Source organism: Podarcis vaucheri (genome assembly GCF_965113315.1).
Source record: "Podarcis vaucheri genome assembly, chromosome: 7".
Taxonomy (NCBI): Eukaryota; Metazoa; Chordata; class Lepidosauria; order Squamata; family Lacertidae; genus Podarcis; species Podarcis vaucheri.
The window spans coordinates 98456891-98528182 of NC_138765.1; the positions used below are offsets into that span (position 1 = coordinate 98456891).

The 71292-nt window shown below is 47.7% G+C and overlaps 2 protein-coding genes across 2 annotated transcripts; both read left to right on the forward strand.

Annotated features, from left to right (window-relative positions):
* Positions 1 to 32325: 32325 nt before the first annotated feature.
* Positions 32326 to 38992, forward strand: LOC309538093 (uncharacterized protein; the record flags this gene model as incomplete). The annotated part of the gene is made up of 10 exons (XM_082233350.1): positions 32326 to 32518; positions 33651 to 33792; positions 36307 to 36425; positions 36539 to 36688; positions 37099 to 37241; positions 37395 to 37509; positions 37621 to 37757; positions 37947 to 38066; positions 38200 to 38314; positions 38693 to 38992. Exons 4-10 carry the CDS (start codon positions 36662 to 36664, stop codon positions 38990 to 38992), a joined length of 957 nt encoding a protein of 318 aa, XP_082089476.1. The 5' UTR covers positions 32326 to 32518; positions 33651 to 33792; positions 36307 to 36425; positions 36539 to 36661.
* Positions 38993 to 39043: 51 nt separating this feature from the next.
* Positions 39044 to 40896, forward strand: LOC309538096 (uncharacterized protein). The gene is made up of 7 exons (XM_082233355.1): positions 39044 to 39157; positions 39435 to 39593; positions 39702 to 39806; positions 39924 to 40029; positions 40281 to 40343; positions 40590 to 40772; positions 40862 to 40896. The coding sequence occupies exons 1-7, from the start codon at positions 39122 to 39124 to the stop codon at positions 40873 to 40875; spliced, it is 666 nt and encodes a 221-aa protein (XP_082089481.1). The 5' UTR covers positions 39044 to 39121; the 3' UTR covers positions 40876 to 40896.
* Positions 40897 to 71292: the final 30396 nt, after the last annotated feature.

Genomic DNA, 71292 nt, shown 5'->3' on the forward strand with positions numbered 1-71292 from the left:
TTTTGGGCCACGGTTTCGCCAGGAAGTCGTGGATCTGTGATTTTTGTGGTGGATGCTGTGCCCATGGCCATGATGTTTGATCTGATGGTGACTTTGGGCTGATCTAGTGCAAAAATCGTGAGGATTCATGAGGATCCGTGCTTCAGAACCACGTTTTTGGGCCAGGGCGTTGCCAGGCAGGTGTGGATCCGAGTTTTTTGTGGTGTAGGCTGTGCCCCTTACTATGATATGTGATTTGACGGTGAGTTTGGGTTGGCCCGATGCAGAAAGCGTGTGGATCCATGCGGATCCGTGCTTCAAAACCACGTTTTTGGGCCACGGTTTCGCCAGGAAGCCGTGGATCCGTGATTTTAGTGGTGCAGGCTGTGCCCATGGCCATGATCTTTGATCTGATGGTGACTTTGGGCTGATCTAGTGGAAAAATCATGAGGATCCATGAGGATCCGTGTTTTTTAACCATGTTTTTGCGCCCCTGCGCCCCCCCAAAACAGTGGATGCGTGATTTTTTTGATGCTTTCTACAGAGTAAGACATGGTCTACAGTATCATGGTGGTTTTATTTAATTTGAATGAAAAAATCATATGAATTCACGAGGATCCGTGTAGATCCGCTTTTTACCTTTTTCCGTCAGCAGTTACCGTGAGGCTCAAATCGCAGGTTCAGTGTTTCTGGAGCCCTTTGATTTCTCTTTGGCCTCTCCTCTGTTTGCGGATCAGAGGTTCCAAACTCACACCCCAGTCCCAAAACAGTCTCTGTAGTTGCACACCTGTGGCTTCAAAACACATGTCCATGCAATCATCCATTAGATTTTATCCCTTGCAGGGGAGCAGAAGAGATTCAGGCATCATACAGCCTAACCCCCAAACTCATAACAAGAATTTATGCTAGAATATGCATTTTGCTACACTTTCTGAACTTAAAGTACAAGATCTGACAGATAATTGTGTTCTAAGCCACAAAGGAGGTCAATTCACTTGAAACTGCAGGTGGAAAGCCCTTTCCGATTTCAGAGGAGAGGGGGTTGCGGGCAGAAATCCTCCCACATCCTCACGTGGGGGTTAGCCTTTGCCCCCCCGCCCCCCCGCGAGAGTAGGGAATCCCCGGGCGGGTGCCAATCAGCGGGCCGGGGAGGCGTGGTCTAGCCTATTGAAGGACCGCCCTCTTGGCCCCTTCCCGCCGCTGTTTTGGAGCCGCCCCTGCTGCCTCCCTCGGGCTTCAGAGCTCCGTCCCTCAGGAGACCGCGGTCCACGGTCCCCACTGGGGCAGAAAGAAGGTGGGGAGGCACCGGCGGCGGCTCCTGCCTGCGCGTGGAGGACCAGGCCGCGGCTGCCCCGCCGGCGAGCAGGCCACGCGGGGCACCTCTCTTCGTGTGGAGGCGGAGAGCAGGAGGGGTCAAGGACACGGAGCAGCCCCTTCCGCTCCCCCCCCCCTACTCGCCAGCTGCTTGTTTTCTGGTCTTCCCTGCTGTGCTCTCGGGTTTCCTGGCTCTCCCCCTGCAGTTGCCTATTCTGTTTGGGCTTTAACGGCGGGCTGCCTCACTTAGCTGTTCTCCTGCTTTTCTCCCTCTTAGCGCCAGGTCCGCCGCGCGCCCCCCCCCCCGTTCTAACCCTGCCTCCACTAAGTGTGGGTTTTGAAGCTGAGGCTTCCATTTTTGTTAAGGGCAGAGAACAGACGCCATCTTTGCGGGCACACGTGGTGGTAGTGCGAGCGGCCATCTTTGTTGAGGGAAGGGGAAGTGATCACGGTCGCCATCTTGGGAAGGGACACTTGTGGAGGCACGGGCGGCCATTTTAGGTGTGGCGTTAGGAACATATTCTGAATACAAGCAGAGTATTCTTTGAAAAAAGCGGAGGTAGCAGCTTTGCAAGCAGCAATTGAGCAAGCAAGGTTTGCACACAGTTCAATCAGAACCTTTACGTATGCGGTTTCATAGTTATACTGATTAGGAACCTTCCTTTTCTGGGTATAGTGGTGCAGTGATTTAGGCAGTAAGTATGAAGGCATTGGGAGTTGATTCTTGGATTGCTTGGTTTTCATTCGGCTAGGGGGCAAAAAGTGCTGTGTGCTTTAGTATTTGGAAGTAAGTGGCTTCGATGCTGTTGGTGCTAAAGGGCTGAGTGCTGAAATAATTAAGTGGCTTTAGTATTTGGAAGTAAGTGGCTTCGATGCTGTTGGTGCTAAAGGGCTGAGTGTTGGGAATAATTAAGTGGCTTTTATGCTGTTGGGGCACAGTGCCTGGTATAGTGTAAGTGGCTTCGATGCTGTTGGTGCTAGGGCCTCCGGCACGCCCCAGAGCGGTGACACCCGCTGGGATCCTCGTTGGCGTACTTCAACGGGACTCCCACGGCTTGTGGACAACCCTTCCCGGTCCCCACGCCGGGTAGTCGTTAGGAGCCAATGCCTAAGGCCAATACCTTTCAATTCTGTAATCAATAAAGTTGTGGCCTTTTCATGCCCATGAACCTTAAATACCGTGTCTAGTGTCTTTATTTCACATGGGGGAGGGGACTTGCCACGCAATGAAATTCTTCTCCACCCCTACTTGAGTTCCTCCTCTCTTGAGAGAGTGGGAGATAAAAAGGCATGCCTTCACCCTGAAAACACTGTCCAAGCTTTTTGAAAAATACAAAATAGCTTAAGGTGCTCCTCTCTTACCATCATTTAGCTTTTTATCAGTACTTCACACCTGACCTCGCCTTCTTGTTTTCTATGGTGCAGAAAACAATGCTATTATATTGTTTTCTTTCCCTTCCACATGTAGACTTGTATCATAGTAAGTTGTACTCAGAGTGGATCGACTGAAATCAAAGGATTTTCAAGGGTCCAGTGCCCTGCAATGCTGGGATCTCAACTAAAGCATCCATGAAAGATGACCATCCAACCTCGGCTTGAAAACTTCCAAGGAAAGAGAGCCCACAAGTTCCTGATGGAGTCTACTCCGCTGTCAAACAGCTCTTACCATCAGAAAGTTCTTCCTGATGTTTAGTTGGAATCTCTTTGCTTGTAACTTGAAGTCATTGATTCGAGTCCTTCTAAAGGGTGAGGATTGCCTTACAGGCTTTTCAGTGGTAAAATACAGTCATTACTCATGCTACGTTTGCTTCAGGTTGAACATTTTCAGGCTGTGTCTCGCAGCAACCAGAAAGTACCAGAAAGGGTTACTTCTGGGTTTCGTCGCTCGTGCATGCACAGACACGCAAAATGACGTCACATGCATGTGCAGAAGCGGCGATTTGTGACCCACGCACACACAACCATGCAGATGTGGGTTGCATTCTGCTCATGTTACGAACAGGCCTCCAGAACGGATCCCGTTTGCAACCAGAAGTACCACTGTATCAGGGTGTGGGTGTGCGTTTTGCACAGCTGGATCTATAAAGGGAAAGGATCAATTCAATTTGTAATGAGAATATGTACTGATTGTAATCAATAGCCCTATTTCAGCCAGGAATATGCTTTGATTATGGAAAAACAAGAAGAAAGCCCTATTCTCATGAATTCTCTCTCCCCCTACTTGTCTATTAGAGCAGGGATAACCAACATGGTGCTCTCTAGATGCTGTGGAACTGCAACTCCCTTCATCCCTGATGATTAAGCAATTTGGCTGTGGCTGATGGGAATTGTAGTTTAACAAAATCTGGCGGGCACAGAGGCACTGTGGATACATGTTTGATATATGCGAGGGTTGTTGGGAGATCAAATAGCTAGGTTGGCAGGAGCTCGGACAGAGCAATGGGAGCTCACCCCATCTCTCGGATTTATGCCACCGACCTTCCGGTTGGCAAGCCCAAGAAGCTCAGTGGTTTAGATCTCAGCGTTAAGCTAGCAGTTTGAAAGCACACCAGTGCAAGTAGATAAATAGGTACTGCTGCAGCAGGAAGGTAAACGGCATTTCTGTGCACTCTGGTTTCCATCATGGTGTCCCCTTGTGCCAGAAGCAGTTTAGTCCTGCTGGCGACATGACCTGGAAAGCTGTCTGCGGACAAACGGCGGCTCCCTCGGCCTGAGAGCGAGCTGAGTGCTGCAACCCCATAGTCACCTTGGACTGGACTTACCTAATCATCCAGGGGTCCTTTACCTTTGGCCTTAGCAGTAGACACACAAGTTGTGGTGGGTGGTAGTTGTGACCCCTCTTCCAAGCTGCCGCTTGATCTGAAAGGCTGACGCTACACAATTCCCCTCAAAAGTAGGGGTGTGCTTTAGTGGTTCAAATCTCATCTCTTGCATAAGCAGCCTCGGGCAAGTCATTATTCTCACATTGTCAACCCTGCGCCTCTTTATTTATTTAGAATATTTGTAGCCCACCTTTCTGTCCATTAAGGAGCTGCAAGGTAATTAACAACATCAATAATGACTAATTAAAGCCATTACAAATTAAAGTGGTGGATACACAGCCAAACAAGAAACTCCGAGAAGTGGGGAGTGTGTCAAAAGCCTCATTAAATAATAATAAAAATGCTCTATTTCTGTGTGGCCCCCCCCCCAATTTCTATAGCTATGATTATCCTTCATTGTTGTGATTTGATCACAAAATGTCCTGCTTTCCCTTAGGATGTCCCTGTTTTCATCAGAGAAATGTTGGAGGATATGAGGTCCTGCCTGCAGTTTTTCCCCATTGGGAGAACAAGATGCTGAACTATATGGGTTTTGGACCTGATCCAACACAGCTCTCCTTGCATTATAATAGAAGTGTAAGAGACTTATCATTTCAGTTCTATGGAAATAACAATTTCGCCTGTTATGATTCTACCTAGTTCTCTTCAGATTTACATACAGTGGTACTTTGGTTCCCAAATGCCGAAAACCCGGAAGTTTTCAAACGTTTTTCGGAAGCCGAGCGTCTGATGTGGTTGCTGGCTATTGTTTGCAGGGCGCCTGCAGCAATCAGAAGTTGCGCCTTGGTTTTTGAATATTTCAGAAGTCAAATGGACTTCTGGAACAGAGTAAGTTTGGTGCTTTTGTTTTTGCTTTTTGTTTTGCGTTTTTGTTTTTGAGGCTTTTCTGGTTAATTTGTTTTTGTGATTGTGTGGAACCCAGTTCAGCTACTGATTGATTGATTGATTGATTGATTGATTGACTGGTTGTGTGGCTGTGGAAATGGATAAAAGCCTCCCCTCCAAACAATGACTATCATCAGTCAAAATTTAATTTTTAGTTTCATCATCTACAATACTGTCTTCTTTATTTTATAGTACAGCACATTAAATATTGCTTTCATTTTATGGATAAATGGTCTCATTAGATAGTAAAATTCATGTTAAATTGCTGTTTTAGGGGTTGTTTTTATAGGTCTGGAACGGATTAATCCATTTTGCATTACTTTCTAAGGGAAAGCACACCTTGGTTTTGGAACGCTTTGGTTTTGGAACAGACTTCCAGAATGGATTAAGTTTGAGAACTAAAGTACCACTGTATATTCAATCAGTGTGGCTGTGGAGAGGAGCTGCACTGACCATGCCTGCCCCCCTGGTGTACATTCATATACCACAAACCATCTGAGGTGCTCTTTATAGAATTTTTTTATAGGAGGCACTGGTGGGCACAGTTGCATGCCACATTGGTGACCCCTGCTTATAGTCTTGGCTAGATTAATTTATAGGACTGCTGTTACTTGCACAGGTTATAGCGAGGAATTTCCCCATGCTCATAATTTAGCCTTCCTTTTAGAAAACCACACTGTTTGTAGCCGAAAGTAATGAGCTCTTTACAAATCAAAGAACAATGGCCCCTCCTTTTTCTTTAAAAGTACTAAAACTGGAAGACATTTGATGATGAATAGAGGGAAAATAAACATAATACAGAGAAATTGCCACTTAACGGAATTGATCTTACCCTGTGGTTTTAAATTGCTATTTATAACTCAGGCTAATCAAATTCTGTCTTTCTCTTTCAGATCATAATTGCATTCTCCTCCCCTTTGCCTCATGTTTGTCTACTGGGGGTTCTGTGTAATGTGCTGCTATCCTCGTGGCGCACTTGTGGGAGGGGGCACAATTTAGCTGTTTCAGTTAAAGTACTGAGCATAAGTGCATGGGTGGTGGTGGGCGGGGGGGGGCAAATGTCCTCAAATGCATAATTTCTCCACAAGTGTGAATGACAGCCATTCGACTATAGAGACAGTACATTCAGAACTGCCACCAAAGGGTTAAATATCCTACTCCCCCCCCCCCCGTAACACCAGCCATTGGAGGCCTGTTTTTAATTTTTAATTTTTCTACACCTAGATCCGGGGTAGCTATGTTTGTTCCATCCTGTTTCTGCATTAAGACACCTAAAAAAAATATCCACATGAAAATTCTTTTTAAAATTGGTATTTTAATCACTAAATATGTGCTTAAATAGGAGAAGAATCATGGCTAAAACAAGCCATACCTAAAGGGAAGGCAAGCTGCTGCTCTTTTAGAGCTGGATAATGCCAATCAAATCTGAAGTGCCTTGCTGGCTTTTCCAGGTGCACGAGAAACAGCAGGCAGAAAGCTTCACCATGTTTTAACGTGGAGTGAATCTGTTTGCTTAACTCCAGGGTAATTTATAATACAAGGTAAGTATCTATTAAGGTATGGAATCAACTCAGAAAGGGGCTGATCCGCTAAAGACTACAATACACTTAATTTCTTTCTTTTCGCTGTTGGAGAAATCATCAGAAGCAATTGCACCCCAGTCATTGTAGAATTAAAGGTAAAGGTAAAGGTACCCCTGCCCGAACGGGCCAGTCTTGACAGACTCTGGGGTTTGTGCGCCCATCTCACATCTATTGGCCGGGGGCCAGCGCTGTCCGAAGACACTTCCGGGTCACGTGGCCAGCGTGACAACGCTGCTCTAGCGAGCCAGAGCCGCACACGGAACGCCGTTTACCTTCCCGCTGGTAAGCGGTACCTATTTATCTACTTGCCCCCGGGGGTGCTTTCGAACTGCTAGGTTGGCAGGCGCTGGGACCGAGCAGCGGGAGCGCACCCCGCCGCGGGGATTCGAACCGCCGACCTTTCGATCGGCAAGCCCTAGGCGCTGAGGCTTTAACCCACAGCGCCACCCGCGTCCCGCCATTGTAGAATTACTAATAGCTAATAACTGAATGATGCTTGCAATCAAGAATTTTCTGGCCCAATCTTCAGTTTCAAATAATAAACAAGGTGCATTCTCATTTGGGGGAAATGCGTATTTTGGCAGGATGAAAATGAAGCCAAAAGTAGTGGACAAACAACTGAAGTGCCTTTAAAGCAGTGGTCGGCAATCTAAGGTCCATGGGCCACAAACAGCCCATGGAGGTCATTTTCCTGGCCCACAAGCTGCTCTCGAACCGAGCTGCCTGCTTGGCGAGTCCCCGTGCACTGCACTAAACCGGTGCAGTGTGGTGCGGGGACTTGCTTTTACGGTGCTGGAAATCACGTCTGCACAGACGCACGCACCCAAAATCGCAGGGGCGCGTGGTCATGTGCCCCTGCGATCCGGCCCACAGAGGGGGTCCGTGGCAGTGAACCGGCCCAGGCAAGGTAAGCCTTGCCGACCCCTGCTTTAAAGGCTTCTGCTGGTTCTCTCACTGCGAGAAGGAAAGTTACAGGGAACTAGGCAGAGGGCCTTCTCGGTAGTGGCACCCACACTGTGGAACGCCCTCCCTTCAGATGTCAAGGAGACAGAAAAAACTACGCAACTTTTTGAAGACATCTGAAGGCTGCCCTGTACCGTGAAGTTTTAATGCTTGATATTTTATTATGTGTTTATATAAGCTGTATGAGGGATGCAGGTGGCACTGTGGGTTAAAGCACAGAGCCTAGGGCTTGCCGATCAGAAGGTCGGCAGTTCGAATCCCCATGACGGGGTGAGCTCCCGTTGCTCGGTCCCTGCTTCTGCCCACCTAGCAGTTTGAAAGCACGACAAAGTGCAAGTAGATAAATAGGTACCACTCCAGCGGGAAGGTAAACGGTGTTTCTGTGCACTGCTCTGGCTCGTCAGAAGCAGCTTAGTCCTGCTGGCCACATGACCCGGAAGCTGTATGCCGGCTCCCTCGGCCAGTAAAGCGAGATGAGCACTGCAACCCCAGAGCCATCCATGACTGGACCGAACGGTCAGGGTTCCCTTTACCTTTACCTATATATGCTGTAAGCCGCCCAGAGTGGCTGGGGAAAACCAGCCAGATGGCCAGGGTATAAATAATACGATTATTATAATAATTATTAAATAGAGATTTAATTTGTGTTTATGGGGGGGGGGGCTGAAGTCAAATTACTATTTCTATAGCAGGGTCAAAGCTGGGTCCCTATCATTAGTGGCCTACAGCCCCGTAAGCATGAAATTGGCTATATATATATATATATATATATCCCACTGAGAATAACTTCAACTTAAGTCACTGTGGAACAAAACACTGGAACACTCAAAATCATTTGTCCATGCGTATGCACAAAAAGAAGTAAATCTATGGAAACCTGCACTGATCATTGCAATGCATCTTTAATTATAACTACCCCAGAATTAAAATATTATTGTATAACCCTAGATGGTTTTATAATCTTAGAAGGGGGGTTGGCTGTGAAGGGTCATAATTGTGCCTCTCGTGAGGGAACATTGCATGTCTGAATTTGCCATTACGCTACTGGAAATAAGAGGTTGTGGTCAGAAACAGCTGAAAAAGCCCTGGTGTCTATGTGAAAGTCTGGTTTTGAATTCCAGCCCTGCTGCATAAATTGGTGCTGAAAGAGTGACTTGCTTTTATAAAAAGGACTCTCCCGGAGACCATTCAAATCTAAGAACGAATGTGCTGTGGATTGAGAAAGACATTCGCTGCAGTTTCCCTTCTTCTCTTGACCCTTCATGCGACCTAAGCGAGTCTCTTCTAAACTCAGCAAACGTTTGTCACTCAGGGGATTGCCAGGGTATGAAGGACACTGTTGAAGCGCTACAACAGGATAATGGCCCCTCCTGCTGCAGGAGCCACATCAAGATGTGTATTTTCTATGCACAAAACCATTATATGGAGATCTCTGAGACACTGGGCTCAACCAAAGTCGGTGTTTCTGTAATAACACACTCCTTGAGAAAAGCAGTGGGAGCTCTGACCACCCCATCAGAACCAGACATGGTCTGAGAGATGTCTGGGCTGTACATGGAGGCTGCTTGCTCACTGTACCATAGAAGAACATTGCTTTTCCTTATTCTTTTTAACTTACTTGGAGGACTTACCTTGTGCTTTGATTTACTCCACTACACATGGGCTCTCGCACGTCCGGGGGGGGGGGGGGAATGACTCCAGGAGTTGGTAGCGTTTCTTCAAAGGGAAAGCAAAAAATAAGAAGCTGGGAGATCATTTAGTAGCACGAGAGGCCAAAGCTTGACTCATGGCAGGGAACAGTCCATATAATTGTCGTAAGGATAAGATTGTCCTCTACCAATTCAAGTATGACAACTAGGATCGACAATGAAATGTTGTAGCATGCGATGTTTCCTGTTAAGGATTCCAATTTAACTACCCCTCTTGCCTGGCTTCCCATTTCATACAGAGAGAAAGAAGAAGAAGAGGAGGAGGAGGAGGAGGAGGGGGAGGAGGAGGAGGAGAAGAAGATATCCCGCCTTACCACTCCCCTTCAGGAGTCTCAAAGCGGCTCACATTCTCCTTTCCCTTCCTCCCCCACAACAAACACTCTGTGGGGTGAGTGGGGCTGAGAGGCTTCAGAGAAGTGTGACTGGCCCAAGGTCACCCAGCAGCTGCATGGGGAGGAGCGGAGACGCGAACCCGGTTCCCCAGATTACGAGTCTACCACTCTTAACCACTACCCCACACTGGCTAAAACCAAAGGGACTCACACAGCATGGTCAGTCCTCACTAGACTGATTTGCAGCCTTATTCCCCCTAAAGCTTTTTCTGTGTGTACATGAGTGTACTTTTGCAAACCTCAAATACCCTGCTCCAGAAGTTGCTGAACTACAACTACCAACAGTCCCAAAAAGAAATGTCGATGGTAAGCAATGATGGGAGCTTTAGTTCAACTGCACCAAAAGTTTCCCACACCTGCCCAAGACTGCAAGAGAACATTTTTAGCTGCCTTCGTAACAGCTGAACATTTAAATTCCTTGGGCACAATACACATATTGTGGGATGCCAAATGCCACCTATTAGCACTTAACAAGAAAAACATGTTACTGTAAGAAAACATGCACATTTTAATGAAAAGAGCGTTCTCATCATGCAAGAAACTACAAATGCCTTGGGAAATGTTTAAAATGAAGAAGCAATGACTTTCATTTTAATTTGTATAGTGTCACTATAATAGTGGGGGAGACTTGAAAGATGGGTGTGAGGTTGGGGATGATGTTAACATGGTGGGCATTTCCATTTGGTGGAAATATGTTGGGAATCTTGAATATATAATTAAATCTATTACCTGGAAGTGAGTCTCACTGAACTCCATACTATTTACTTGCAAACATTCCCCCCCCCCAATAAAAAAACCTAATTTGGTTGAAAAGAAAGGGGAGTGACATCACGAAATGTAGAATATTCCCATGGTGCTGTGTATGATTGTGCTCTGCTTTTAACCTTTAGCAAGATGCAGCAATGCATAAATCATAACAATGTTGTAAAGGTTAAAGTGGAAATCTCAAATTCCCTTAAAGGATTGTCAGGTTGTAAATGATCTTCCCGTCCTGAATGCTGTGAACATCCAATTAGACAATGAATTTTAGAGGTTTAAAAAAACCAGTCCTGTTTCTGTGGCATGAATCTTGAGCATCCAAACTATAAATTGCCCAGGTAAACATGAAACATTTCTGTCTGTTTGCAACCCTCTGTGTGTATATGTGAAACCATGGAAGGCTGAAAACTGTGGTCTTAGGCAAGGTAGGATAGCTAAAAATGGAAAGAAGGTTCTACCTTGGGCTGTTGAGTGTGTCCTGATGTCTCCAAATTCTGTAAATCCTAGTGGTGAGTAGGGATGCCAGAGAATTCTCATGAAACCAGAAACATGAGTGGAAATTGCCAATACTTACTTATTTGTCCCATGTCCAGAATGGAAATCAATCCAGCAAATAAAAGTTGTATTTGCTGATGTTGTTACTTTCAGTCTGCAAATGGCATATAATTGATTGCATCCCCCCCCCCTTGCATTGTACTGAAATGAATGGGGTGGAATAATGCAACTTATGTAATTCACACCATTAACTTGACATAATTTTGCCACGGTGGGCAGTGCAAGGAATAACATAGTTTGTGGCAGAAGTCAAACTGCAGCGGAATGGAAACAGTACTGCATGCGATGAATACGGGCAGGAGCAGGGGAGAAAAACACACACACACAAACACACACACACACACACACAAACCCCTTCTTAAATCTCTAGTGGTGAGAACATGACACATGCATATTTGCTCATGCTGTTAGGGAACACCCCCAGCAGTAGAGATAAGAGAATAGGCTATAGAACTGTACCCATCTATGAATGCAGGTGGCACTGGCTGAGGGGAATTAAGCTTGTTTCTCCCCTAGCCAGTAAGCCTACTTTGGAAGTGCCTGGTGGGCTACCATTAGCAATGGAGAAGAAATTCACATTCAATTCACATTTAAAGGTGACTCAACCTCATTTGCACTTTCTGAAATAATATGCAAACCAAAACACAATTCTCCAACTGTTCTCTAGCCCAGTAATGTGTACAAAAAAATACATATACTAGTGTACAGTGTGCAGAAAAACATACAAAGTGGTAAAAATAGGACACAAAAATGCATTACTTCACAGGAAATTGCTTTGAAAAAAGGTGTACAGTAGGAGGAATTTGAACTAAAATGATGATGTATTGTCACAAGTACTGTAAAAAAAAAAAAAGTAACTCACAAATGATTGTGGAGAATTAAATTTAAGATTGGGGGAAAATGAGATACTGAAGGAAGGCAATTCCCCAACTACCTCTACCAAATATGAGGAGCTTGCTGCAACTGTGGTGGCAGCAGAAGCAGGCAATGAATTCCTTGGAGGCTGGATCTGCAGCTCCTGTGGATCCTGTCATCTGAGGTGGTCGCCTCACCTTGCCTCAGGTGGGGCAGGACTGGCCCTTCGGAAAGGGTGATGGTGCAGGAGAGGCTGAGTAGCAAGATAGCAGGGTGGGCAGAGATGAGAGGAACAAGGAAGGTGGCAATGCAGTGAGAACACAGATACAGTGAATGAGCGCAAAATATTTACGTGAAAGGGATCCGGGGGGGGGTGTGGATCTTGTCCGAAGCCCGGGTATGGGCTAGGGCCATGCCATGACCCCATCGGGAACCCTGGGGGAGCTCTTAGTTGTACACCAACAGGGCTCCTCCTACTGGTGGTTGACCCTTACTGCATGGCAGGCAGGAGTCAGATATAGTTGGGTCAATACCAGTGCCTAAGCCAATACCATTCACAATCTGTAACCAATAAAGTTGTGGCCTTAATTATCCCATTAACCAAAAGCACTGGTGTCCATGTGTTTTATTATGCAACTGGGCCTTGACATGCAACACGCATGCAGTAGATGTGTTGCAAGGGGGAGCACAAAATATTTGCCTACTTTCTATCACCCTTTCAGCTGCTTTCCAGTTCACCATGAGTAAAACAGGAAGAAGAGCCTACACTTCATCTAGGTAACAGTGACACGTAGGTGATGTTTTCAAAGCATTTGAGAAGATTTCAAGTGCTGGATATTATAACATACCTTACCTGACTCATATACTAATCTTTGCCAGCAGCATGCAGTGAAGTAGTTTATTTTCACATCTTTCAGTTTCCTTGTTAGTGTTCCCACCCTATCTTCTCCAAAGATTATTGTGATGTGAACAACTCTCTTATCATAGCAACACATCCCACACCATCCCTTTAATTGGGGCCCTATAATAGGTGTCGTCCCCCCCCCGTAGCTCTCATAGCCCCTTAAGTCTTTCCAGAGCTTTTGTTTTTGTTTTTCAAAGTACACTCTTAGATTATATATGTCTAAACAAACAGGTGAATTAATACTGGCCTGGCATTGTCATTCTATGACTCCCACCTGGCAAGTGTCTAGGTAGATGCAATTGTCAAGGCACCAAAGGTGGTTTGACGAAAGATGGGCAGATTAATCTCTTTCCAGTCTGTTTAAGTTTGCCATGTGCTCATTGTGAATTTGTCCCATCCAATTTCTGCATCAACCTGTCATTTTAAAAAGCATTAAAGGGTGGATCTATGCACAGTGGGAAAAACACACTATAAATAAGTCAGAAATTGAATTGTTATAACAAAAGAAAAGAAAAATCCTATGGAAAATTGCATAGAATACCACCGCCAACTGGTGTTGCATGTTCATAATCCATTCAAAGCGCTGTTTTTTTGACAAATGTAGCTGAGTCCTTTGCTTTATTTGTATATACGTTTTGTCTTAAAATGTGCTTTTTTATACACATTTTATACCCCAAACTCACTCTGTATTTTGAAAAATTTGAGGACCAAATTCAAATGTGTAAAAACAAAGGGCACCTACATTCTGAGCTGCAAATTAGTCCAGGGCGTGTAACTCAGCTCACTTAAAGATGCAGACAAAACAAAATCCCTTCTGTGTTGTTGTGACCCATGGGCAATGAAATCCTTCAACTACAAACCTACCTTTAAAAGAAAAGGAGATGGTTCAAACCTGTTCTCTGCTATGCATCAGAACCATCTCTGCAGAAGACCCATGGGAGATATTGCAGCTATTACCTGAGCAGTGGTCAAGTGAAAACAAGCTACCAATATGATTCCATGTGGTCATCTAAGACTGCTGACTATGGCTGCTTTATGTGAGCAACTCTAGTGTAAACTGAGCTATTCTTGGACTGCCCTTGCTTGTCCACCTGCTCACTTGACTGACTGCTTCTCGGTTCACCTACCAACGTTCCTCCAGACCACTAGCCATGGCAGGTATTCAGTCTTGATGTACATTTGTGACCTGCCCAGCACACTGAGAATGAAATGTGGATGCTTTCTACTTGCTAAAAAAATAAAAGTCTATTTTCAGGGTAAGAGAAGAGGTTTCAGCCCTTGGAGAGTGGCAGGAGTTATTTATAACTCAGCAGTCAACAAGCATTTATTTATACATACAGATTTTAATTGCTGTGTTGTTTTAATGGGTTGTCTATTTTGATTGTGGATGTTTATATTTTAATGTTTTTGTAACTGGTTTGTATACCTTGAAGACTATTTAGAAGTCTAATTTGGCATGAACTAGTATATAAATTGATAAATAACAATAGGTATGGGTTATCTCCAACAAAGTTCTCCTCAGAGCCTCTGCTCTTGAGACTTATGTCATAAGGATTACAGAGCGGCAAACCTGAAGAGAAGGTTGGAATCTAAGTTTAATAAGTAAATAATGAATGAAGCAGATAAGAACATTGAAGCTGTCCTTCTACAAATACCCTCATTGATATTCTGGAGGGAAAGCCTTAATAGTCTATGGCAGCCACAAATAACCTGGTGGCTTTATTAACAAAACTTAATATTCTAGGCTGCAATCCTATACTTTCTTACCTGGGAGTAAATCCATTTGCCCTTTCTCAGGCAGGTGGCATTGTGGGCAGGCCTTGGGCCTCCTTTGTGAACCAGCCTATTTCAGCCCTATCGTCCTCCTGCTGTCATATTGGCCAATGGTGGCAGGAATCAGAGGGTGTTCCCCTGGGCATGGGGCCATATGACCAACAGTGGTGCTTGGCCCCGGGGCCAGGGCAAGGATAAATTCCCAGCCTGCAGAGGCTTTCAGCTTCTTTCTCGCCACGCCAGTTCATGAAGTTAGCTCCTTGTTCCTGCCTGAACCTCAGGCTTCCTTCCACCAGGGCATTTTTCCAGCCAGAACTCACTGAAACTCAGTACCGGCACCTCTCAGGTGGGCGCCATTGCCATCATAAGAAAACAATGGAGGCATGAATGGCGAGTTCCAGCAACTGTTTTTCTATAAAAATACTGTATTTACTCGTGCTCGCCTTTTCTGGCCAAATTACGTTGCAAAAATTAAGGTGTGTGTCAGGGGTTCAGGAGCAGAGACGCAGAGAAGGGAGGAGACAGAGAGCGAGGGGGAGGAATACGAAGGAAGGATGAGTGGGGATGACGACCCGAGATCACCGAGCCTGTCTAGCGAGTCCGAGGATTCCCAGAAGGGAGCGCCAGCAGTCAGAGCAAGGGGGGAGAGCAGGGGGACACCCCAGGAAGAAGGGTCCAGAGAGGGATCAGAGAGCAGCAGTTGGAGATCGGGACCCACGTGCCCAGCCGGGAGTAGCGGGGAGAGAGGGGACCAGATATCGGGCTCAGGAGACTTTCAGAAGGAGGGAGGGCATGAGTCAGGAGTAGTCACGCCCACCTCGGGGAGCGAGGAAACGGTCAAGAGGAAAGTAGAGAGTTGGGCGCGCACGCCAAGTTCAAATGTAGCGGAAGCTGGCGCAGTAAGCAGCCCAGAGAGTGAGCCAGGTCCCAAAGCCCGCCGCAAGGAGGCGGAAGGGACAGGGGGGTCCGCGTCAGAAGAGAGTAGGAAAGAAGAGACCCCGGGGGGCAGAAGGACCCAGAGACGGAAGGAAAGGCGCAAGAGGTGGAGCAAGGCTAGGGTATTAAGCTGGTGCGCTAGAGGCGGAGACTCAGACGGGTCTTCGTCGTTCTGACCTAGAAGAAGTAGGGCTGCACATTGCAGTTTGGAAAGGGAACCTGTAATCCAATAAAGACTCTTTTAAACTGAACGCTGGCGGACTTGGTCCTATGTGAGCTGGGACTGGGTGGCAGCCCTGACAGTAAGACCCGTCTCTCAAAAGCTTCGGACACCTGATACCTCGCAGCGGAGAGAGAGGCAGCTGGAGGAGGGGATCGGTGTTTGGGAGCAAGCTCACGACGGTTAGCAGAGATGACGGAAGCAGAGAAAGTTGCAGCGCTGCAACAGGCAGTTACCCAATTGAACGCGGAGGTACTGGCATCCAAGAAGAGGGAGGAGGATGCGGCAGCCGCCTACAGAGATCTCCACGCCAGGTTTGAAGCATGGGTTAAACACGGGCAGCCAGGACCCAGACCGGAGGGGGTTGGGTTGGCACGGAGAGCAGGAGGGCTTGTGGCTCACTTCGATGGGAATTTACAACAGTACCCCAATTTTCGAGCAGACGTAATGTGCGCACTGCAACTGCTGGCAAAAGACTTTAGAGATGAGGAAGAGAAAGTGGGGTTCATACTATCCCATTTGCATGGGGATGCTAAAGCGTGGCTACGCAATTTGTGGAGGGATAAAGATCCGGCGCTTCAGAATGCAGATGCCTTTATCAAAGCGATGGATGCATGTTTTTTGTCTACTATTGATGTGGATCTTGCCCGACGGGAGATTCATGGACTAAAACAAGGGAGGGCGAGCGTCCGGCAGTACCACGCCCGCTTTTTTGCGCTGGTCAGTGCCTTAGAATGGGACCGGGATTCGCCCCCTGTCAGAGACCTGTTCTGGGAGGGTCTAAGCTCTGCGGTCAAGGATGAAATTGCAAGGGGGGAGAGGCCCCGAAGCACGCAGGAGGTGGTCCAAAGGGCGCTGACTGTGGGGGTGAGGCTGGAAGAACGTCCATGGTGCAGAGATGAAGGACGTGGAGGGCGCGAAGCAGCGAGAAGTTTCTCTTTCGTTCCAAGAGAAGCAGCGCGTGCGCAATCCACACCTCCGCCAGGAGGGGGAGGGGAACCGATGGAGGTGGGAGGTGCCAGGGCTCAGTCAGCTACCAGAGCCTCTGCACCGACGGCAGTCAAGACTAAACCTCCTAGAGGGACCAGGAAGTGTTACGTATGCGACAGCTCTCAACACTTGGCGAAAGAGTGTCCCCAGAGGAGCTCCAAGCACACTGCAGCCTCCGCAACGGTGAAAGAGGCCAAGCAATACAGCGAACCCCAGCAGGGAAACGACGATGTCTGGCTGGAGACAGAGGCACTGGGGCCCAGCCAGACGCATCAGTGAAGCAGTCCCCAGCGATCTTGCAACCCACGGACCCCCTCCCACCCAAACCAGTAGTGCAGCTCACAGCATCTCTCCAGCTACCCGATGGCGTCACTATCGAAGTGCCGCTTTCTGTGGATTCTGGAAGCAACGCAGACTTTATAGCGCAGGATTTTGTGGAGCAGCACGCTATACAGCTACTGCCTGCCACTCTGCCCCTGCAAGTCGTCACAGTGGATGGCAGAGAGTTGCTAGGGGGGCAGGTGGTGAAGCAGACGCCACCGATGGTGATGCGCCTTGGCAACCACAGGGAAGTCATCAGTTTTAATGTCACCCAACTGTCGGACACGCCCATTGTGTTGGGCATGAGTTGGCTGGACAGGCACAGTCCGACACTGGCTTGGTACCAGAGACAGCTGATCTTCGGCTCCTCTTATTGCGCAGAACACTGCATCCTGCCCAGACAGGAGGGAGAGGAGGAGGAATCACAACTGCAGTTGGGAACGTTGCAAGCAGTCCCCCACAAATACGCAGACTTTCTGGAGGTCTTCTGCGAGAAAGAGGCTGACAAGCTACCACCGCACAGGCAATATGACTGCAAGATTGACCTCCTACCAGGGGCGACGCTGCCGAAAGGGAAGCTGTATTCCATGTCTGAGGACGAATTACAGGAACTCAAACAGTTCATAGATCACAATTTGCAGCGCGGTTTCATCCGGGAGTCCAGGGCAGTAGGGGGCAGTCCTGTTTTCTTCGTAAAGAAGAAAGACACGCCCCAAAAAAGACTGGTGGTGGATTTTCGCCTCTTAAACAAGATGACCAAGCCTTCTAATTTCCCCATGCCCAGGATTGACGACCTACTGGCGACGGTGCGCAAGGGACGCGTGTTCACCAAGTTGGACCTGCGAGGTGCGTACAATCTCATCCGCATGAGGGAGGGCGATGAGTGGAAGACAGCCATGTTCACGCCTCTGGGCACCTACGAATACAGAGTGATGCCGTTTGGATTGCAAAACGGTTCTCACTGTTTTCAAGCTTTCATGCATCATGTGTTGGCGGGACTCCTTTACAAGAAGTGCGTCTGCTTTCTGGATGACATCCTGATATTCTCCGAATCGCAGCAAGCCCATGACCAAGATGTTCGGGAGGTGCTGAAGAGGCTGCAGCAGCATAGACTGTACGCCAAACTGGAGAAGTGCCAGTTCGACACGACGGAGGTGGATTTCTTGGGTTACAAGTTGTCGGACAAGGGGCTAGCCATGGACAGCGCCAAGGTTCGCGCGGTGTTGGATTGGAAGAGCCCGCGCAACCGGAAGGAGGTCCAGCGGTTTGTCGGCTTCGCCAACTTCTATCGCAAGTTTATCAAGGGGTTCGCGATGCAGACGGCGGCCATTACGGACACGCTAAGCTCCAAGAAAAAGAAATTCATCTGGACGGAGCAGGCGGAGCAGTCCTTTCAGGCACTCAAGCGTCTCTTCGCGTCGGAAGAGCAACTGCTGCATATCGACCCCAGCAGACCGATGCGGGTAGAGACAGACGCGTCCGATAGAGCAGTGGGAGCTGTCCTGCTGCAAAGGGACCCACAGGGGGTCTGGAGGCCGGGAGCGTTCTACTCCAGAAAGCTCAGCAAGTCGGAGCAGAACTACACCATCTGGGACAGGGAGTTGCTGGCCATTCATGCAGCTTTCAAGGCGTGGAGGCACTTCCTGATCGGCGCCAAGCACACGGTGCAGGTCTGCACGGACCACAAGAATCTGGAGCACTGGCGCACGGCTCAGTTCCTGAACCAGAGGCAGATACGTTGGGCAGAGTTCTTTGCTGACTTCAATTTCCGAATAGAGTACGTCCCAGGCGACACCAACATCATGGCGGATGCACTGTCCCGCAAACCGCAATACCTCGAAGAGGCGACGCCAGCGGCAGCCATGCACATCTTCGCGCCAACAGCGTGGGCGTGCGCTTCAGCCACAGTAGACCTGGATGCGGTGCGGCGGGCGTTGCAGGACGACTCATTCGCGCAGGCGAAGATGGCAGAGGTGCACAAGGGCACGGCGAAGGGCGACGAGTTCCAGATACGAGACGGCTTGCTCTTACGTAAAGGGGCCATCTACGTGCCGGGAGACGAACTTCGCGCCAGGGTACTGCAGCAGCTGCACGACGCACCCACGGCCGGGCACTTTGGCACGGAAAAAACGGTGGAATTAGTCGCAAGGGACTTTTGGTGGCCCAGACTGAGAGGGGAAGTCGCGGACTACGTTGCGAGGTGCGACACCTGCCAGAGGGCCAAACCGGTGCACAAACCACCGGCGGGACTGCTGGAACCGCTGCAAACGCCGTTTGAACCGTGGGAGAGAGTGGCCCTGGACTTTGTTACGGATCTACCCAGCTCGAGAGGCAAGACAGCTGTACTAGTGGTGGTGGACTTGTTCACCAAGATGGCACATTTCATACCGTGTGCGAAGGTGGCCACGGCAGAACAAACAGCCAAACTGTTCATAGATCACGTGTTCAAAGTGCACGGGCTGCCGCGGTCTATACTGTCCGACCGGGGGCGGCAGTTCATCTCGAATTTCTGGCAGAAGCTGATGGGCTTCCTGAACGTCAAGATCAACCTGACATCAGCGAGACACCCGCAGACCAATGGGCAAGCGGAGAGGGTCAATGCCATCATGCAGCAGTACCTGAGATGCTATGCCAATCAACAGCCTGCGACGTGGGTGGATTACCTGCCGCTCGCCGAGTTCGCCTACAACAACACGAAACACGTGTCCACAGGGGTGACGCCGTTCTTCGCCAACAATGGGAGGAATCCCAGAACCTTCCCGGGACTGGACAGAGTGGGGGAAGGGGAACCGCAGACGGCGGACGCCTTCGCATCTGAGTTGCAGGAGATCCACGATCAACTCAGACGGCAGCTGGAGCTAGCGAAGCACGCATACAAAGTGCAAGCTGACAAGCACAGGCGAGTTGGCGAAGAGATCCGAGTGGGAGACTGGGTCTGGTTGGCAGCCCACGCAGTGCCGACCAGATCGTTAGCCAAGAGGAAGCTGGGGCACAAGCAACTCGGTCCATACCGAGTCGAAGCGCAGATCAACCCGGTGGCTTTCAGGCTGGTGCTACCGGAGGGTTCCAGAATGCATCCGGTGTTCCACAGGTCGGTGCTCACTCCCTACAGGGCACCTCACAGGTTCCAGGAACCGGGAACGGCACCGAGTCAGTCTCCGGAGCGAACGGAGGCGGGGAGATTGCCACAGCAGGACCCCATCAACGAAGTCACGGAGATTTTGGACTCCAGATGGGGGGAAGACGGAGTAGAATATCTCCTAGCAAGGGAGGGCACCCGGGCCAGCACGAATAGCTGGGTGCCGGACTACGCCTTGGAGGAACCCCTGCTCAAGGACGAGTTTCATGCCCTTTTCCCACACAGACCTATGCCAGCGGGCTTCTTCGATGACTGGTTGTTCACGCCCACGCTTTCCTCCAGCACGTTCCATGGCTTCGACTCAGACGGGGAGCCCGCACAGCGCACACGTTCCCCAGAGGGGTCACCAGAGGGTTCGGCGTCCGACAACTCGTATTGGTGGGACGATCGGCCAGAGGAGCAGTGGCGCCGGAAGTGGCAGGAGATGCCAGGTCCAGCGACAGACGCAGAGACTGACATGGACGTGTGCGGGGAGGATCTCGGTTTCGAGCACGGCGGCACCGAAATGGAAGCGGAGCAAATCACCGTTGACGAACGCGGGGAGGAAGACTCGGAGATCTTCAGTTGGCGGCCAGCAACGGGGAGCGAACTGTATCCGACATTCACTCCCGTGATGACGGAGCACCCACCAACCACCCTTGAAAGCGGGGAGGGGGGAAGGGGGGGCTTCGAGGGGGGGATGGATGTCAGGGGTTCAGGAGCAGAGACGCAGAGAAGGGAGGAGACAGAGAGCGAGGGGGAGGAATACGAAGGAAGGATGAGTGGGGATGACGACCCGAGATCACCGAGCCTGTCTAGCGAGTCCGAGGATTCCCAGAAGGGAGCGCCAGCAGTCAGAGCAAGGGGGGAGAGCAGGGGGACACCCCAGGAAGAAGGGTCCAGAGAGGGATCAGAGAGCAGCAGTTGGAGATCGGGACCCACGTGCCCAGCCGGGAGTAGCGGGGAGAGAGGGGACCAGATATCGGGCTCAGGAGACTTTCAGAAGGAGGGAGGGCATGAGTCAGGAGTAGTCACGCCCACCTCGGGGAGCGAGGAAACGGTCAAGAGGAAAGTAGAGAGTTGGGCGCGCACGCCAAGTTCAAATGTAGCGGAAGCTGGCGCAGTAAGCAGCCCAGAGAGTGAGCCAGGTCCCAAAGCCCGCCGCAAGGAGGCGGAAGGGACAGGGGGGTCCGCGTCAGAAGAGAGTAGGAAAGAAGAGACCCCGGGGGGCAGAAGGACCCAGAGACGGAAGGAAAGGCGCAAGAGGTGGAGCAAGGCTAGGGTATTAAGCTGGTGCGCTAGAGGCGGAGACTCAGACGGGTCTTCGTCGTTCTGACCTAGAAGAAGTAGGGCTGCACATTGCAGTTTGGAAAGGGAACCTGTAATCCAATAAAGACTCTTTTAAACTGAACGCTGGCGGACTTGGTCCTATGTGAGCTGGGACTGGGTGGCAGCCCTGACAGTGTGCATTAGATTTGATGGCACATTTACATTTGCCAACAAATGTTTTCTTTTGGTTTCAAAGTTCTGAAAACCGAGGTGCACATTAGATTTGATGGCTCCTTAGATTTGAGTGAATAGGGTAGCACTGCTGTCCACCACCCTAGAGCTCCTGAAATGTGGAGGCATACCTGCCTCTAGAGCTAATGCAAAATAAAAACACAGCAAAAATTAACTACATAAAGATATGCCATTGAAAAACACACACAAGAGCAACAACAAATCAAATCATGGTTTGCTATGTGGAATGCAAAGGAGAAAGACCTTTCTTTAACCAATTCACATCAGGATGGAAATTAACACCAACTTGCAACCCTATTCCCATATTGGATGCTCTTTTAGGTTGACATAAGACTTACTGAATCTTCCTCATTTTTTGTTTCCTGGGGAGAAATGTTATCTGGATTTTGTGCTAGTGGCAGCCATAGTCAGTGAAATGTATTGGCATTGGCTGAAATAGCTCTCTCTTCCTTCAAATCTCCTCAGATCATTATGTCAAAAAGAAAACCTCACACAGTGATTTCACTTTGAGCCAAGATGTGGTGGGACATCTTACTAACACATTACACTAATACATTACACAGTGGCTGGAGAATCATTAGGCACATTTCTGCCAATATATTAGAAGGCCAAACATTCCACAAGAACAAAACACGGAAATCATGATTTTTCATACCAGTTTGCCCCCGAGCCTTGCGTGCTTTTGAAACTCCAAAATAAGAATGATAAAAGCTAAGTTGAAGAAGCAAGAAAACTCTCACATTATTAATGAGTGGCTGAGGGAGGAGAGTTGAATATATATGTACGTACGTGTGTGTGTGTGTGTGTGAGTGTGCGCGTTTTGTTTTTGATAATCCTTTCCCCCATAAATGAACTTCGATTGTCTGAGTTGTGACAATGCCTGCCCTCAGTGGCATCTTTTCAGTACTGTGAATTTTCTCAAATATTTTTTTTGTCATCTTTTTAGTCACCCTTGAGAAATATCTGTTTCCTTAGAAGAGATGAGATATGAATTCACAGTATATCAGCGAGGTTCACATGCTGTGCTCATGATAAAAGGGATTTTTTAAGAGTGGTAATAAAAGTAAAGTAAATGGCCTCTTTAGGAATTGGTGGGGGGGGAGGGGGAGTGCAAACTAATTTTAGCTAGCCAATAGGAGGAAACGCTGCCTACAGAAGACAATATAAAGGAAGACATGATAAGGATGTTCAAACGTCTAAAGGGCTGTCACACAGCATGTAAATGAGAACTGTCCTTTGCTCCTCCAGAAGGCAGGACTATGACCAGTTTGTAAAATTTGCAAGTAAGCTGATTGCAGCTAAATGTTAAAGAGACATTTCCTAATGTCAGGAGAAGGTTGTGAGTAAAAAAAAGTAGAGAGGTAAAGGTAAAGGACCCCTGGACAGTTAAGTCCAGTCAAAGGTGACCATGGGGTTGTGGCACTCATCTCACTTTCAGACCAAGAGAGCCAGCGTTTGTCCACAGACAGCTGTCTGGGTCATGTGGCCAGCATGATTAAGCCACTTCTTGTGCAACGGGACACTGAGACGGAAACCAGAGTGCACGGAATGCCATTTACCTTCCCGCCACAGCGGTACCTATTTATCTACTTGCTCTGGCGTGCTTTCGAACTGCTAGGTTGGCAGGAGCTGGGACAGATCAATGGGAGCTCACTTTCCATCGCAGGGATTCGAACCACCTATCGGCAAGCCCAAGTGGCTTGGTGGTTTAGACCACAGCGCCACCCACGTCCCTGGTGCTGACTCATGGGAGAGATGAACTCTCCTATGTGGGAAGTTTATGCCGACGTTGGATGACTGTCAATCAGGGATGTTGTAGTTGCATCCTGCACTGAACAGGGAGAAGGGACTGGAGGATGTCTAAGGTAAGGTCTCTGTCAGCTCTCTGATTCTAGAATATGTAAAATGTCCAAAAAGGAAAGGACAAACTTCAGTAAAACTTCAGCTCTTTCATATTGATGGGAAGATCTACACACAGCCTAGAGCACAGGATGTGTGCATCAGGTAATGTAGGAGTGATGTTTGAGCTCTTATATAGCACTGTTTTGCTCAACATGCACCTTGAATGTTGAATATGACAGGGGTATATGTGCATAAATGCATCCCCAAGAACAGGGGTCTGCAACCTTTAAGACAAAAAGAGCCACTTGGACCCGTTTCCGAAGGAAAAAAACAAACTGGGAGCCGCAAAACAAGCCAAATGTAAATAACCACACATTCTTCCCCTTCCCCCATTCTCTCTCTTTTCCCTGAGTCTATTTCAGATAGCAAAGAGGGGTATGGTACCTCTCATATCCATTTTTTGCAAAGCACCATGTGCATAGAGGGCATTATACAAATTAATACATAGATATTTTTGTAATTTATTTCCCTCCCAAGTATCCAGAATAGCCCATCAATAAACAAATTAACAAAATGATGTTCATGTGGAAGTAAAGGATAAGGCGGTCAGATTACACCAAAGGAAACCTAGAAGTCCTGTTAATGGGATAGTGCAAGTTAACAGCATGTTGCTGGCCATGTCAACACCTTCATTTGGATTTTAAAAAAAGTTTTACTTAACCGTTTGATGAAATAAGAATTTTGGAAAGATGCTGTCCAAAATGACACTAACGTATTTACAAACCGCAGGGAGCAAAGAAAAAAAAAAGATTAGAAATAAAAATACAGAGAATTTATGGAAATATAGGTTTCCTATTTCCACCCCTCAGGAGTCACGGCTGCTGTTTTGAAAGGCTTATGAGATGGTTTCGAGCTTTCAGAGTTCATCTTTTTCCCGCAATAAGGTGTATCTATGTCCACTGGGTGCCAGCTTCTGGAATGAACTTTCAGGTGGGCTGCTTACTATGTCTTGAAGTGGCTGACCAGGTGCTACATCAGTTGGATCTGGGCCATGGTGAAATTCCCTGTGCAGTTTCCCAGAGTGCAAATCTAGTACAAATTGCTTGAGTTTACCTGGAGTAGCCACATCGCTGAAGTCTGGGAAGACATACATGTGCCTAAAACTGTCAATAGCAATAACAGGACAGTCTGCTGGAGTCTTCTGAATGTGGAGGAGTGGATGTCTGAACTTGTCACAATCAGCATGTAAAAAGTTTATCGTACCCTTTTCACTTATTAACTGCTGTGCAACTTCCTGCTGGAACTTCTCTAGACTTTCTGTGTCATCTTTCATATGAAAGAGTATAAGAAAAGGAAGACCCTCTTCTGTCAATTCCTCTCCATTCTCAAACGTAATTTCACGAACAAGTGGAACACATTTATCTTGAGTCCATGCATAAGCCAAGTCAAAATTGGTCATAGAGCCCAAGTAAACCATATCTGGAGCATCTGGGGGGGGGGTGAGGCGGTGGGTTGCTCGGGCTCCCTGCCGCTCCGGCTCTGTGGCTCTCTTTGGCTCTCTTTCCCCCCGGCCTCCAGGGGAAGTGCGCGGCGGGCGGGCGGGCGCCGACACGGAGATCCTGAAGCACCACCGCCACCTCTCTCTCTCTCTCTCTCTCTCTCACACACACACACACACACACAGTGGCGTAGCGTGGGTTGTCAGCACCCGGGGCAAGGCAAGTAATTTGCGCCCCCTAACCTGTGGATTTGCACCCCCTAACCCGTGGATTTGCGCCCCCTAACCCTAACCCCCAGATGTTGCGCCCGGTACGGCCGGCCCCCCCTGCACCCCCCACGCTACGCCACTGGTTATCCCACTTCCCACTGAATTTTCCTATCACTTTCCTTACTGCTTTTGGGTAAGCAAGTTTGTGGCAAAGAGTTTCAAATCCAGGATTTTGCAGACTTGGAAAAGGTACAAACAAGGGCAATCAAAACTATCATGTAAAAAGATAGTTTGACACAACTTGGTCTCCTTTTTCTCTTTTATTGAAGAAGAACAAGGTAATTTAATGCCATCATCGTCACAGAGTTTTCTGTGGACATGATTGAAAATGTCTAGTAAACAACATTGGTAGCTGGGTGCCGATTGGAGCCAACATGACAGTGATGGCAGAATGAGAATTGGAGTGGCTGTTTGTTCTGTGGTATTATGGCATTGGACAAAGCCTTAGTGCAACTTTTGATTTTGTTTCGTATAGTGGTTAGTACTCTGCGTTGTGAAATGTATTGTTATGATTTGCTTTAATATCAAATAAATGTGCAATTTTATTTTGCTTTTAAGTGCAATAAAAAATTATCATGGATGTGGAGTAACTCCCCTGTAAGGAAAGATTGCAGCATTTTGGATGTTTTAGTTTACATACCGATAAGAGGCGGCATGATAGACGTCTACAAAGGCATGCCTTGCAGGGAAAGTGGATGGATATTTCCCCCCACCTCCGTCTCTCATAACACCAGAACTCCTGGACATCAAGTGAAGCTGCCGGAAGATTCAGGACAGGTAAAAAAAGTCCTGTACTTCATGCAGTGCCCAACTGAGCTATGGAACATGTCCCACAGGAGGTAAATTAATGGAGGGCCTTCTGGTGGTTCCCTCGCTGCGAGAAGCCAAGTTACAGGGAACCAGGCAGGAGGCCTTCTCAGTAGTGGTACCCGCCCCGTGGAACGCCCTCCCACCAGATGTCAAAGAGAAGAACAACTACCACCAAACTTTTAGAAGACATCTGAAGGCAGCCCTGTTTAGGGAAGCTTTTAATGTTTAACGGACTATTGTATTTTAATGTTTTGTTGGAAGCCGCCCAGAGTGGTTGAGGAAACCTGGCCAGATGGGCGGGGTATAAATAAATTATTATTATTATTATTATTATTATTATTATTATTATTATTATTATTATTAAGCTATCAATGACTACTAGCCACAAAGGCTATGCTCTGCATCTGGTTGGCCTCTGTGAAAACAAGACACTGGACTAGAGGGGTCTCTGGCATGATCCAGCGAACTCTTTTTACATCTTTACCAACCTTATTTGTGGAATCTGAATTAGGATCTATGCAACTGAATCCCTAGCCCCCCCCCTCTGCAATTGGTGACACCGCCAGTCATCATCCTCTGTTTGGCTCTGTCTAGCACAGAGGTTTTCAACCTTTTTGAGTCCACAGCTCCCTTAGCCAACTACATTATTTCTGTGGCACACCTGTGGGCAGTGCTCTTTTTTCCTAAAAAAAATGTTTAGGGGTAGTCTCATTTTGACTCAAGAAAATCACCATTTTATAGTTCAAATTGGGGAAAATAAATACAGTACAGTGGTACCTTGGGTTACAGACGCTTCAGGTTACAGACTCTGCTAACCAAGAAATAGTACCTCGGGTTAAGAACTTTGCTTCAGGATGAGAACAGATATTGCACGGCGGCAGCAGGAGGCCCCATTAGCTAAAGTGGTGCTTCAGATTAAGAACAGTTTTAGGTTAAGAACGGACCTCTGGAACGAATTAAGTACTTAACCTGAGGTACCACTGTAAATGGACAGAAGTACAAAGATTCACAAAATGTTTAAGGGTATGCGTATCCCTGCGTCCCCACAGAAAAAAAGCACTGCTTGTGGGGCTCAGGAGCCCAGTTAGATCACACCTTACCTGCAGGCTCTCACCCTTTTTCAACCCCCCCCCCTTGTGGCTTGTTCCCTCGGCTCCCTCTCCTCTCCCCTCTCCTTGGGAGTCCTCTGGCCAGTCACTGCTGCCGCCCCTGGTCTCTGAACTGCCCCCCATCCCTGCCCCAAAGAGAGGGGCTTCCCAGAGGCCCCCTTCTCTTGTGGAGCTTATAGCCAGCAGGGCTGCTGCAACAAACAGCTGTGCAAGCCTTTGGGAGGCAGAGACAGGAGAGGGCATCCGAGGAGGAGGGAAGGAAGGAGGGAGGGACAGAGACCAGTGTTGCCTGCAGCACCCATGACCACCATTCAAGGCACCCCAGGGTGCCACGGCACACTGGCTGAAAACCACTGGTCTAGCAGTTTGGGAATGAAATGTCTCAATCACAGTTGTTTTAAATTTCTGTTGACCTCAAGTGCTCAGCAGGGGACGCTGGTGGCGCTGTGGGTTAAACCACGGAGCCTAGGACTTGCCGATCAGAAGGTCAGCAGTTCGAATCCCCATGATGGGGTGAGCTCCCGTTGCTCGGTCCCTGCTCCTGCCAACCTAGCAGTTCGAAAGCACATCAGAGTGCAAGTAGATAAATAGGTACCGTTCTGGCGGGAAGGTAAACGGCGTTTCTGTGCGCTGCTCTGGTTCGCCGGAAGCGGCTTAGTCATGCTGACCACATGACCCGGAAGCTATACACCCACTCCCTCGGCCAATAAAGCGAGATGAGCGCCGCAACCCCAGAGTCGGTCACAACTGGACCTAATGGTCAGGGGTCCCTTTATCTTTACCTTTACAAGTGCTCAGTAAAATCTGTCACAATATTTCTACAATTTCAGTTATTTTTATTTACTTGAGGGGGAGCCTCACCCTGGTTACATAGGCGACAGTGTGAACCCTCCCACCCCGTCTGGAAGCCTGCGCTAGGAGCCTTCTTTATCCTTCACACGTGCCAGCATCGTTACTCACGGGATGGATGCAGAAAGCAGCTTCCAGGAACACCTGATCTCGGACGAGAAGATTTCACGGCAGGTGCAATTTGGGTTGCTAGGAGACGGCGGGGGAGCAAAGGACGCTGCCTCCAGCGCCAAAAAAAAAAGCCTTGAATCCTTGGACTGGGTGATGGGGCGGAGTCGCGGCTCCAAGGAACCGACGGGGCGAGTCGGCGCTGCAGACTTAGGCGCCGATCCACTGGATCCGCCTTGGGGTTTTACAGGGAACCCGATCGGAAGCAAATCGTGCTGCCCAGAAGAGCAGCCGCGGGCCAGCAAGTGCTGCGAGGCCGGCAGCCGTCGGCGCGGGGAGAGGTTTTCATAGTGATCCCCATTATCACGCCACAACTTTCCCTGCCGGGGGGCGGGCGGCACGGGGGAATGACGCCCGGGCGCGGAGAAGGGAATCGGGCCGGGACTGCTGCTGATTTCAAGGAGGCATCTGCCGTCGCAGCGTTTCCGGGCCCAGATCAGGGCTGGAGGGAACCGATCCGAGCATTGCCCCTTCTCCAAACGGCAGTGGCTACGCCACTGCTCCCACCACAAGTCTTCAGGACAGCCATCCGAAGGCTGGCGCGGGGGGAAGGTCTCTCCCGCCTTGGAGAGGTTCCCGCTTCCTGGGGGGGGGGGCGGCCAAACGCGCCCCCCCAAATGTTGCGCCCGGTGCGGCCGGCACCCCCCACGCTACGCCTCTGCACACACACACACACACACACACACACATACCGCCCCGCCATCTCGAGCGCGCGCTCTCTCTCCCCCTCGCCTCAGGTGCCTCGCGCGCGGGGCTGAGGAGAGCGTGGCCTGGGCGGGCGGGGGAAGCTATGAGCCATGAAGCCGCCTGGCAGAACTTCCCTCCGGCGGCAGAAGCAGCAGCAGCAGCAGCAGCAGCCCTTCTCTGGCTGCCGCCGCCGCCTCCTCCTTCATCCCAGCAGCCGCCGCCTCTCGAGCTCCGCTGCCGCCGCCGCTGCCTTGCTTTGCCCGGCTCGGCTGCCCAGCTCCATCCCCCTCCTCTTTCTGGCGCTTCTGCTTTTTCTGCTCAGGGTCCCCGAGGATCTGCAGAGCCGCAGCAAAGGTGCAAAAGAGCCGCATGCGGCTCCGGAGCCGCGGGCTGCCGACCTCTGTCCTAGAACCTTGGCACTGAGCCCGGGGATTCCATGCTCTCAGCTGGCGTTGCCTAGCAACGGAGCTTGGGACCGCTGGAGTTTTCTCAAACGGTGTTGGACGTTGGCAGAGGTGGCGTGTAGTAGCCTTCGCTCTGACACTACAGGAGAATCCTAGAATCCTAGAAGAGTTGGCAGAGACCACAAGGGCCATCGAGTCCTAACCCCTGCCAAGCAGGAAACAGGAGAGGATGGCGTGGCAAAGACCTAGCCACGAAAGTGTAGGTTGCCATGGCCAGGGGACCTAACCCTGGGACCAGTGGCGTAGCGTGGGGGGTGCCAGGGGTGCCAGCCGCACCGGGCGCAACTTCTGGGGGGGGGGCGCGCTCGCTGCCTCCGGAGTCGCCGAAGAGCCTCGGGCGCAGGCTGTAGCTGGCAGCGGCTCTCAGCGCTGGCCGCGGTCCCCGCGCGTCAGGGCCACGGAGGGCGCGCCAGGCAGCCCCTCCTCACCGACGGGCAGCGTTCGCCTGCGGGGCTCGGCCAGCGCGCTGGGCTGGCCGCGTGGAGTCGCCGAGGAGCCGCCGCCGCCTGCCATGCCGCCCTGGCTGCTTCAACCGCGTCCGACAGCCGGCTCGAGGCTCCTTCCGGCCGGGTCTCCCGACGGGGCGCTGCCGGCGGAGGCTCCGGCACCAAGCGCCACGCCGCCCAGGCTCGGGTCGCTGTCTGGATGCGCGCAGCCCGCCAAACGCGCCATTGGAGGCGCTCTAGTGCCTGCGCGCCAAGACCGCCCCCCCACCCGCGCCGGAGGCCGGCCTCCTCCCAGTCGCGAGGCTTTCCTGCGCTTCTCCTCTGGCAGGATCCGGATTACTGTCTGGGGTATGGGCTGCCTCCTGGGGCGAAGCTGGATTCCCCCTAAGGGCAAAGGACCTTTTGCTTGAGGGAGGGGGGAGGGAGGGGAGCCCTGGATCGCCCTCCTCTGTTTCTGTCTTGCAAGAAACAAGGAAACAGGAGGATGCATTGTATCCGCTGTTGCTACATTTTGCAGCGCGCTTCTTCCCCTCTTTCTGCTCTCGGTTTCTTGCGCTCTCCTGGCGGATCGCGCGCTCCAGACACGGGGCTGCTGCTTCCTGACTTCGGATTGGCTGCCTCTCACCTTGGACGATGCCCATTGGTCAGCGATGGTTCTTTGAGAAATCCTGATGTTTCATTGAGGGGTTTCGGGACTCCATTGAAGGGTTTACAAGCCTCTTCGCTGCAGATCACTAGGAGGGGAGTTTATAGGTGGAGGGGCCCACTCTGGCTCGTCATCCTGCGTGGGTGAATGGGATTTGGGGTGTTTGGATGGCCTCTTAGTCCCCGGCTCTACCAACAGCTCGAGGGGTGAAAGCAGTGGCGTAGCGTGGGGGGTCCAGGGGGGGCCCGGCCACACCGGGCACAACATCTGGGGTTAGGGTTAGGGGCGCAAATCCACTGGTTAGCGGGCGCAAATTACTTGCCTTGCCCCGGGTGCTGACAACCCACGCTACGCCACTGCCTGGGACCTACTTGTATGAACTTTATTATGGTCACAGGCCAGGATAAAAAAAAAAAAAAGAAAGAGCATATACCGTAAATAAAGTAGCAGTGAGGATTTTTTTTAAAAAAAAATACCGATAATTGTTAGAGCAAATGAGGACAAAGAAACAGGCATAGGATAAAACTGTTGAATGGTCACTTTAAAATGTGAAGGTTCCTTATTGCTTGACAAGTTGTGTATGTCTTTAAGGGCCAGGGCAAGTAACGAGACCCAGTCTTACAGCTGTGAAACATGACAGGTGCTGCTGAGTTGTGCTAATCAAGCTGTGTCAGCAATTGGGTGTAGTACCGTATATTTCTGAAAACAGCATACAAGCAAAAGACGTTGCTTGCGCAAAGTGGGTAGAGGAACGTTTCTCCCCAACTCTCATAACGCTGGAACTCATGGAAAGTCTGGTATATAAGAGAGTAGCAAGTTCCCGCCCTCCTAATAGTAGGAAAGGAGCTGAATGTCGGAAGATTTGGGACAGACAAAGGAGAGGAGTTCTTTGTGCAGCACGTAGTTAAACTATGGGACTCAGAAATCCATACAGCAATGCTGAAGAATTTTCATGGATTTTTAAAATTACAAAAAATAGCAACTTGCTTCAGAAATGTGGAAGAGCTGAATTTAATTTTGGAAAAATGAGAAGAATGACATAGACAGTTCTTTCATCCATAGCCACAACCTTCCCTGCTACAGTATTGCAGCTCTATTTAAATTAAAGCAACAACTTAAAATATCCACATAGCCATTAGCATATGCTATTTTTGTGTGATGCTCTGCCCTGGACCATGCTTCCCCAACCAGCTGTTGCATGAGGCTGGCAGGAATTGCGCTCCAAAACATCTGGAGGACACAGGTTTGGGGGAGGCTGCCTGCTGACGCACCCCTAATACCAGAAAGCCTCTTTGCAGCGATTCTGGTCTGAACCCCAGCGATTCCGCAGCCTGGGGAGCCTTGTGGGGAACTCCTGCAGGGCTCCCCACCCTGCTGATGTCTGCCCGGCGCAAGGGGTGCTCTGCTTCAGGGCGCCCCGCCCGCCGGGTGGCAGGCTGCTATCCGCAGCCTAGACATCCCTGCCGGACCTCCCGTAGGGCTGCCTAGGCATTAGGGACTTTCTTGTATTTGATTTTATGGAAGGCTCTCTTGGAGCCTTTTTGGCTTCAGAGAGGGGTACAAATGCTCTAAATGAATAGAAGGATGAATAAGGTCTCTAAGGAAATGGAGGCCAGAGATTTTCAGTTTGTTTCCCAACCTACCTCGTCTGTGCTTTCCTGATGAACACAAAAACATGAATGGGTCTGATCCATTCTTCACATTCTGACGTTCCTGTTTCTCGTTTTCTCTTTTCTCATGGACAGGGAGTTGATTTTGAGGAAGAACAGATATCGGAAATCAGTCTGGAAGATGGGGAGGATCATCCTCCCAGGTAATCCTGTGCTAATCCCCTCCCCCATAATCTATTGCTTTTTTAAAAAAACACCCCGTCCATTATTTCTATGGTGGTGGTGGTGCTTGGGGTCTTTGAAGGATGGGAGTCAATAAATCCTTTTGACAAAAGTGCTACTCCTGTCTCCCCTCAGCATCCCAAGCACAGCTTCTCCAGCTGATCTTCCTCCTGAAAGCGACAACGAGGACCAGCTGAAGGACAGACTTGTGGATGTGGTCACAAGCTTGAAGAATGGGAGGATCCGAAGGAAGGTGCTCCGAGATCTTTCCGCCTTCCTGCAGAAGATCCAGGAATATGTGAGTTAAAAGTCTGGTAGTTTTTGTTGTTCTCTTTGACATCTGGCGGGAGGGCGTTCCACAGGGAGGGCGCCACTACCGAGAAGGCCCTCTGCCTGGTTCCCTGTAACTTGGCTTCTCGCAGTGAGGGAACCGCCAGAAGGCCCTCGGTGCTGGACCTCAGTGTCCAGGTAGAACGATGGGGGTGGAGACGCTCCTTCAGATATACTGGACCAGTGCATCCCCCCCTGTGGAACATGCCCCAGCCATTTTGTTGGCTGGGACCCACTCCCCGGCAGCCCTGACCCCTCCCCTTAAGATCAAAATAAAATCTTAAAACAAAAACAAAACAAAACAAAAAACCCCAGGAAATAAAACAATACAAACAAAAAACTGTAAAAATTACAAATCCATCAAAATCAAACAAATTCCCAAGCCCAACCAAACATCTACCCCACCCCCCACATACAAAAAAGTCAAAAGGGAGACTTCTGGAACGCCGCAGCCACAGGAAGGAGAGCGAGCCTGCCCTTCGTGGGAGTCTCGAGCAACACGGAGGTCTAGAGGGCTCACGAAGGCTCCGTGAACCTCGTAACCCCAGGAGGATTATCCTGAGGGTCAAGGTACCCAGTTTGGTGTCATCTGCAAATTTGATCAGGATGCCCTTGAGTTCATCATCCAAGTCGTTGATAAAGATGTTGAATAAGACCAGGCCCAAGACAGAACCCTGTGGCACCCCACTAGTCACTCTTCTCCAGGATGAAGAGGAACCATTGATGAGCACCCTTTGGGTTCGGTCAGTCAGCCAGTTACAAATCCACTGAGTGGTAGCATAGTTAAGACCGCATTTTACCAGCTTCTTTACAAGAATATCATGGGGCACCTTGTTAAATGCCTTGCTGAAATCAAGGTAGGCTACATCCACTGCGTTCCCTTCATCTACCAGGCTTGTAATTCTGTCAAAAAACGAGATCAGGTTAGTCTGACATGACTTATTTTTCAGAAATCCATGCTGACTATTGGTGATCACAGCATTTTTTCTGTATAGGATGCTAAATGTTTTGGAATGTTTGGAAGATTTAATAAAAATGTTATAGGGAAAATGGTGATGGGTTGCTTCTCTTATCAGTCCCTTCTCTGCGTTTCTTCTCAGCCATCGGTAGCGCTTCCTGCATCCTCCCTTGGCCAGCTGGTGGCTATTACCTGTCTTTGTGCACTGGATGAAGACCCGGAGTGCAGGCAGTGGGCAGCAGAGGCTCTCTGCCATCTTCTACCCATCCTGCGGCGCAACGAAGGTAAGACTGGAAGAATGCATCCCAGCAGTGGCGTAGCGTGGGTTGTCAGCACCCGGGGCAAGGCAAGTAATTTGCGCCCCCTAACCCGTGGATTTTAGCACTCGAGTGCGAGCGCGCCCTCGGATTTGTCCGGTAACACTTGACTTTATAGAATCATAGAATCGTAGAGTCGGAAGGGACCTGATGGTCATCTAGTCCTACCCCCTGTGGTGGTGATGATGATGATGATACATTTTATTTATACCCCGTCCTCCCCAGCCAGAGCCGGGCTCAGGGCGGCTAACACCGGTAAAATTACAATAGAAACATAATGGGGGGAGGGACCAATTTAAAATACAGGTTAAAATGCAATTTGAAAAGCAGCCTCATTTTAAAAGTAGCCCACAAATCAAAACTGTAAGGGGAGGGAAGACATAAGGGTCCCACTGAGTCCAAACCAAGGCCAGGTGGAACAGCTCTGTCTTGCAGGCCCTGAGGAAAGATGCAGGACCACGCAGCTGTCCCGTGCGGGGATCGAACCTGCAACCTTGACATCCCTATTTCCATAGGGTTCGGGTTTCCGAGTGGCTAGGGAAACCAAGCTGGATGGGGAGGGGAAGCCACAAACATGAGTCTGACCAAACTGCAGGAAGCAGTGGAAGACAGGAGTGCCTGGCGTGCTCTGGTCCAGGGGGTCACGAAGAGTCAGATACAACTAAATGACTAAACAACAACAACAACAACAACAACAATAATGTATGAAGTTACATTGAAAGACCTACATTGGCTCCCTGTACGTTTCTGAGCACAATTCAAAGTGTTGGTGTTGACCTTTAAAGCCCTAAACGGCCTCGGCCCAGTAGACCTGAAGGAGCGTCTCCACCCCCATCATTGTGCCCGGACACTGAGGTCCAGCGCCGAGGGCCTTCTGGCGGTTCCCTCCCTGCGAGAAGCCAAGTTACAGGGAACCAGGCAGAGGGCCTTCTCAGTAGTGGCACCTGCCCTGTGGAACGCCCTCCCACCAGATGTCAAAGAGAAGAACAACTACCAGACTTTTAGAAGACATCCGAAGGCAGCCCTGTTTAGGGAAGCTTTTAATGTTTGACGTATTAATATTTTTTTGGAAGCCGCCCAGAGTGGCTGGGGAAGCCCAGCCAGATGGGCAGGGTATAAATAATTTATTTTTATTTTTATTAGACACCCCCAAGCCAAGGAGATAAGTAACTCTACAACTTCAGAAGTCATCTGAAGGGAAGTTTTTTAAAATGTTTCATGTTTTATTATATTTTTATCCAAGGTGACTGGGGCAGCCCAGTCAGATGGGAAGGGTATAAATAATAAAATTATTACTATTATTATTATTATTATGGAATAGGGTGTCTCAATTTTCTTTGATGAAATGTTGGAAGGTATTCCGATTAATGCTTTTATAGAATATTGGACACGGTGCGAGTTTATGGCTGCCAAGTATTGGCCTGAAAGGAAGCGCAGCCGGCGTCAGGGAACTGCTGGAGGATGGAGCTTGCAAGTGTTAGAATGCAAAACGCGGACAGGTTCAGGCACGCAAGAAGGTGGGGGAAAGGGGAGCCCGGATGGCTCAGTTTAAGAGCACGGCGCTGATAAGGCCAAGGTTGCAGGTTCGATCCCTTGTAGCGGGGCAGCGGCGTATTACTGCATTGCAGTGGGTGGAACTAGATGACCCTCGGCTCCCTTCCAGCTCGACAGATTCTATGAAAGCGCATGGAGCACGGAAGTTGCATTGCAAGTAGTACGCGGGGGGGGGGGCGCAAGGGTTGCAGAGAGAGAGGGGGGAGGGAGGGGGGAACTGGTCCTCCGCTGGACAACTGACCCGGCCGGGCTCTGTTTCCCAGGGAAGCAGGAGGGAAACGTTCCGCGGAGGGAAATGTTCCTGCAGTGGCAAGAGGAAGCGCCGAGTCGAGGAGGTGAGGCTTTGGTGAGGTAGGGAGAGGAAAGACGGGGGAGGGAACCCAAGGAGGATTTGCACGAGAGGGAATGAAGGGGAAACGCGCCTCCCACGCGGAGCACTTTTCCCCGGGAAATGCACGGGGTGGGGTCGTGGCTGATCCGTGCTGCGCGCTCGCGTCGTGCGGCCCAAAGTGCTGCAGGATCGCCAATGCAAGACCCCCTTTTAAAACCTCCCCCTCACCCAGCTCTGGAAAAAAGGGGGAAGGGGATGGCGTCGGCGTCGGGGTGCGGAGGCTGCACGTGCCCGGCCAGGCGTCGGTGGCGGCGTCGGCGCTGCTGCAGCGGCTGCTCCTCCTGCGAGCAGTGAGTGGAGCGCAGCTGCAGTGGCGGCGGGGGGCGCGCGTGCGCTAGGGCGTAAGGCTGGCAGTGGCGGCGGCGGGGAGCCCGGTGGAGGAAGTAACTTGTCCCTTCCCTCTGGACTCATGCCCCCCGCAGATGTTGCGCCCGGTGCGGCTGGCACCCCTGGCACCCCCCATGCTACGCCACTGCATCGCAGCATGGGGTGGGGGTGAGCAAGACCCAAACTAACCCTTTGGCTTTCCTTTGCAGAGACACTGATACGAAGTATATGGCACCAAAGACTCATCACCAGAGCTGAGGACGTCCTCAAATCCACCGGAGGACCGGTTCCTGAACTCTTCGTGGATAATTGTCGCTCTCTGGCCACGGTAAGTCGCTGTCTCTCAAGCCACATGTTCTGGGTTCTGCAGAGGCAGCACCTGGGCTTTCTGCTCCCCAGCCCTGCCCTGTGGGCATCTCTGACCTGCCTCTCTCGCTTCAGGTCTTTGGCGCCTTTCTCCCTGCGGAACAGCTCTTGGAGGCCGTGTGCTTCCTGGCCAGAGACCTGGCGGTCGTGTGCAGTTTCAACCGATCGGACATCTCCCACCTGCTGCAAGAATTCATCATGCAGTTTGGCGGCCCAAAAGTGGAGGTAAGGCGTCTGCAAAGGTAGGAGAGAATAAGATTCTCTGTTTGGTGTAGGGGAGGCAACCTCCTGCCATTGGGTGGCCAGGACACATGTTGGTTGAGAGGGGCCTGGCAACGTCAGGACAAGAACCTCAGCCAAGGGTCCTGAGAAACATGGATTCAGGGAGGGGGAACCCTCCTCCTTCTGGGAGCAGACTGGCAAGCTTCTTCTCTTGGCCCACAATGGAGAGGGGAACTGGCGCCCTGGAGCTGCCTGGGTCCAACACTCCCCAGGACCCTGAGTGGTACCTAGGAAGGAAGAGGCTGTGTGGCACAGGTCAAGGGTCCCTCTTTCAATGAGGGATGGAGGGATCCGCCTGCAGACAGCCCCGCTTCCTTCTACTCTCCAAGCAACTCTCTCCTTTTCTCTGACAGGTGGAGGTGTTCCTGGAGGCCTTTTATAAGATCAGCCAGGGGCCTACAGTGCAAGGCAGAGACATGGCCATCTTCGCTTTGTCCATCCTGTCACACCAGCACCTGGCGAAAGTGGTGAAATATCTCCCCCAGTTTCCCTTCAGGTATGGAGCCCTCCAGGTTGTACTGGGCTAAGGGGAAGGTTGGCAAGCTGCAGGGCTTGCTCAGAAAGCCCTTGATGCCATTTCCTCTCTCTGGAGCATGGCAGCAAGCAGAAGACTTGAATCTGACCATTGCTTTTGTTTTTGCATTCACAGAGACTGCGAGAGAGTTTGGAAGAAGGTTTTAGCAACGGCCCACCCAAAAGAACTGATCTATCTCATGGCCAAGCAGATTTCCCGAAGCCTCTCGGCGAAATCTGCCACCCAAGTGGTAAGGACCAACCACCTGCCTTCTGGCTTCCTTCTTCCCAGGGTAATATCTAGGGGTTCCCGTATTCTGCAGAAAAGCAGGGAAAGTGACTTGCACCTCTCTCTCTTCCAGCAACATCTCACCAGCCTGTTGCACGCCATCCTCAGGATGGAGAAATACAAGGCAGCTGTGTACTGGAACTTCCCACAGCTGCTGATCGCTCTCCTGGGGATGGTTTTCAACTTCCATTACAAGCAGGAATTCCTCGGGTGAGTAGTGTGTTCCAAAGAGACCAATGGAGTCCTTACCCCTTCAGCCTCGGGGGGGGGGGGTTCATTCCAGCTTGGTTTTCCAAGGGAGGCTCTCCTTCAGGCGGCTGCTAGGGAGGAAGGAAGGGGAAGGAATTGGAGTGTGTGGCAATGACCCTCCTGGTGATCCTGGCCTTGCTTTGGTTCCAGAGGGGCTAAGGGAGTTCTGCGCCTCCTTCTGGGCACCACTGGAGAGGAAGTAGAGACGGCCATCGTCGACCAACTTTTCTGCCGGGAGACTTTCAGCCAGGGCTTGTCTGCCATGCTGAGGTAAGAGGAAGAACACGGTGACCTTCCCCAATGGCCTGGCAAACGGAGCTGAAGGCACGGGGTTGGACTGTGTCCCTGTTTGCTTCCTGCGGTGTCTTTCCCTTCCTTACCAAGATCTGCTTCTCCATTTCAGAGTTATCGGAAAGCAACGCCGCTTGATCCCTCCCATGGTGGAAAATATCATCGCTGCTCTCGAGGACGAGGATTCTGACGAGATCCCACAAGTCGCGGCAGCTATCTACATCGAGGTGAGGGGGACTGAGGTGCAGGAGGAAATGGGGGCAGCAAGGAGGCTCTGGCTTGGTTTCGGTCGAGTGTTGGACTTTGTCTTCTTTAGCTCCCTTTGTGTCCTTGGTTCCGCAACCAGCCTTCATCAGAATTTGGACCTTGCAGTTGCCTTTACCTTCCAAATTCTGTGGGTTATGTCAAGGCTACTTTGAGCCTAAGGACTGTTGCCTGTTTTAGTGCTCCTCAGAGTAGACCCATTGGATTTGATGTACATGGCAAACTTTGGTCCATTCACTTCAGTAGGTTTGCTCTGTGCAGAATTGCAAATGGTGGGTAAAAGGAGAACGTGCCTCAGCCTCTCCTCACTGAAGGGTTTCTTCCTCTTTGGGCCTCTTTAGCTGCTCCGCTGCCGTCTGGAGGTCTGTCCCTATGAGGATACACTGGAGTGGCTCCTCAACTGGCTGGAACATGACTATCTGCAAGTCCGGAAGCTCAGCATCAGAGGGATATCCCTGCTTCTGGACTCTGGCATGGCAAGTGATGCTCAGAGGGAGGGAGGGAGGGAGGGAGGGAGGGAGGGGGGTGCAGATCTCGATTCTAATCATGGCCCAGCACTCTTTTGCTGGCACAATACTGAAGAGCCTGTGCTAAAAGGCGTGAGGCATTTCAGACCTTTGAAAAGATTCTGTTTTGTTTAGGATCCTAAGCATCTGCGAGTCTTGCTGCTGGTTTCCCTCCATGATGCAAAAGCCGATGTCCTCCCAGAGTTGATAGAGCTGCTAGACCAAGCCAACTTCTACAGGAAGCTGAAAGGGAAAGGGCTGAAGATGCTGTTGGCAACTTACTGCGGTCTGGCTGCCCATGTGAGTATGAGGAAAAACATGACATCACACATGGTGGAGAAGGAATGCTTTGGAAGAGGAAAGGTGGGGTTTAGACTGGCATGCAGCGGAGATGTTCTGGCTTCAGGAGGCTGTTCTCTTGGAAGCCTGCCTGGAAAACACAGGGGGAGAGTCACTCTGCCCCCAGTCTCCCCCAGGAGGAGGATAGGGGGCTGAGCAGCCTCAAAACACCCCAGTGGGCAGGAGAAAGGAAACTGCTCTGATGAGAAACACAGTCTCTGATGTTTTCTGCCTACAGGAGGAAGCCTCCATCCGGGCATCAGCCATCCAACATCTGGGCGTGCTTCGAGGCCGGGTGAGAGACCAAAGGCCTCCCATAACATCAACAGAAGAAGAAGCCATTAACGAACTGGTTGTGGTCCTCATTCACCTCGAAGACAAGGACGAAGTGGCCAAGGTGAGGGCCAAAGAGGTGGACTTATGCAGTAGGAGGGAGGGATTGTTCTCAGGAGCTTCCAAGACTATGTACTGCAATTTGTAACCCTCTTCTCTTCTTGTGTTGCAGGCCGCAAGGAGGGCTCTTTCCCATCTAGCCCCAGAAGTCAAGTGGTGGGCTCGTCCCAACAAATTTAGCCTCCACTTTGCTCTCCACCAGGCTGCCAAGCATCTGGTAAGTTCCCTCTGCTTCATTGGCAGCTTTGCCCAGGGATGTCTCTGGGAGTGCAAGGCTCTTCTGCTATGCTCTCAAGCCTCTCTGATGCCACTTCTCCTTTGTCTTTGCCGACAGAGCAAAACCTTCAGCAAGGACATCCTTCAGAGTGTTGCCTTGTCATGGACGAAGCTGTCTGCCAACAGGCTGCCAGCAGTCTCCAGGGTGGCAGCTCTGCTTCTGGGTAAGTCAAGCAACGTCCTTCCCTGGTAGGGATGGACAGAAACGTCTTGGTAACGATGGCAGGGAGGCTGGGCATGTCCCCAGGCCACCTGCTAGGTAGACCTCCATCTGTGCCCAGATCTTGCTCTGAGTGCTCCGTGAGCGTGGAGGCCTCTAGACGCAGCAGAGCATACCTGTCCTCCTGCCAAGCTGCCTCTGTCTCTGCTTGCTTTGCACCGAGATGACGTCCCTTTTCTTGCCCCCCCCCTCTAGGTCATCTGGCTTTCCGGGATGCCAGTTTCATCCACGATCAAGACATGGCATCCTATGGAACATGTGAGTGAGACGTACGGAGGGCAGGGAGGGGTGCTTCTGCTGAGAAAGGTCTTCAGGGGAAGGCAAATTCTCAGATGTATGTTCAGACAGAGGTGTCACAAGATGCACATGCAAAGAGAATTGGAATGTGACTTCACTGCTCTCTGCCACACACAAACACACCTGAAGGCTGCTTTCATATTGTTGATGGATGGCTCTTTTCCTGTGTATCTCCACCTTGCTCAACCTTTCTCCCTTGCCATTCAGGGCTGGAAGAGATGCAGCAGCACGAGGAAGAAGGGCTCAGGCGGACAGGGAGGAGCTGCCTGAACATCATGCAGCGGGCCTATAGACATCGGATGGAAGGCAGGGTCCAGCGCTGTTTGAGGAGGCTGCTCCACTGTGTTCTCAGGGAACCTTACCCACAGGACTTCCTGAGCTGCATGCCAGGTGAGTGAGGCATCTGGGGGGCTAGTGGGACATCTGATGGGCTGTTTGGATGGGACGTTTCTCAATGAGCCCCTTTCTCCTCCTGACAGAACATCCGGAGTAGCGCCAAGGCAATGTGGACACCTGTGCATGCCAGGTGAGTGAGGCATCTGGTGGGCTGTTTGGATGGGACGTTTCTGGTTGGATCATACCTTCCCGCTGTGTTTGGTTGGATCATACCTTCCCGCTCCCATTTAATCTGAATTATCCTTATCATTCTTTCTTTGTCGTTTATCATCAGTTTATATAACATCCCTGCTATCCCTTTCTCCGTCATTTGTCTTTTGTTCAGCACCATATCTATTTTCATTTCTGTCCTCATTGTTTCCTCTGCTCTTTCCGTTTTTATTAAATCATAAAGTCCTTGCACTTTCAGCCAATATTGTTTTCCTAATTTTTCTAAAAAAACTTTTTTTTGTAATTAAATTCCCCTCTTCATCAAACATATATTTTAATTTTTTTGGCCTTGCTATGGACCTTAGGTTGGTCGCCCTGGTTGGCTGGGGGGCCTGGTAGGAGTTTTTCCATTTGGCACTAGGCTAATTGGTTTTTTCGCCTACCTCGTAGCAATCGTCACAACTTTTTCTTTGGTATTGGTGGGTAGGTTAGGCATTGGATTCATGTGTTGCGGTGTGTGGAAGTGCTAGGTGTGGCCATCGCCTATGCCTTCAATTTTTAGGGGTATTCCGTTAAAGGAATCTGGGGGTCGTGTATTCCGTCCGATGCCTGCTTGGCGGGAGGCCTTGGCACGACCCCCGGTGACAGCAGGGGGGAGCCTATAGTTGGATTAGCATCAACAGGTGATGAACCCCTGGTGAATAACCCACTTGTTTTGATCCAATGCCTAAGCCAATACCTTTTCAATTGCTGTAGCTAATAAAGTTGTGGCCTTTTCTAGCCCATTAACCTTATATCACGTGTCCTTGTGTCTTTATTTCACTTCGCCTGGGTCGGGTCCTCGGACCACAAATGTATTTATTAAAACAATAAATATAATAAAACAATATTAAAAAATAAAAAATGAACACCCCAGAGGACAGGATCACACTTCAAAACGACCTTGACAGATTAGAGAACTGGGCCAAAACAAACAAGATGAATTTTAACAGGGAGAAATGTAAAGTATTGCACTTGGGCAAAAAAAATGAGAGGCACAAATACAAGATGGGTGACACCTGGCTTGAGAGCAGTACATGTGAAAAGGATCTAGGAGTCTTGGTTGACCACAAACTTGACATGAGCCAACAGTGTGACGCGGCAGCTAAAAAAGCCAATGCAATTCTGGGCTGCATCAATAGGAGTATAGCATCTAGATCAAGGGAAGTAATAGTGCCACTGTATTCTGCTCTGGTCAGACCACACCTGGAGTACTGTGTCCAGTTCTGGGCACCACAATTCAAGAAGGACACTGACAAACTGGAACGTGTCCAGAGGAGGGCAACCAAAATGGTCAAAGGCCTGGAAACGATGCCTTATGAGGAACGGCTAAGGGAGCTGGGCATGTTTAGCCTGGAGAAGAGGAGGTTAAGGGGTGATATGATAGCCATGTTCAAATATATAAAAGGATGTCACATAGAGGAGGGAGAAAGGTTGTTTTCTGCTGCTCCGGAGAAGCGGACACGGAGCAATGGATCCAAACTACAAGAAAGAAGATTCCACCTAAACATTAGGAAGAACTTCCTGACAGTAAGAGCTGTTCGACAGTGGAATTTGCTGCCAAGGAGTGTGGTGGAGTCTCCTACTTTGGAGGTCTTTAAGCAGAGGCTTCACAACCATATGTCAGGAGTGCTCTGATGGTGTTTCCTGCTTGGCAGGGGGTTGGACTCGATGGCCCTTGTGGTCTCTTCCAACTCTATGATTCTATGATTCTATGATTCTAATGTATTTATTAAAACACATTTCTTATAGGATGGCCTATGTATCTTCCCTTAACAAATCCATATTGATCTTCCTTAATTATTTTAGGTAGTACCTTTTCCAGTCGCCTTGCTAGGATCTTTGTAAATATCTTATAGTCTTGATTTAGTAGGCTAATTGGTCTGTATGACCCCACCGCTGTAGGGTCCTTTTGTGGTTTTTCAATCACTACTATTTCCGCTAGTTTCCAAGTGTCTGGGGCTTTCCCCCCTTCTAAGATATTATTAAATACTTTTTTCAGTTCTGAGCCCAGGATATCAATTGTCTCTTTATAAAAGTCTGCCGTAATTCCATCTAATCCTGAGGATTTCTTACTTTTAAATGATTTAACTACATTCTCTATTTCTTCCAGAGAAATTTCCTCCTTCAGTCTTAATCTATCACTTTCTTCGATTTTAAACCCTAAACTTTCTCTACTTATATTTTTATTTTCTTCTTTATATAAATATTGATAGAATTCTGCAAATTCTTTCCTTATTTCTCTAGAGCTTTGTGTAAGTATTTTCCTTCTGGTCTTAATGGCCTTCACTCTTGGTTTATCCCTTCTTTTCTTTAAATAGTTTGCCAGTCTCTTATATGATCCTACTGAGGTTCTCTGAAAATCATTTTTGATCATATTATCTCTCTTCCACACCGCAACTATATCAAGCTCATCCAATTCCTGATTTAACTTTCTTAACTACTCCTGTCTCCTCTTTAGAAATTTAACCTGTTGCTGTTGTTGCAAGATTTCAATCTCTTTAATTTTTTTCCTGTCTCCCCGAGTACCAATCCTTCTTAATCGCAATCTCTTTCAGTATACAATGTCCTCTTATAACAGCTTTGAAAGCGTCCCATACTACTGGGATCTTGGCTGAACCATTGTTTTCTTTAAAATACCAACCTATTTGTTTTCTAATATATTTCCTGTCAATCTCTTTTGTCATTATTAGGTTTTTGTAGCACCATCTCCTACTTTGTCCATCCTCTTCCAGTCCCATCTCCACAAATAGTGAAGCATGGTCTGAAATCCATATTCCCATAGTCTTTGCCGTTCTAACACTGATTCCATTCCCTTCTTTAATTAGCACGTAGTCAATATAAGAGAAAGTCTTATGTCTGTTGGAGAAGAAGGTAGGTTTGGTACTGGGGTTTCCCCTCTCAAAAACATCCTTTAATCCCCATTTAGATAATCTGAAAGTACTAGCGTTCTTTATATTCCAATTAAAGTCTGCTGTAACGATAACTTCCCCTTCAGCATAAAGCTGCAGTCTATTCAACGTTTTCTTTTCAAATTTTTTCTGTCTTGTGTTAGGCCTGTATATATTCGCTATTATAAAATTTTTTGTGACACTTTAATTTTTAAGAATATAAATCTACCATCATTATCCTTTTTCGGGCTCAGAACCTCCGGCCTAAGATTTGCATTACATAGTATAGCGACCCCTCTAGCTTGTTTGTCGCTTTCGATTCTGCTATTAGGTCCCATTGCTAAGAGCGTGACAAAGGTCTATTGTTTGCTTTGGGTCTATGAGTCTCCTGAAGGCATAGTATATCATCCACTTTCATTTTCTTTGCCAGTGTCAGTACCCTGTAGCGTTTGGTGTTTGAGGCTGGTCCGTTAGCATTTAAAGATAAAACCTTTAAAGATCTATCCATTATCCGAGCTACTGTTTATTTTTTGAATCCCTCTGTGTACATATATATTATATTTTCAATGCTGGCCCATTCAACCCCTCTCTCCCTTCCCCCCTGAGACTCAGTTAGGGATCTCCATGATCGCTGTCTCATGGTATCTTGGAGACCCACACTCCTCTCCCTTTGCTCTTGGAAAGTTTATATCAGAAAAAAGCAACATATATATATTTACAAAAGCCCATTTTAGATGTCTCTAGTATATATTATTTCTTGCTGTTTCCTTCCCCTCTCAACTTCCGTCTTCTTTTATTCTCTTGTCTCTGCACTGGAGATTCTGGAGATTCTTCACTCGACTCTCCCTGTTGGTCTACCTGTAATTCTTCCGAACTTGAGAGTTCTTGCTCAATCTGTCCTTGTATTCCAACTCCTAAATCAGCTAGCATTTTTTTTTTGCTTCACCAGGGTTCTTAGCAGAATATTTCCTGCCGTCTTTAAAAAAACAACAGGGTAGCAGGGTAGACCCAGGTAAAGGGGATTTTATTATTGTAGAGAGCTTGTGCCAACTGCTGCATACGTTTCCGGTCTTGAAGCATTTCCTGAGAAAAGTCTTGTCTCACTATGACCTTTCGCTGTTTAAACTGCAGGTCTGCTTTCTGCCGGAGTGATTTATAAATTTGATCTCTTACCTTCTCTCTTGTGAATGCCATAATTACAGCCCTGGGAAGTCCAGAGCCTCCTCATGATGTGAACACCCGGTGCACTCTCTCAATTTCATTCTGCTCAATTTCAATTCCTTGTTCTTTGAGCCATTGTAACATCTCTTTTTCCAGGTCCTTATTCCCAATATCTTCAGAAATCCCAGAGAATTTTAAATTCCTTCTGTGCTGTCTATCGTTCATTTGTGAAATTCTTTTTGTCAGAGATTCTATTTTGTTTACGTTTCCATCAGCTACCTCTTTTGCAGGGGTCTGCAACCTTTAAGACAAAAAGAGCCACTTGGACCCGTTTCCGAAGGAAAAAAAACCTAGGAGCCGCAAAACCATTGCAACATTTAAAACAAATATATCTCCAGAGCTGCGATCTGACAGCGGGCGGGAAGGTGACGTCGGGACTAACGCATGCACCGCCCCCATGTGATGTCACAGCCAGTACAGCGCCCGCCACAGTAGGGAGTGTCAGGGTGCACAATGCGCCTCCTCCCCTCGCTAGTATCCACCACGGAGCCGCGGCAAAGGTGTAAAAGAGCCACATGTGGCTCCGGAGCCGCGGGTTGCAGACCCCTGGTGTAGGGAGAGCCTTTTAATGCAGCAATGGGAAGCAGCAAGATCCACAGGGACAGATCGCCTGCTCTGGGATGCTTTGATCTCCAGTTTAGATTCATTTGCTTCCCCACCTCCTCTCCCCCCCCCCCGGCCCAGTATTTGGGGCTCCAGTAAAGTGTATACCCCGCATCCGCACCCCATGCCCTCAGCATCAGGCAGAGACAATGTTTCGGGACAAGACAGGTTTATGGGAGCCTCCTTTGTTCAGTCTTCTCAGCTGAGCTGATGGGAGAGATACCAGTGCCTGTGGCCTACATTTCCTCCTCTCATCCCAGGACCACTCATGCATGCATCACTGGGGAAGTGAGAGAAGGAATCAAGCCAGAACAAAACACCGCAGCACCGAGTCTTATCAGCTGGTCTCCCATGGGAAAAGCATTTTTGTCTCCCTGCCAAGATTCCTAGTGAATAAATGTGCTGTCTTGCGAGGCTGGTGAGCAATCCATGAAAGAGGAGGAGGCAGGCAGAGGGGGCAAGGAAATTAGGGCTGAAAAGCATTTGCTCCCAAGAAATGTCTTCTTCAGACTTGGACTTGCCAAATGTTGCTGTTCTTGTTAGCATCCCTCTGTCTCAAGAGACACTGGAGTGCGCCTCCAGGCGTCACCACATTAGCAGCACCAAAGTGACCTTCCTGGGCTGAGTGTCTGGAAGTCCTGGGCTGCCTAGGCGACAAGACTCCCCTCTCAGCCTCACTGATGTGGTCCAAAGCGAAGCAGAGCAAGACGTTTGGCACCAGCTTGGCTGCAGGAGTTGCCGGAAGGAGGCATACAAGGCGCCATCCAACCGTCTTAGACACTCCACTCCAGGTTTTGGCAGGGTTTACTCCTTAGCCTTTTCCTGTTCCAAAAATATCCCGCGAGACAGTGGAGGTTTAGGACCAGAGTTTTCCTTCTAGAAGGGCTACCTTCCCAGGTTGATGAGGCCCACCTGCCCCCCCCCCGCTTCCCTCTACAGCAACACAGTGACATCTAATGGCGGTTGGAGGATGGATGGCGGCTAACAGATTGAGGTTGAATCCTGACAAGACAGAAGTACTGTTTTGGGGGGACAGGAGGCGGGCGGGTGTGGAGGATTCCGTGGTCCTGAACGGGGTAACTGTGCCCCTGAAGGACCAGGTGCGCAGCCTGGGAGTCATTTTGGACTCACAGCTGTCCATGGAGGCACATGTCAAATCTGTGTCCAGGGCAGCTGTTTACCAGCTCCATCTGGTACGTAGGCTGAGACCCTATCTGCCTGCGGACTGCCTTGCCAGAGTGGTGCATGCTCTGGTTATCTCCCGCTTGGACTACTGCAATGCACTCTACTTGGGGCTACCTTTGAAGGTGACTCGGAAACTACAACTAATCCAGAATGCGGCACAATTCCAAGCAAGTGTTGGTGCTGACCTTTAAAGCCCTAAACGGCCTCGGTCCAGTATACCTGAAGGAGCGTCTCCACCCCCATCATTCTGCCCGGACGCTGAGGTCCAGCGCCGAGGGCCTTCTGGAGGTTCCCTCATTGCGAGAAGCAAAGCTACAGGGAACCAGGCAGAGGGCCTTCTCGGTAGTGGCGCCCGCCCTGTGGAACGCCCTTCCAGCAGATGTCAAAGCGATAAACAACTACAGGTACCTGACATTCAGAAGACATCTTAAGGCAGCCCTGTTCAGGGAAGTTTTTAACGTGTGATATTTTATTGTATTTTTGGTTTCTATGGAAGCCGCCCAGAGTGGCTGGGGGGGCCCAGCCAGATGGGCGGGGTATAAATAATATATTATTATTATTATTATTATTATTATTATTATTATGGCCTCTGGTCCTTCATTTCTGAGTTTGTTAGTTGGCACTACAATCGTTAATACATGCAATTTATTTGTGTGTGTGTGTATTTAATAAGCTGTATATGTGGTTTAGACCACAGCGCGGGTGGCGCTGTGGTCTAAACCACAGAGCCTAGGGCTTGCCAATCAGAAGGTCGGCTGTTCGAATCCCCGCGACGGGGTGAGCTCCCGTTGCTCGGTCCCTGCTCCTGCCCACCTAGCAGTTTGAAAGCATGTCAAAGTGCAAGTGGATAATTAGGTACCGCTCCGGCGGGAAGGTAAACGGCGTTTACATGCACTGCTCTGGTTTCACCAGAAGCAGCTTAGTCATGCTGGCCACATGACCTGGAAGCTGTCTGCAGACAAACATTGGCTCCCTTAGCCAGTAAAGCGAAATGAGCGCCGTAACCCCAGAGTCATCCGCGACTGGACTTAACGGTCAGGGGCACCTTTACCTTTCATATGCTGCTTTATTGAAAAAAAAAGCACCTCAAAGCGTTCAACAAAAGAAGGATAAATATCAATGAGAAAAATGAACAACAATAATGTAAGACTACTGAAAATTTAAAATAACGAAAGACTGAAAACTAGCACCAGCTTTCTCAACATTTGTTTAGGCTTGTTGAAACCAAAAACGTTCTTAGCCAACACCCAAAAGAGTACAGAAAAGTGTTGTAAATAAAAATATGCCCTTTTCCCTTATGGGGTATCCAAGAGCCCATATAGAGTCCTTACATAGGTTCCCTATTGGTAGGAGAAAATAACAGAGGCCAACCAGAGAATATTGAGAAGCAAAGCAGCTAGTAAGCTTGATCTTTATTGATCTGTTGCAACAGGGTACTCCCCTCACACGCAGGAGAGGAAGAGGACCCAGAACAATGGCCTGCAAGGCCTTATAAAGACTTTTGAAATTCCCATTCTCTAGATCAGGACCACCCCCAGAAACATTATGCATACATCACAGAAGGGGTGTAATCTAAGACCACCCCTCAGATACATCCCACCTACATCACAGAAATTTAAATGTTGTTTTTCTCCTGTCCCAGTTTATCTCCTGTCTGGCAAGTTGCTTGATTGGATTTCTGGGGAGCCTGGCCATTCTTTTGTAGTGGTAAAATACTTATTTCCTGGGCCAGGTCACAGGCTCACACCTTATTCAAACACAGATTAAGACAGCATTTGTGAAGGAAGTGACAATGGGGAGGCTTTTTCCATTTTTACCATGCAGAGAAACATTTGCTCAGTTTAGGAATCAAAATGGTTCCAGGTTGGCTTTCCTGTGCTGATCTATGTATGTGCAGTTATGAACATTACTATATATCTAAGACCATAAAATTCCTATCACAGAAGGTACCTGCCTGATATCAATAGGCAGCGAGTTCTAAAGTCCAGGTACCGCCATGCTGAAAAATTGATTTCTTACCATTGCTGAATGGCTATTAGGTGGCACTCGTAACAGTTCTGCAGACAGAGGCCATCCAGGGGGCAGGTATGGGGTTGTGTGGGTGAATTGCTGTTAAGGGCTTTGTATAATAATAGTAACACCTAGAACCTGACCAGAGGAGATCTCTGCACAAGCTGCAGCTTTGGGATCAATTGCAAGAGAAGCCCTACCTAGAGTGCAATGCAGTAAACCTTTACTGAAGTAACCGGTGCATAAACTACTATGGCCAGGCATTTAAGGCTGCCATATTTCAAGAAGTAAAAATCCGGACACAAAAAGAATGGCCGTAGCTTTCAAACCAATTGCAGTCTTAGCACTGGATCAATTCCACGCCATGGGATTTGAGAGTAGGCATCTGATGAGATCTCGTAGCTGGCGCTTGCTTAAGCAGGTAAGACACACCAGCAAGTCTAAGCTGTGTTTCAAACTCTCGCATTTAAAGAGGGGGAATCTGAATTCCGAATTCCACCACCCACAATTTGTGTGATGAAACTTGAGTTTTTTGTGGGTGGCAAATAATTCGATTCTCCCCATAAAGTAATGGTGGAGTTTTGCTGTTGGTCTTCCCACCACAGATCAAGTCATGTCCTGAGCCCCACGGAGACCTCTTGGCAGGGCTGGCGAGTGGAGGAATGAGGAATGAGAGGAGAAGGGCAGAACGGGATCCTAGGAAGGGACCCAGCAGTCTAGGGAGCATTGACCCAGTTCCTGGGAAGGGGAGAAGCAGATTGTCAGGGGAGAGTCCTGCTCCAAGTGGAGATGCTTGACTTGACTCCAGCAGCACCTCCTGTCTCTGAAGTATTCTCCACCCTAAGATCAGACCAGACAGTGAGTTCCTATCTGCTTCTTCTCATCAGTCATTTTTGCCATTTCAGCTCATTGCCAGGATTTTACCAGGCTGGTTTGGGTACAACGTTGAATCTTAGCTTAATGTGAAGACAAGTCTAGGCAAGACTTGGGCTTGCATGCTCTCCCTCCTGTTCTAGTGGGCTGGGAGAAGATACTGGGAAGCTGCTTCTTCGATTTTAGATTAACCACATCTTGCCATGTCATCCGAACCCAACAAACTGTGCTTATTCTCCACCGCCGTCTGTTGAGAAAAGCCAATTTCAAGTCATAGTTTATGAAGCTAGCTTGTTCAACAAGCAAAATAAGCTGACCACAGTTTAAGGCGTAGATGCAACACTAAACTATGGTGAATCTAAGTGGAAACTTCCAATCCCCTTCAGGCTCTACACTGGAGGAGGGAGGGTTGCATGAGTCCTACAATGTCTGATGGATGGAAATTTAGACCAGAGTTTGCTATATAGCAGCCCTTTCCCAAGAAGGCCTCGTGACAAGTCCTTCCTTGGCCATTCATACGGAAGAGGGGGGGGGGCATGTCTTCTTCACCTCCTTCTTTGCTACAATATATCCATTTATTTCCAATTGTCAATGTCAAAAGGGACTAAAATCTATAAAATTCATAGAAAATCAACGTGCCAATTTGCTCAATTTCTCTAGGACTCCATGATACCTCCCCTGTCCTCCATAATCCCTCAAGCAAGGTGTCAAGACCCTAATCCTGTCAAATCACTCTGCCAAGCCTTTCTTCAGGGCAAGGCCAGGTGGCAGACTATGTATACATGGACCATTGTCTTCTCATCAGGTACTCAGGATGTGCTTATCTGCGCATATCTCCAGCTCTGCATATTCTCCCCTCCCTCCTCCATATGTTAATCCTGTGTGACCCAACCTCTTCTTAATGTATTCATGATGTAACTGGGATGTATTTTGCACTGTATTCTGGGACATGGAGGGAAATTTCAAAAGTTCATGTCACCCCTTTCTCGCTGTTCAATCTCGCCTTGAACCTGTTGTGCAATAAACTTGGATCTTCTGCAGTTTGCTCCTGTCTCCGGCTGAGCTCATTTTCTTCCGCAGGGACCCGCGGACCTAGTCCGACGCGCTGGGTGGCAGAGTAGCCCCGCACCCAGATTTTACCGTAACAGCCATGAACTCCCTAGCCAAGCCTCTGTACTTACAGGCCCATTGCAAATATTCCTCACGTGGAAGTGCTCTGAGCCCTCAAAAAACAAAAGCAAAACCCAAGCAGATATTATCAGCATCATTCTTTTCCTTTTGCTAGCTGGACTCAGAGAATTAAAAGATGGCGCAGCTGAGAAGCAGGAGGCAGGACAGAACTCAGTGCAGTCCCTCCTGCCTACTATTTGCTTGTGACTCCTTCAACAGATGCCAAACTTATAACATCTCCTGCTCTGGAGGCCTTTGGAGCAGACCTTCAACGGAAAGAACCGTGGCAGCTTGTTTTTCCTTCACCACTTTATTGCTTGGGATCCCAGCCAGAGTTCACCCCATTTATCTTCCTTGCCAAATTGACCTGGCACCTTAGATGTGAAAGTACCTTTTAAGTCGCTCCCTGATCTCTATGAATGATGGCTTTCTGCCAAAAAGGATTAGCAGGACACACTTTGAAGATCCTAAGAGGCAGGAGGAGGCAGTGGGTCAAACACCACACCACCCTAGGCATCCTACCTTCAAAATTCAGCCTGAATCTTGCCAGCAATTCAGAATTAGGAGCGGGTTAGCTGTGTGTCCTTGTTTTGCACAGGGCAGGGCCCGATTTTGACTGCCCAGTCCAAGCAAAGTTTAATGATAAAGAAGGAGATGGCGTGCAAAAGGAGATGGGGGGGGTGCATATTGGGTTGTAGTCCAGCAAAAGAGCATGCTCCTTGCATGCCAGGTTCAATCCCTGGAATCACCAGGTAGGACAGCGAGATCCCCTGCCCAAAATCCTGGAGAGATGCTGCCAGTCAGTGTAGAGACTACTAAGCTAGATGGGAATAATAGCTCTGGGAGGTGGTCCCCAGATCACCTAAATGTTGATTCCAGCCCATCCACAACCTCTGATTGATTGATTGATTGATTGAAGGATGGATGGATGGATGGATGGATGGATGGATGAATTGCATTTATATCCCACCTTTTTCTCCAAGGAACTCAAAGTGGTATGCATTATTCTCCCTGCTCCATTTAATCCTCCCAGCAACCTGGCAAGGTGGGTTAGGCCGAGAGGCAGTGACTGGCCTAGGGTTACCCCCAGTGACAGCATCATGGCTGAACAGGGATTCGAACCCTGATCTTTCCCAGGTCTTAGTCCAACACTCTAACCAAGGCATAGGCAAACTCTGGCCCTCCAGATGTTTGGGACTACAATTCCCATCATGCCCTGTTAGCTAGGGATGATGGGAATTGTAGTCCCAAACATCTGTTTGCCTATGCCTGCTCTAACCGCTACACCACGCTGGCTCTCTTGATCATCCTGAGGCTGCCATTTCCTTATCCTCTTTCCTCTTGTGTGGCGGGGGGGGGGGGAGAGGAATGGAGGAGGAGGAGAGGCCTTTGAGCAGGTCTTGAACATGTCTGCGGCGCCACTGGAGCCTCCTCAAACCGGTTTGGCCAGACGGGCTTTGCTGAATGGTGGCAGGAATGTTTGCACAGGGATTGCTAGGCAACACACCTGTTTGTTTGTGCAGGGGCACCCCGCCTCGGGGCTTGGCACCCACTGGCAGGTGCTTCTTGTGTGCTGCAGAGTGGTTATCTGACAAACCCGCTGCCGTGCGCTTGGCACTGCCAGGTGGTTTTGTGCCAGGGTGGGAGGGAAAGATTCCAGCGGCTTCCTTTATGTCGGCTGCAATTGTACTCATTGCAGAAGCCGCTCGCTCGGCTTGTTTTCCTTGCTGCCCCTCTAGTGTAACAAGACTCACCAGTTCCAGAATCAACCGAGAGCCCTGAAACAATGTCAAAGGTTGCTGGGGCAAAAGATCCTGCTTAAGAGAGAAATTCCCCTCCCCTGTTGTAGAAACTAGCAGGGAACTGTTGATTGTCAAATCAGAAGCTTGAAATTGCCTGGCTGGGTCAGCTCACAAACACCTATGTTTGTCCTCAGTCCCTGGAGATAGACTGCACTGGAAATGGGGGTTCACCCACACATTCATCTAGCGTGGCACAGCACCATCAACAGACCTCTCATTTGTGAATTTGCCAAATGTTCTCTTTCATTTGTCCACAAATAAGGCAAAATGCTCATTGGCCGCTTAATTCGCCCAGGTATGGTCCCTTGTGGAGGCTCGTATATGCATTAAATAGCCTCTTTTCTCAACATTATAGACTGAAGAGGCTATGGATAAATTATTGCTTCTCCAAACAACACACACTTACAACTTCCAAAGCTATTTCCTTTGGTCTCAACTGTTTGTATTTACGATTCTGAATTGACACAAGATAGCCTATTATTGGTAAGAGCTATCGATTTTCTTAGAAATTCATTGGCATACGTCTGTGGCAGGTGAAGGTTTGTGCACGTTTGTTAAGTACCAGTAGATATATAAAAATGTTTCATGCCATGAATTTCCTTCACCCTTATGTTTCCATTCGTAAGAATGAGTTAAAATATTTCCCCCAAAATATTGTTTGCTGGATTTTGCTGTGCTATTCTGAATAATGCCTTTTATAGGGTAGAGGGCACTGGGAATGGTTTATGGGCACTAAGCAGGTGGGGTGGGGGGCTGAAAATGCTTGGGAACCACTGAACTAGATTGTAACGTCAATCAGCTCCAGGATAGCATGATGGAAGTTGTGGGTTCGAAACACCTGGAAGGCTGCTCTAAGCTAAGACATTTCGCAGCTCTGCTTCCTGACATCTCCAGGGAGCATCACACGTCATCAGCAAAAAAAGTGTATATCAAGCAAAATGACATAGGAAAATGTGCATATTAGGAGAAGTTTGCACTAAAATCCTGTCAAATTTTCATGAGGACTTTTTGGATTAAAAAGAAAGAAAGTTGCAAACTGATGCAGAAAAGTGGAACTTCAGGCTTGAAAAAATGAGAAACTGAAGTTGACAGATTTGTCCACCTATCTTGATGAGGCAGCCAAGCAATTAACTGGCCGGCCCTTTCCTAGTTTGGAATGATCTGGCCCTTTGTCCTCCTCCAAACCAACTTGACCAATTTCCAGAAAAGGAGCCCTGCTTGCCTCTTCTTCCCACTTACTAGAGTGACCAAGTGCCATAGCTGTCAACCTTCCTTTTTTTTTGCAGGAAATTTCCTTATTCCAGCACCATTTCCTGCTACTTCCCACTGCTATCCTGCATTGTTCGATATCCCATAGGCTGTCCCCCGGACAGGTGAAGCTGCTGATCCCTTATTTTCAAGTTGACAGCTATGCCAAGTGCCCTATTTATAACAGAGAAACATCCTCCGTCTTGTACAGTGGTACCCCGGGTTAAGAACTTAATTCATTCTGGAGGTCTGTTCTTAACCTGAAACTGTTCTTAACCTGAAGCACCACTTTAGCTAATGGGGCCTCCTGCTGCTGCCGCGCTGCCAGAGCACGATTTCTGTTCTCATCCTGAAGCAAAGTTCTTAACCCGAGGTACTATTTATGGGTTAGCGGAGTCTGTAACCTGAAGCGTCCTTAACCTGAAGCATCTGTAACCCAAGGTACCACTGTACTTAGACCGCTGGTCAGTCCATCTACAGCACAGCCATCATGTCTACAACTGACTGGGAGCAGCTATCCAGAATAAAGTCAGCAGCCCTTCTGGAAGATGCTTGGGGAGGGAACCTGGGGCCTTCTGTATCCCAGCAGGTGCTCAGCCATGGTGATACAGTGGCTCTTCTACAAAGCCGTAATCCTCCCTTATTTACTTGGTGGATTCAAGGAAACACAGGCAAGAATCCCAAGCCAAACCGCGAGTGTGCATTCTAGAAAGCTGAGTCCAGGGCGTGAGTCAGGCAGGGAGAATGTGCTTGGGCTGCCCAGGGGCAGCTCTAACTTGCCTGCTGAACAGTTACCTGGGAATGTGGTGGAGGAAATGCCCTCTCATTCGATAACCATGCTAATTCCAGAAGCCCTGCGAGGATCCTCCTGGAACCGCCCTGCCCTCTGAAAGTAAGCAAAATAACAGCCGCAATTCTGGGATGGATCAGCTGCGCTCATGCAATATCCATGGGCTTGTGGAGGGGAAGGCAAACAGAAAGACTTCAGCATGGAAGCAGCAGATAGAAAAATGTATGCTAATTGCTGGCATGTTAATTCTACTGAGAGATGTTTTTGCAAAACACACACACACACAAATTCCCAGAGTGCTATAATTAACGTTGGATTAAAGGACTCAGGGACACTTTGCTGAACAATATAATAGTTTTATTTTAAGCATCTAACTTTGCAGTTGTGGGGGGAGGGAGAGGAGGGATCATTAATGGCAGAGCTAAGAAAAGAATAGAGTGACACAGCCCTTAGCCTGGAATTTGCAATTAAAAGCCACAGAATGTAGAACAGGCCTAAGTACGGTACCTCGCTCTTGCTCTCTATGCCATTGGTGCACAATTCAAAGAAATGGGAACCATCAGGGATGAAAGAGATTGACTCTGCTCCCTGAAGAAAAAAAAATCCTGGGATCTTAAGCAATGGTCTGCAAAACAATCAGCAAATTCACTTATCTCCAGGGATGTTGTACACCCTGTCTCCAAGAGGCAGAACAAAAACTTCAGTGATTCTGTGGTGGAAAACATTCTCCCTAAATTGAGTGGCTTGGAAGGGTGTGTGTGTGGAAGCCACACAACATGCTTTGCATAACTAACTGCCCCCCTCCTTCTATATTTCCAGACTTAAAACAAGAAAAAAGGGGAAAGGGGGAAAGGAAGGGAAACCACATGAAATGAAAGGAGCCAAGGAAGCATAAATGTTCAAAGGGGAGGGGAGAATTAAAAGAGACCCATTTCCCCCTTTAAAGTATCATTTTTGGGGGGGGGGATCCCAAAAGATTGGCAAGAAGTATCCCAGCCTGGTTTGATATCAAAGGCATCTATGAATTATATCCCTCATCAGGTTATTCACCAAAGCCAGACTAAACGTCTTCCCTTCTGCAGTGTTGGATGGCAGGTTGAGAGGAGTTCCCTACCAGGACAGACTTTGCTCGTGTGCTCAAGACATCAATTCCATAAAACATATTTTGCTGCACTGTGCGAAATACGAGCAAGCCAGGGCTGAACTGATATTACCCTTGCTGGTACCTTTCCCGGGAAAATCAGAGGCTCACTATGTCAGGTTCCTATTGGAAGACAGGACAAACGCTAAAATATTAGCAGTGGTGAAGTTTTTATCGGTGGTTGCAAGAACCAAGGATCCCTATCTTTAAGTCTGAAAAAAGTGCTTGTTTAACCTGGAGGTAGGCTGTCTGAATTGTGCATTGCTTTGTAACGATTTGTTGGGTCTCTAGACTGTAATAAAGATTGACTGATTGACTGACTGATTGATTGATTGATTGATATATCCCTTGTTGCAAGGGGAGTTTCCTTGCTCCAGCCTCACTGCCCACTGAGAGCCAGTGGGCTGTGGTGGCTAGCATGTCAGACGAGGACCTGGGAGACCTGGGTTCAAATCCCCACTCAGCCATGAAGCTCCCTGGGTGACTTACTCTCACCTGCCTCGCAGGGTTGTCGTGGGGATTAAATGGGGAAGGGGAGAACTATGAGCTCCTTGGAGAAAAGGTTGGGATAGAAATGCAATGGCTATGCAGTGGTACCTCGGGTTACAGGCGCTTCAGGTTATAGACGCTTCAGGTCACAGACTCCGCTAACCCAGAAATAGTACCTCAGGTTAAGAACTTTGCTTCAGGATGAGAACAGAAATCGCGTGGCGGCAGCGGGAGGCCCCATTAGCTAAAGTGGTGCTTCAGGTAAAGAACAGTTTCAGGTTAAGAACGGGCCTCCAGAACGGGGCCAGTGTGGTGTAGTGGTTAAGAGCAGTGGACTCTGGTGAACCGGGTTCGCTTCCCCGCTCCTCCACCTGCAGCTGCTGGGTGACCTTGGGCCAGTCATACTTCTTTGAAGTCTCTCAGCCCCACTCATCTCACAGAGTGTTTGTTGTGGGGGAGGAAGGGAAAGGAGAATGTGAGCCGCTTTGAGACTCCTGAAGGGGAGTGATAAAGCGGGATATCAAATCCAAACTCCTCCTCCTCCTCCAGAATGAATTAAGTACTTGATCCGAGGTACCACTGTACAGCTCCGTTGGTGACAGTGTGGTGTTGATGACACCAAGGGCGCAGGTTTAATTCCCATAAGGGATGGCTGTGGATTCCAGCATCGCAGGGGGTTGGACTAGGGTTCATCTTCCAACCCTATGATTTTATGATAGAAATGCAATGGCTAAAGATATAGCTAAAAACAGCCCTTCTCTCGCACAGCTCCTGCTCATTTCAATGAGGCTTGTGCAGGAGAACAACCTGGTGAGTGGTTCCAACTGTGCTGGTGGCTGACCACACTCATTTTCTTGAAGAATGTGCTTGCTTTTCCTCCTGACAGGGCAGCCATGCTTGCTCCTGACCTGTGGAGCTTACTTATGTATTGATTCCAGTTACAGATAGGTAGCCGTGTTGGTCTGCCATAGTCAAAATAAAAAAATTCCTTCCAGTAGCACCTTAAAGACCAACTAAGTTAGTTCTTGGTATGAGCTTTCGTGTGCATGCACACTTCTTCAGATACCAAGAACTAACTTAGTTGGTCTTTAAGGTGCTACTGGAAGGAATTTTTTTATTATGTATGTATTGATTGATTGATTTTTTAAAAAAACCAACTTATGAATATAATGAAATTCAGAATAAGGACAATCTGAACCCATAAATGCAGCTGGCGTAAAATCAGTCATGTCAGTAAAAGCCAGCAGAGCAGTAAATCCACAACATACAGCCAGCTCCCAACCATATAGCTGTTATGAGTTTGGGGTGTTAAAATGTTTGCCAGAACCCTCTAGATCCAGCAAGTGTTAGAATTTAATCAAGGCTTCTAATACTTGGAGTTGGCAGGGTAGCCTAGTGAACTGAAAGCTTGGGTGATGAGCCATTAAAGGGGATCAAGAGGTTTGATGCAAGGGGGTATATGGGTATGGCCCCCTCCCTCAATAGATAAAAGTCAGAATTTAGAGCCGAGAGTTTTGGGGAGCAGTGATGTGACCTAGAAGTAAAGCAGGAAGGTAGAGACAGTCAGAGAGCAAAGTTTGATGTCTCTTTGAATCCAAAGATGCAGTTATGGAAGAAACATTCTTGGGGTGTTAATGCTGTGAACCCCTCCATCGTATTCTCAGGGTGTATATATATGCATAAATAAACCATATATCATAAAGACACAACAGCCTCCACTGTGCCTCATTCCCCAAAGGGAACACAAACCCTAGTAAGCGCCTGGAACCCTGGAAGTGAGCTGCAAATATATACCTCAAATTTTCCTGCAAACTGTCTTAAACTTGTTACAAAACACTGCAAATAAAAACCAACACATTGCTCTTAAACAACTCGCAATGCAGCCCTGTTGTTGCTGCTGCTGCTGCTGCTGCTGCTTTAAGTTCTTACTACTATTTAATATTGTCCAAGAACTATTATCTCTTTAGTCCCAGAGAGAGATTCTGATAAGCAATTTGCTTCTCTGGAATGTTGGTATCTTCTTTCTGCTGTGAGAGGTAGCCAGATTCCCAGCAGTGAGTCATCAATTAACATAAGTACTTCATCTTCAGCTTGCATCTTCAGCTACACACAAGCACCTTCTCTGCAAGGAAACAGATCCCCACAAAATGCAAGCCTTTTTCCAATACAAACCTCCCACCATTGCAAACACAATGCATACAAACACAATATTTAATGCACATTAAACTTGTAGCTTTACACTCCCATGGTTGAGTCTGGCCATAGCTGTCAACTTTCAGATTTGAAAACAAGGGATCAGCAGCCAGAAATAGTACCTCGGGTTAAGAACTTTGCATCAGGATGAGAACAGAAATCGTGCTCCGGCGGCACGGCGGCAGCAGGAGGCCCCATTAGCAAAAGTGGTGCTTCAGGTTAAGAACAGTTTCAGGTTAAGAACGGACCTCCAGAACGAATTAAGTACTTAACCAGAGGTACCACTGTATATTGATTTTATGAATTATTATTATTATTATTATTATTATTATTATTATTATTATTAATTTATTATTTATACCCTGCCCATCTGGCTGAGTTTCCCCAGCCACCCAGGACAGCTCCCAATCAAGTGCTAAAAACAATACAGCATTAAATATCAAAAACTTCCCTAAACAGGGCTGCCTTCAGATGTCTTTTAAAAATAGGATAGCTGCTTAATTCCTTGACATCCACAGGGCAGGCGCCACTACCGAGAAGGCCCTCTGTCTGGTTCCCTGTAACTTGGCTTCTTGCAATGAGGGAACCGCCAGAAGGCCCTCAGCACTGGATCTCAGTGTCCGGGCTGAACGATGGGGGTGGAGATGCTCCTTCAGGTATACTTCAGGTATAATTCTGTGTCCGGGGCAGCTGTTTACCAGCTCCATCTGGTACGCAGGCTGAGACCCTACCTGCCCGCAGACTGTCTCGCCAGAGTGGTGCATGCTCTGGTTATCTCCCGCTTGGACTACTGCAATGCGCTCTACGTGGGGCTACCTTTGAAGGTGACCTGGAAACTACAACTAATCCAGAATGCGGCAGCTAGACTGGTGACTGGGGGCGGCCGCCGAGACCACATAACACCGATCTTGAAAGACCTACTTTGGCTCCCAGCATGTTTCTGAGCACAATTCAAAGTGTTGGTGCTGACGTTTAAAGCCCTAAACGGCCTCAGTCCAGTATACCTGAAGGAGCGTCTCCACGCCCATTGTTCTGCCCGGACACTGAGGTCCAGCGCCGAGGGCCTTCTGGCGGTTCCCTCACTGCGAGAAACCAAGTTACATGGAACCAGGCAGAGGGCCTTCTCAGTAATGGCGCCCTCCCTGTGGAACACCCTCCCACCAGATGTCAAAGAGAAGAACAACTACCAGACTTTTAGAAGACATCTGAAGGCAGCCCTGTTTAGGGAAGCTTTTAATGTTTAACAGACCACTGTATTTTAATATTTTGTTGGAAGCCACACAGAGTGGCTGGAGAAGCCCAGCCAGATGGGCAGGGTATAAATAATAAAATTATTATTATTATTATTATTATTATTATTATTATTATTATTATTATTATTATACAAGACCGAGGCCATTTAGGGCTTTAAAGGTCAGCAGCAACACTTTGAATTGTACTTGGAAACGTACTGGGAGCCAATGCAGATCTCTCACGACTGGTGCTATGTGGTTCCGGCGGCCACTCCCAGTCACCCGTCAGAATTTTTTAAAAATGAAAATAAAATAATAATAATAATAATAAATGAAAGAGTTAGCACCAAGGGGTAGCTGCAGGCATCTGACTCTCCATCAGGGGGCGACTTGTGGCTGAGGAACAGCTGCCCTCATCCAATGGGGCAGGCAAGCCAGGGTCCAGTGCCAGGCCTTCTACTTTGCAGAGGGCAATCAGAGTCCAGCTTAATGACAAAGAACTCTGAGAAGCCAGAGTGTGGGCAGCAGGTCTTAAGGTTTCCCATCCAAAGTTAGCAAAACCCGGATCAGGTTCACAAGCAGGGAGAGTGGAGGAACTTGATTCAGTTCACACTTGCAGCCGAATCGAACAAACCTGAGCTTTCTTGTCAGAGCTGCTTCAAGATCCTAGCTCACAGAGGATCATGCTAGCCAGCAATCACTTTGTAAAAGTCTTTATTGAGTTACAGTTTCCATTCTCAAGCGGCTGCGTGCAGCTCTACGTCTTATGGGTTAGACCGGCGAACCTCTGTCTGAGTCCCCGCCTCCTGTACACCAACTTAATATCCTAGCCTTACTCCACCTTTTCCGCCTGACCGTTCTTCTCTGGGTCCCTCTGCCCCCCGTGGTCTCTTCCTTCCGGGACTCTTCTGACGCTGACCCCCCGGACCCTTCTGTCTCCTTGCGCCGGGCTTTAGGACCTGGCTCCCTTTCCGGGCTGCTTACTGTGCCGCCTTCCTGTGCATTTGAACTTGGCGCGCGCGCCCAACCTTCCACTTTCCGCTTGACCGTTGCTTCGCTCTCCGATGGAGGTGTGGCCACTCCTAACTCATGTCCTCCCCCCTGCGGCGAGCCGCCGGATCCCGATGCCTGGCGCCCTTCCTCCCCACTGCGCTCTGTTGGGGACGTTGGCCCCGATTTCCAACTGCTGCTCTCTGAACCCCCTTTTGTCCCTTCCTCCTGGGGTGTCCCCCTAAGCTCCCCCCTTGCTCTGGTCACTGGCGCTCCTTTCTGTGAATCTTCCGATTCACTGGAAAGACTCGGAGATCTCGGGTCGTCGTCATCACTCATCTTTCCTTCGGACTCCTCCCCCTCGCTCTCTGTTTCCTCCCTTGCCCTCGCCTCTGCTCCTGAACCCCTGACATTTCTGAAACAAGATGATAACTGGAGCATAGAACCATCCTTCAGAATTTGCACTCACTTGAAATTTGCAATGCAGTACTCCAACCAAAGGGATTGGGTGGCGCTGTGGGTTAAACCACAGAGCTTGCCGATCAGAAGGTCGGCAGTTCAAATCCCCGTGACGGGGTGAGCTTCCATTGCTCTGTCCCTGCTCCTGCCAACCTAGCAGTTCGAAAGCACGTCAAAGTGCAAGTAGATAAATAGGTACCACTCCGGCGGGAAGGTAAACGGCGTTTCCGTGCACTGCTCTGGTTCGCCAGAAGCGGCTTTGTCATGCTGGCCACATGACCCGGAAGCTGTACGCCGGCTCCCTCGGCCAATAAAGCGAGATGAGTGCCGCAACCCCAGAGTCGACCACGACTGGACCTAAGGCTCGGGGGTGACTTTACCTTTTTTTACTCCAACCAAAAGTGCATATATCAAGGAGGAAAGTGTATATTTCTGAAAACAGCATACAAGCAAAAGACGTTGCTTGCGGAAAGTGGGTAGAGGAACGTTTCTCCCCAACTCTCATAACGCTGGAACTCATGGAAAGTCTGGTATATAAGAGAGTAGCAAGTTCCCGCCCTCCTAACATTAGGAGAGGAGCTGAATGTCGGAAGATTTGGGAGAGACAAAAGAGAGGAGTTCTTTGTGCAGCACGTAGTTAAACTATGGGACTCAGAAATCCATACAGCAATGCTGAAGAATTTTCATGGATTTTTAAAATTACAAAAAATAGCAACTTGCTTCAGAAACGTGGAAGAGCTGAATTTAATTTTGGAAAAATGAGAAGAATGACATAGACAGTTCTTAGACAGTTCTTTCATCCATAGCCACAACCTTCCCTGCTACAGTATTGCAGCTCTATTTAAATTAAAGCAACAACTTAAAATATCCACATAGCCATTAGCATATGCTATTTTTGTGTGATGCTCTGCCCTGGACCACCCTTCCCCAACCAGCTGTTGCATGAGGCTGGCAGGAATTGCGCTCCAAAACATCTGGAGGACACAGGTTTGGGGGAGGCTGCCTGCTGACGCACCCCTAATACCAGAAGGCCTCTTTGCAGCGATTCTGGTCTCAAAGCACAGCTGCACCAGATGTGTTTTCCATATGGCTTCTGCTAAAATGTCCTTTCTGGAGCAAAATGCGGAAGTTTCCACAAACTGGAATACTTTCCTCCTGCTTCATCCTGCAGCTCTCGGAGCTCAGTGTGACCACATTTGACATCTCCTCGGGATCGCAGAAGGACTCTGGGGCACAAGCCTCTTGATGAGCAGATGTTTACTCATTCTTATTACTATTTATTATTTATTAAATTTGTATAGCGCCCTTTGCTGGAAGAGCACAGGTTAGTTCACAGCATATTTAATACATGATGAGAACACAAAATACATAACGAAATGAAAACAAAAAGAAACCAAAAACTGCCCTCCAAGAAACACATACAGTGGTACCTTGGTAGTCAAACGGATTAGTTGTCAAACAAATCAGCTCCCGAACGTCGATAAACCCGGAAGTGAGTGTTCCAGTTTGTGAACGTTTTTTAGAAGCTGAATGTCCAACACGACTTCTGTAGCTTCCAATTGGCTGCAGGAAGCCGCGCCTTGGTTTTCTTTTATTATTATTATTATTATTATTATTATTATTATTATTATTATTATTATTTCTTTTTTCTTTTTATTAATTTACAAACATACATTTCATACAATCTTTAAAAATATTCAAACATACTTACACTCAATCCCACAAATAGTTCCTTTCCCCATCACCATCCACCGACCCTTCACCCCACCTTTGTGTTGACTTCCAATCTACTCAATTACAATATCTTTCCACTTCTATTACTTTCTTTCACACACCTTTACCCTAATTTCATACTTCTTTTTCTATTACACGTTGTTTTCCATTTTATTTGATATTTCAGTATTTGAAACGGAACTTGTTTATTCTAATAGGAGTTCTGATTTTTCGATATGATTTTGCAAGTATCTTTTAAACACCTTCCAGTCCCTATCTATCTTTTCTTTTGAAATCCTTCCAATTTCTTCCATTGTTTTGGATATATTGTAATACTCCAATAATTTGGCAAGCCACTCTGTTTTTGTCGGTATTATACCACTTTTCCAGTTTTTCGCAATCAATAGCCTTGCTGCTACTGTTGCGTATAAATATAAGGTCTTATCTTCTTCCTTTAGGCTTCCTGGTACTATTCCCAATAAAAAGCCTTCTGGTGTTTTCCTAAATGAGTATCTAAACATTTTTTTCATTTCATTATATATTATTTCCCAAAATTGTTTGATGTTTAAACAATTCCACCATATATGTATCATAGTACCTTTTTCCGTGTTGCATCGCCAGCAGATATCGCTACAATTTTTATTCATTTTTGCTATTCTTTCAGGTGTTAAATACCATCTATGTTGCATTTTAAGGTAATTTTCTTTCAGTATATAACACATGGTGAATTTCATATCTTCTTTCCACAATTTTTCCCATTGTTCAAACATAATATTTTTCCCAATGTCTTGCGCCCATTTAATCATTGATGCTTTAACCAGTTCATCCTTTGTTTCCCACTCTAAAATCAGATTATACAATTTAGATATATTTTTCGATTTTTCTTGTATTAAATATTTATCGAATTTTGATATTTCTTTTTCAAATCCTAACTTTTTGTCTTTTGCTAATCTATACTTAATTTGAATATATTGAAACCAATCACTAATATGAGCTTTAATTTCTGTGTAGTCCTTTAATTCCAATTCCCTGTTTTCTTCCTTTAATACAGTTTTATAGGTAGCCCAATTTTCTTTCATATTTAATTTCTTCACTGCGACAATTTCTGCTGGCGATGCCCACCAGGGAGTTTTCGGTTCTAAAAGTCTTTTATATTTCTCCCATATTTTATATATAGATTTTCTGATTATATGCCCTAGGAATCCTTTATGTACTCTCACTTTTTCATCTATTAAATAGGCATGCCATCCAAATCTCGTCTCTACTCCTTCTAAATCCAATACATCCGAGTCATCTAATTTGATCCATTCCTTTAGCCAGGTCAGACCCACCGCATCATGATATAACTCCATATCCGGGAGACCAAATCCTCCTCTCTCCTTCTTATCTATCATTATTTTGTGTTTTATTCTTGGTTTTTTTCCTGACCATATGAATTTAGCCAAGTCTCTTTTCCAGTTATTAAAACATTTATCTCCTCCTAGTATTGGGATACTTTGAAATAAAAACATCATCCTTGGTAATATGTTCATCTTTATTACCGATATTTTCCCTAGTAAGGAAAGATTTAATTTTCCCCATACTTGCAAATCATTTTTTATTTCATTCCATGTTTTCCCATAGTTCTCATTACTTAAGTCTATAGTATTTGTTGTTAAATTTATTCCAAGATACCGTATTTTCTTTTTAATTTCCAATCCTGTAATTTCTTGTAATTTCACTTTATCTTTTTCTTCCATATTTTTCACTAGTATTTTGGTTTTCCCATAGTTTAATTTGAATCCTGCTAATCTGCCATATTCGTTTATGCATTCCAATATTCTAGGTGTACATTGTAGGGGATTTTCTGTTGTGATCATAACATCGTCTGCAAAGGCTCTTAACTTATATCTTTTTTCACCAACTGCTATTCCTCTTATTTGGTTGTCCTGCCTTATTTTCTTTAATAGAACCTCTAATATTATTATAAATAACATTGGGGATAGGGGGCATCCTTGTCTCGTACCTTTAAAGATGTTGATTTCTTCTCCAAACTCTCCATTAATAATAATTTTTGCTTTCTGTTGGTTATATATTGCATTTATACCTTTTTGGAATTTTTCACCTAGACACAATTCTTTTAATAGTTTTTTCATAAATTCCCATGAGATTTTGTCGAAAGCCTTCTCCGCATCGATTGAAATCAGGGCTGCTTGTTTGTCTCTTCTTACTTGTAGATATTCCATTATGTCTATTATATTTCTGATATTATCCTTTATTTGTCTACCTTCCACAAATCCAGCCTGATTTTTATGTACTATTTTTCCTATAATTTTTTTCAACCTATTAGCCAGTAATCCTGCGTAAATTTTATAATCGGAATTTAACAATGAAATGGGTCTATAATTTGAGACCAATTCCAAATCCGTACCTTGTTTTGGCAGGAGCGTTATATACCCTTGAGTCCAAGAGTCTGGAACATTCCCCTTCTCTACTGCTTCCTCTATTACTTCTTTTAGTGGGTCAATTAATTCATTTAACATTTCTTTGTAGTATTCTGCTGGTATGCCATCTGGACCTGGGGATTTCCCTATTTTTAATTTTTGAATTGATTCCTTAATTTCTATGGTTGATATTGGTTCATTTAATAATTTATGGTCTTCTTCTGCTATCTCTATTAATTTATTTTTCTTTATATATTCCTCTATTTCTTCTATTGGCACTTCATCTTTTTGATATAATTTTTTGTAATATTTTTCAAATTCTTTTTTGATTTCTGTCATATCCCTTATTGTCCTCTCTTCTACTCTTATTTTATTTATTAATTTTTCATTTCTTTGTTTCTTTAGTTGCCAGGCAAGGATCTTGCCTGGCTTGTTTGCCCATTCAAAATTTTTATATTTCCAAAATTTGATTTGTTGTTCTACCTCCTGTTCTATAATTTTATTATATTCTACTCTCAGTAATTTAATTTCTTGATTTAATCTCTCTTTATTTTTGCTTGCATAGGCCAATTTTTCCTTCCTTTTAATTTCTTCTAAAAGCCCCCTTTTCTTTTTTTCTTTATTCTTATATGCTATTGAGTTTTGTTGTATGAAATATCCCCTAACAACCGCCTTCCCAGCATCCCACACTGTTTTAACATCTGTCCCTTTCCTCCAATTGTTTTCAAAATATTCCTTCATCAGCTTTCTGGCTCCTTGCATTACTTTTTCATTTTTTAATAAGAAAACATTCATTCTCCACCTTTTCTTCCCATTAATTTGGCACATTGTCTGCAAGATCCTGGCTAAGACGGCCAGGCAAAGACTCTTTATATCCGCTTAGTCACCCACATGCCATCTGTCACAAGCGGCTGTGGGCTGAAAGAGCAAAGTGGGGGTGGGAAATATGCACTCACCCCATCCTCCAGCATGGTCTCCAAGTGGCTCTTGGAACGCTCTGTTATTGGAATGTAGCACCTACCCCGGTTAGAAAAGCGGGTCCCTAACTTTTTTCAGCCACTGCCCACTTGGTTCCATGAACTCATCCCCAGTGACCCCTCCCCTATTCAGAATAGGGGTTTGCACAACCCACGAAGGAAGATAATAGCACAATACCATTCAAAACAGCATCAATTAATTGCTGTTTGTTTGTTTGTTTGTTTGTTTGTTTGTTATTAATGTTGCAATACATATCTGAAGGTTATGTGGGTGGCGCTGTGGGTTAAACCACAGAGCCTAGGACTTGCCAATCAGAAGGTCAGTGGTTCGAATCCCCATGACGGGGTGAGCTCCCGTTGCTCGGTCCCTCCTCCTGCCAACCTAGCAGTTCGAAAGCACACCAGCACAAGTAGATAAATAGGTACTGCTCCAGCAGGAAGGTAAACGGCATTTCCGTGTGCTGCTCTGGTTCTCCAGAAGTGGCTTAGTCATGCTGGCCACATGACCTGGAAGCTGTACGCCGGCTCCCTCGGCCAATAAATGAGATGAGTGCCGCAACCCCAGAGTCGTCTGTGACTGGACCTAATGGTCAGGGGTCCCTTTACCTTTACATATATGAAATCTTTACATAATGATACATATACATTATATTTGTAAATTCACATTTTCACATTTCATTATGTACCAACATTTATCCATTTCTTATTTCTTGCCCTGTGTCTTCCCTCCACCTGTGGATAACTTCCTTATTATTATTTTATAACTTTATTATTGAGATTGTATTTTTGTATCTTAATAATTAAACATTCAGTCTTATATATCTGCTTATCTTAACTTAACTTAACTTTGTGAAATCACTCTATGCATATTAATTAATTGCAGGTTTATTCAGCATTCGGTTTAAACTACTTAGCTTAATTCAACAAAATCAAGGGACGTGATCTTTCAGTGAGACTAGCTTTATTATTGTTATTGGTGGCTGGGGATAATGTTGTTGTTGTTGTTGCTACAGTGGTACCTGTGCCGGTTGCAAAGACAAGGCTGTTATTCTGTCCGTCAAAGTGCGCAATCGAGGCCTGGATTAATTTCAGGAGATTAACGTCATACACACATAGGGCTTGTTAACTTTCATCTGACACTGTCTGGACTGGGGTGGGGGCAAGGACAGGAGGTCCTTTGAAGGGGATTCCAGGCACCAGTTTCGTTTCGTGTTTCTTGCTCCCTTCCCTCTGGGCTGTTTTTGCAAAAGACAGGTTTGCCAGTGTCAACACAGGGGGCAGGGTTCATGCGCCAGGTCCTGGTGGAGACACTTCCCAAGCCTGGAGCCCTGCAGAGGTTTTGGACTACAACTCCCATCAGCACCAGCCGGGACCACCATGTTCAAGGCTATGCTCACTGCCATAAGTACAGCCATACCTCAGGTTACAGACGCTTCAGGTTGCGTTTTTTCGGGTTACGAACGCGCCAAAGCCCGGAAGTATCGGAACAGGTTACTTCCAGGTTTCGGCGGTCACGCATGCGCAGAACCGCTAAATCGTGCTTTGCGCATGTGCAGAAGCACTGAATCGCAACCCACACATGCACAGATGCGCTGCTGTGGGTTGCGAACGTGCATCCCGCACGGATCATGTTCACAACCTGAGCGTCTACTATAACCCTCTTTTCAAAACGAACTCTGTCCCAGTCAAATGCTGTGCCCACAAAAACATTATTATGTACTGACTGCCCATTACACCATGTGTCGAAAAACAGAATTTCTACTATTATCTTCCATTTACAGCCCACTGCTCCTCCAAGGGGTGCGCATGGTTTCCCCCAATCCCAGTTTTATCCTCCTCACAACAACCCTTTGAGGGAGGCTAGGCTGAGAGAGAGTAATTAGCCCAAGACTTCACAGCGGAGTCCCTCAAACTGGAGCTGTGTTTTCCTGACAATTGGAAGAAATGTCCCTCGGTTCATTTGTCACCTTCCACATTTGTATGCCACCCTTCCTCTTAAAAGCTCAGGGCACCCAGGAAATGACTCATCCGAGGGCCAGGGGAAGGAGCGTGGAAGGAGGAATCGAGTAATTAATGGGCTGGTAGCTGGAAGAAGCAGGTCTTTTCTGCCTCTGGCTTATGGGAGAAAGGCCCATCGCAACTCTCACAGCAAGATTTCTTGCATGATCTATAATATGAATGCATATTATATTGCACCCAAATGGCTGAAGCCTGGACTTCATAACCACTACAATCAGACTGCTGGAGTGATAAGAGCTCCCTGTCCTATGCTTTTTTTGCTTCTTTTGAACCCCCCCCCCAAAAAAAAGTACACACACAAATGAAATTTGGCTGTTGCCGTTGATTTCCCATTCAAAATATGAGATTGGACATTCTGTTTGGCATACTTGTAGGCTTGCTATATGTCAGGAAAATTCCTGACATGTCCTGGCTTTCTGGTGTAAAAATGGTGTCGGGGTGGGGGGGCAGAATTTTGCTGAATTGGCAAAATGTCAGGGAAAACCTGGGTGTATGGCAATGTGGTGGAAAAAGCAGCTGAAACAGCTTAAAACCACTATTTTGGGGTTAGGTTTCCCCCAGAAAGCTTGAAAAAACCGAAGTCTTCCCAGTGCTTTTTTCTGGGGGACACAGGGGTACGTATACCCCTAAACATTTTGTGAATCTAAGTTTGGCCTCATTGAGGGGCAGAATTTCAATATGAGTAGGAAAATGAGAGTACCCCTAAACATTTTTAAAGAAAAAAACCACTGGGTCTCCCTTAAAAAAGCAACTCTACATACTTGAGCCCTACATCCTTGAAACACCTGGAGCACCAAGTGCCTGATTGTTCATGTTCTGTTCTCTTCTGTTCTGTTCGTTCTGTTGCTAATACACCCCTATGTGACCGCCTATTGCTTCTAACCAAAAAAAAGTGGCTCTTTGCTCTGGGAGCAAAAGATCACAGCAATTTGCTGCAGCTCTAACTCAGTCCCTTGAAAAAAAATGCTTTAGATACAGGCTTAATTAGCAGTGTAGCCCATTGATAGAAGACTTGTTTATTCCTGTTTTCAGTACATAGCATTTTTTATTTAATCTGGTAAAGTTTTGCAAGTGACATGCAGCACTCTCTTAATGGACCTACATATCTCAGAAATACATCACTGCTTGAAATTTGAATAGTGCCAAGTACCAAATCTAAATATTTACGACACTGCAGACCTATGCACGTGAAAAGCAAAAAAAGAAAGAAAGAAAAAGTTTTGGTGCTTGGTAGCATGAGTAGTGGTTCCTAGCTTCTCGAGGTGGAAGGGCCTGTAATTTTAAAACTAATCATGTCCTCCCTCAAAGAGGGTGTTGTGGTGAGACCTGGAGACCGATCCCGTGTTGTGGATGGGTAAGATTTGTCAGTCACAACACCCTATTGGTAGGTCCCTCGATGTTGGGTTCAATCTGGCCAATGGGGTGCAGTCCAAATGATTTGAGGGACCTATTTATGCCCATGCATGTGACCCAGAGCTTCCTCTTTTGGCGTGTGCATTTGGAACACCTGCCCACCTCTCCCTAATTTTAGGTTTTGTGCGCTTGACCTTGCTATGCCATCATGTGTCGTCTGCCATTGGGACAGGGGCACGGCAGGAATTTTCCCCACTTGGCTGATTGGCTATTGCCATTTGGGTTTCACCTGCCACATAGCAAATTGTCACAACTTGTAAGGTTGCGGATAGGCTCTGGTTCAGGTGATAGGGATGGGGGAACGCTCTTGCCATCCCTATGTGAAGGGTATTCTGTTAAAGGAATCCAGGGACCCGGTGGCTTGGTCAACACCTGAGAGTGGGTTGTGCCCGTGCCTGAGTCCAGGGGGACATTTGGGTGTTGTTGTTAGCCCGTTTCCGGCTTTCTGCTTATCCAGGTGTACAGTGGTGCCTCGCAAGACGAAATTAATTCGTTCCGCGAGTTTTGTCATCTTGCGATTTTTTTCGTCTTGCGAAGCACGGTGTTGGGAAAGTTTTGGAAAAGCTTCAAAAATCACCAAAGTCTTTAAAACTCTCAAAAAAGGCTACCACACCGCGTTCTCCTCGAAGTCAAGTCGCAACTGTATTAACAGTGTTAAGAAAAAGGAAACAAACTTGCAAGACGTTTCCGTCTTGCGAAGCAAGCCCATAGGGAAAATCGTCTTGCGAAGCAGCTCAAAAAACAAAAAACCCTTTCGTCTAGCGAGTTTTTTATCTTGCGAGGCATTCGTCTTGCGAGGCACCACTGTACACCCTTGGCTGACCTATGCTGGAACTCTGGGTCAGTGCTACCTGCAACCAGTCAAACCAGAGCCTATGCAACCAATCACTTTCTGTAATCAATAAAGTTGTGGCCTAAATTCTGCCAAAAACCAAACTAAAATTTGAGTCAAGTGTGAATTTATTTAGGGAGGTCTTTGGGTCTGAACACACAACTTCACTTTGCTACAATAGGACTTCTGCAGCCCTTATAAAGAGAAGACTGCTTTTAATCTAATGCTGACCACCTTGCCACTAATTACTTTGGAGTGCAATGGTGAGACATTTGTGATGCAAATCACTACCTAAGTCTAGGATTGCTTGAGGACATTGGGTGGTATTCAGCTAAGCTGTACTCTAGGTAGATCCACTGAACTTAGCCATGCACATTAATTTAAGTCAACTTCCTTGAGTACAATGTGGTTGAATACTACCCATTGATCTCTGCAAATTCATGTTTCCAGTACATTTATGAGCACAATTCAAAGTGCTGGTGCTGACCTTTAAAGCCCTAAATGGCCTCAGCCCAGTATACCTGAAGGAGCGTCTCCACCCCCATCGTTCAGCCTGGACACTGAGGTCCAGCTCTGAGAGTCTTCTGGCAGTTCCCTCACTGTGAGAAGCCAAGTTCCAGGGAACCAGGCAGAAGGCCTTCTCAGTTTAGT

Excerpts from the sequence above, each read along its gene's own strand:
- LOC309538096 (XM_082233355.1), top strand. The coding sequence starts at position 39,122 with ATGCTGTTGGCAACTTACTGCGGTCTGGCTGCCCAT. Across the intron at positions 39,158-39,434 it reads ACTGCGGTCTGGCTGCCCAT|GAGGAAGCCTCCATCCGGGC; the intron begins GTGAGTATGAGG and ends TTCTGCCTACAG. Across the intron at positions 39,594-39,701 it reads ACAAGGACGAAGTGGCCAAG|GCCGCAAGGAGGGCTCTTTC; the intron begins GTGAGGGCCAAA and ends CTTGTGTTGCAG.